This window comes from Notolabrus celidotus, chromosome 8 (genome assembly GCF_009762535.1).
Source record: "Notolabrus celidotus isolate fNotCel1 chromosome 8, fNotCel1.pri, whole genome shotgun sequence".
Classification (NCBI taxonomy): domain Eukaryota; kingdom Metazoa; phylum Chordata; class Actinopteri; order Labriformes; family Labridae; genus Notolabrus; species Notolabrus celidotus.
The window spans coordinates 809,390-881,478 of NC_048279.1; the positions used below are offsets into that span (position 1 = coordinate 809,390).

The window sequence follows — 72,089 nt, forward strand, 5'->3', positions numbered from 1 at the left end:
TTAATGTAATGTGAAGAATAACATGTATGAATTATTCTTACTTGTTTTTCCTTCAGAAGTGTCATTTGTTGGTCAGTCTGTTTATTCATTGTTAAGAGTATTGTTTTTATGTGTTATGAAAAATAATTTATTAGTGTGTTCACATTTATTAAAATACCTAAATCAATTTACTCCATGACTTCTCATTCAATGTCATGTGTCAGTTGCTTGTCGTTCTCTGATTGGTCAGTTGGTGTAACCGATGAATGTCAATTGGCGTAACCAATGTTTCTCATAAATATCTGATACTACACAAAAAGTTCCTGTGAATATGATTTTAGCTCTCTACTACACTGTAAAAATTTAATTTTAAATAATTTTAAACCAGCTGACCCAAGAATAGAGAGAGAAGATGAATGTCTACAACATAGTGACTCACTCAGTACAACAAAACCCATATTATCTAAGTTTAGAAATAAAATATATTAAATATACTTTGAGATGATATTTGATAACAAATTAATTATTTTCATCAGTACACTTCTCGGAGGGTGAATTATTTAATACTTGTCATGCTTTTGTGGTTACACCATCTGACAATTTAATGGGACTGTGATTCATTAATTGGTTAAAAATGGTAGCAACCAGAGACGAGCGGCACACAAGTAAAAAGTAAAAGTGTGTGGGGGGGGGAATTGGGCCGTCGCCTATGGGGCCAGCCTCTTGGGAGGGAGGATGTCTACATAATCAAGTAAAGGCCTCCAGCGGGTATAAAATGTATCTGATGACCCCCTGATCATGAATTTGATCTTTTTCCAATTTTGGCTGAGAAGAGTTCAAAAGCAAGAGGATTCTTTTCAGGGCAACCAGGGACACAAAGGCTATCACATTGTTTTGTGTTTTTGTAGTAACCAAATCAAGTGGGGCTCTGCCAAAGATGGCTATATGAAGGGATGGCTGAATCTTTAGAACCAGGATGTCAGAAATTGCTAAAAAGAAAGCTTTCCAATACTCATATAGTTTGGGACATGACCAAAACATGTGGGTAAGGTTGCAAGGAGTTTGGGAGCATCTACTGCACCCCTCATTATCTGGGTAGAACTTAGAGAGTTTGTCTTTGCTATAATGGAGCCTATAAAATACTTTAAATTGAATAAAAGATAGCCTAGCACAGCTTGATGATGATATTTAATTACTTTCAGTGCCTTCTCCCAGAATTCATTAGTTATGGTAATTTGCAGCTCTGATTCCCAACTAGTTTTAAAGTTGGTTAGAGTGGATTCACATTTAAGTTGTTGTTTAAACAAGTTTAACGCATTTTTTTTGTGAACAACTTTTTTGATTAGTTTTTTTTTTAAAGTAAACAGAAACCGCACACAACAAGTGTAAAGGCACAATGCAATCAAAAATAGAAATAAGAAAAGGGACAGAGAAAAAAAACAAACAGACAAAGGCGACACCCTCCCAACCCCCTAACTCTGAGGGCCAGCATCAGAGCTGCCGTCTGCACCAAACTTAGACACCTGTTGAGGGCGAGGTCTTCCATGGACACCCTGAGGGACAGGGGCGGTATCACCTCTGGGAGGCTGCTCAGTAAAGTGGTGGAGGATGTTTGTGCCACTCTGACATCGTCACACATTGCATTCATCACAGACTGTAATCCCTGTGATCAGTGGACTGAGGGGACAGAGGACGGTTACCCCTCTCTGGTGGTCCGGACTGCTGTGGGGGAGAGGCAGGAAGGAGGGGGGCAGCTGCTCTCCTTTGAAACCTCCAAAATGGACACCTTCCAGGACACTGGTAAAAAAGGCACCAGTACAGCGTAAAGGTCCTGCACCTGCAGTCGCTAGGAGGCCTGAAAGAGTCGAGGTGGACTGAGTTTCTCGGCCCAGACACCTCCCCTAAAGGCAGCTGGCGGTCCTTGTACAAGCTGCCCCTGGATAAGTGGGCAGCAGACCTCCAGTGGAGGGTTGTACATGGAGCGATAGCCACGAACAGATACAGAGCACACCTTGATCCAGAGCTGGGGGAGGGGTGTGGGTTATGTCCTGAAGTTGAAATTGTTTTCCATCTGTTCGTCCAGTGTCCTCGGCTGGCTGCTCTTTTAAAGTCCTGGTTTCAGGTCCCCGGGGGAGCTTTTTGTTTTGCTTTGTTCATTTTTGGCCCAAAATACAGCCCAAAAAAGAAAATGAAGCACACCTTAATGAACTTCGTGTTGGGTCAGCTAAGTTGGCCATCTGACTGACACATAAAAAACAGCGTAGAGGTGTGGGGAGTGTGCAGTTGGTGCTGGTGCTGAAGGGTCTGCTGAAAGCCAGACTAAAGATCAGACATCTGTACTACAAGTTGACAGACAGTCTGCAGACTTATAGGCACACGTGGGCCATTAAGGGGGTTCTCTGCTGCCTAGGGGGTGACGGAGAACTTATTGTAATTTTTGAATGAGACAAACTCTTTGGTGTTCTTGTTTTCTGTTTGTGTTCAGGATTTGATCTGTTCATTGTTAGAGTTAAATGATCTGTTGGATCAGTGGTTTTGTCGGGTGTTTTAAGGAGGAATGGCGTCCTCTGAGACGCCACCTCCGTCTATCCAGCGGGGTGTATTTGTCAGGGTCTTATTTGTGCAGGTGTCCCTACTGTCAGCTCCCTCCGCGCAGATCACCGTCTCCAGTGTTCCGCCGTTTATCTCTAATAAGTTGTTGGAGAACAAGCTCCGGAGGTTCGGAAAACTTGCAAGAGCTTTTAAGACCGTGGGTTTGGGATGTCAGGATCCTGAGTGAAGCACGGCAACGGCTCTTACATGGTGTATGCTTAGGACAGCTTAAATTTTGAGTGTGGAGATGTGGGACACAAACTGCATAAACAACAGGCGGTGGGCGGTGCCGGGTCCGTGGCCGGGGTTGCAGCGGCGGATCCCGGTGTTGCCGGTGCGGTAGTCGGTGCCTCTCAGAGTAATGACAGAGAGGAACAGAGCCAGCCTGAGGAGCAGCAGGTTTCTGTGGCTGCAGAGAACCTGAGCAGCTCTCAGTCTGCAGACACTGCAGCTCAATCTCAGTCTGCAGAACATGTTGAGGAAGCAGGCTCCACGAGTGTTTCAGATAGAGATCACGCTGTGATCACCAGTGAAGGACAGGAAGTGTTCACTAGCTAGGTGTCATGTGAGGGATGGAGTATGACTCCGAGTCAGATACAGTATCTATTGGTGACACTAACAAGAACACAGATCTCTACTCTTTAGAGGACATAAACCAGTTTCTGGATGAAACATTTAAAAAGTCTGTGAAAGTGACTGATTACTTCAGAGACACTGAAAAGCTCTTTAAATCTGTTGGCATGATGATAAGATTGGTTGGTTTTGATCCTCTGGATGAGAAGAAGATATTTCACCTTAAAAAGCATATAACCACTTTGAGGAAAGCAACAAAAGGTCAAACTGTTAAAAAGACATGAAAGGAACATGAACATGTATCACACAGTGTTTTCCTGTGTTTACTGTTTCCTGCTTGTTTCATCTTGTCTGCTCCTCTCCTCTGACCTCTCTGTGCCGAACCTCAGAGCAGGTCTTTGAATATTAACGTGGGGAGGGACAGGAACAAAAGGGCTTTAATATCTGAAGTCTCTTCTCCAAAGAAGACTGACGTGTTGTTTCTACAGGAGACACACACTGATCCAGGAGATGAGATAGATTGGGGCATATGGTGGGAGGATCCGTGTGCCCTTAGCCATGGCACTAACCTTAGTGCAGGCATAGCTGTTCTGTTTAGAGGAACTGCCAATGCCACAGTGTTATCCTCCACTGAAGTGGTGAAGGGGAGGGTACTGATTGTCAGGGCAGAAATAAAGAGCTCTGTTTTCTGCTTTGTCAACATGTATGCCCAAAATCAGCCTCAGAAAGGGTAGGTTTGTTCAACATGTAAGAACAGGAGTTACAGAACTAGTCAGGACCAACTCATCATGGGGATTTTAACTGTACTCTGGATTTTACTACGGACAGGACATGTGAGGAACCCCACCCACAATCATCACAGAGCCTTAATAGCATCATTACACACTTGGATCTGGTAGACACATTGTGACAGGGCCACATGATAAGAGGTGTTAAACCAACACAAAAAATTGGGCAGATATGTCAGACACAGTAAAAAAGGAAAACTATGTGAATGATGTGCATTTAATGCCAGATGTGTTGTATTTCCACTGTCTATGAGAGGTATGAGCTGAGGGGGCATTTAAAATCGTTATGTTTGTCACCTGTATTAGTATAGTATATTGTGAAATTAGACGAGGTTACTTAAGGAGGATGTGAGGTCCAGGAAGGGGAGGAGACTGAGGAGCGCCGTGAAAAAGAGAGAAGTTTGTAGCGTCAGAGCTGACTGCAGCTACTGCTTTTTACGCAGAGGTTTTAAGGTGGAAAAGAGTTGGTAGGATTGTTTCCAGGAAGACCCTGAAAGAGACTGCTGTGGATTAAGCGGACCTTTTCCTCCCGTTTCCCTCGCGGAGACATCAGGCTGTCACAGTTATCACCTGCCACACCTGCTCAGCCTCTCAGCCCACTACATTTCCACTCCCCTTCGTTTACCTGAACCACACTCTCCTCATTAAGCCAACACAAATCACCTGTTTCTCATTACCTGCTGCCAGTATTTAAGTCCCGGTCTCAGCCCACTCAGTGCCAGATTGTTCTCACTGCAAATGCAAGACTCTCCAGCACTTATCCTCGGACTGATCTCCCGGTTTCGACCCTGCCTGTCCCCGACCTTCCTTCCTCGTTTCTGCCCTGGTAACTACCTCAGCCTTCTGTCCCCGACCAAGAGATTTGCCTGCTCCTCGTCTGTTTCCAGCCTGATCCTCCACACAGCGAAACCAGCATCTCAACAGACATTGTGTGACCGGGTTAGTAAAGACCTACAAAGACTTGTTACCTGCTGTTTCCTCCAGGCTCCAGTGTGCTGCTTTTGGGTTCACCCTCTCACCCGTAACACAGGCTCCCCGGCTCGTCCATCAACGTGGATATTGGACGGGAATATTGAGCCGGCAGCGGGTGAGATCAAACAGTTTTTTCTTTTGTACTGGTATACCAGGGGGGGAATCGATCATTTTTCTTTTGGATGGCTTCTTGTTTTTTTGTTGGATTAACTTCTGGGTGACTAAGGACGGCCGCATCGGCGGACCGGAACGCACGAACGAATTTGAAAAGACTGAAAAAGACTCAAAAGAGCTGAATTTTGTTTTGTTGAATGTAGATTTCATTTGAGAATAATTGTATGTTTATTTAGGATCCATAAACGGTCCAGTTTAAAACTTGATGTGGTCATTAATGATTTTTTTCTTTGCTGTACCGAGCTGGTTTAGCTGTTTCCTCAAGAATCCCCTTAGCGTGTAACTTCTACAAGAACAAAAGTCTTGTCAATTGTTACAACATGGAGGGCTAAACATCCTCAATCTAGACAATACACATGGGTGAGGGTCAGCAACAACAGGGTGAGTGCAGCAAGACTGGACAGGATCTAAATCTCTCAAAGTCTCAGCTTTAGATTAGTTCACAGTTGGTTTCACTGACCACCACTTAGTCTGCTTGGATTTAATTACTCCACCAGGTGAAAGGTTTAAGTCTCATTGGTGCTTCAACAACAAACTCCTCTAGGACAGCACTTTCTGCCAGAGCTTTGAGCGTTTCTGGCAGCAGAGGAAAAATACAAAGGTTCAGTTTAATTCTTTGAAGCTGTGGTGGGAGGTCGGCAAGGCACAAATCTGTGTGTTTTGCCAGCAGTACACATCTCGTTCCACTGCTAAGATTAAGGCAGCAGCTCAGGACCAGAAACCAGCATTAGGAACATTGAAGAGGGGTTGCAAGGGGACTCAGATCCTACCACAGGTCATCTGCTGCGGGAGAAGAGGGTGGAGTTGAGCTCTCTCCTGCAGGAGAGTTGTTAAGTTGTCAGGGCTGGAAGGACATGGATGCTTACAGTGGCACAGAGGAAGCAGATGACCTGCCTTGAGCTCCCTGGAGGCAGAGTGACCACCAGTCATGGTGAGATGAGGAGCCATGCCATGGATTTCTACACGAACCTCTTAGGGGCAGAGCCATGCAGCATGGACTGCCATTAGGAGCTCCTGGAGGGGCTTCCTCAGCTCACCCTGGAAGAGAAAGCTGCTCTGGACTGTGAGCTGACGCTGGAGGAGCTGACAGTTGCTGTTCACCAGATGGTTTCAGGACGGGCACCGGGGATTGATGGTCTCTCTGCTGACTTCTTTAAGTGGTTTTGGAATACCCTTGGATCAGATTTACACTGTGTGTTGGTGGAGTGTTTCAGAACAGGATCTCTTCCTGGTTCCTGTCAGCAAGCAGTGCTTTCTCTGCTGCCCAAGAAAGGAGACCTGGCCATACTGAAGAACTGGAGGCCAGTTGCTTTCCTCTGTGCAGACTACAAGGTGCTCTACAGAGCCTTATCAAGCAGACTGAAGGACACCCTGAAAGTTAATGTACATACCGATCAGACATATCTTGTGTGTGCCTGACAGAACAATCATGGGTAACAGCTTCCTTGTCCGTGATGTTATTGATGCGTGTCCAACATCGAATGTTAATGTTGGTATTGTCTCTTTGGATCAGGAGAAGGCTTTCGACAGGGTTGAACAACTGTCACAACTCTGCTCCTGGTTCTCAGTATTTTTCCACTCACCTATCCTCTGCTGCTCCCTGCCAGTCGGTCACACCCACCTCATCAAGCCTCTCAGTTCACCTGAGCACCCAGCTGCAACTCATCTTCATCAAGCCAGTATGTAAACCTCCCCTGTCCACCAACTCTTTGCCAGATTGTTCTTAGCTCTCATACAAGACTTTCCAGCACTCTTTCTTGATTTGATTTCCCGGTTCTGACCTCCTGCCTGTCTTTGACCTGTCTTCTGCCTTGTCCTTATGTCACAGTGCCAGTTCTAATTGCCTTGATGTTTTATAACTTGTAGTTTTAAAGTGTAGTGTATTTTAATTTCTAGTGTGGTTTTATTGTTTACATTGTATCTGCATGGACTTCCTCGGATTTTAATCAAGGCAATGACAGACAGCTGGGGCTGATTGGACCGTGCTCCCCAAGGTGTGTGGATAGCAGAGTTTTTGGATAAAAGGCAGGTGCGACAGGACAGAAGGGAGGAAGCAATCTTCTTTAAATCTTACCTAGTGTTACACTTTCTTGGATCGTGTTTTATTACGGACTAATACTTGATTCTGATCCTGCTGCCTCCTCAACGACGTTCTCTGCTTTTTCCCCCACAATACTGTTGCTAAGTTTTTGTATTGCTGTAAGTGTTTCTACAATAAAGAGAAACAACTAGCATTTTTCTGTTTCCCTGTGCTGCTTTTGGGTCCTAACACCACCCGTTACAGGATCACTCTTATTTTCTGCACTTAGGGCTTTTGGGATTGGTGGTGGATTTCTGGCTTGGGTTGCTTTACTGTACACTGGTGCCGAATGTATGGTGAAGATGGGGGCAGGGCTGAGTCGGCCAATCCCTGTGCAGCGAGGGATAAGACAGGGTTGTCCTATATCAGGTCAACTACATAGCCTAGCTATCGAGCCCTTGCTGTGCAGGTTGAAAAGTCGGCTCGGTGGTCTCTCACTTCCTGGTTCTCACAGCCTAGATCCTCCTCTTACTCTTTCTGCTTATGCAGATGATATTTACATTTTTATCTCCAGCCAGCGGGATGTTCAGTGTTTACAGGATACTCTGTCCTTATACGAGAAGGCCTCTTCTGCACAGGTGAACTGGGCTGAGTGAAGCCTTGTTGGTGGGTCAGTGGAGGGATCAGGCAGTGCCCATTCTGCCAGGAGGAACAACATCCCTCAGAAGCTGCTGGTGTCCTTCTATCGCTGCTTGATAGAGAGCATCTTGACCTACTGTCTGTGTGTGGTTTTCCAGCTGCACAGTGGTGCAGAGGAAAGTGCTCCAGGGGGGACAGGACTCATCGCACCCTGGTCACAATTTTTTTGAACTGCTAACATCAGGCAGGAGGTACAGGTGCATGGCAATAAAGATATTCTATTCTGCTGGGTGTGATTTTAGGCACAGGGTTTTCAGGGAAAGAACTGGGAAGGAGTGAAGGAGAAAATGTGCACTCGGTTGGAAGTGGAAATGGTTTATACCTCAGTTGTTGTATAGGGGAAGAGTTCTGGTCGCCAATAACCTGGTCGCCTCGGCTCTTTGGCACAGACTGATTGCTCTGACACCACCAAGAGGCCTGATAGAGGATGTTCAGAGAGCCATCCTGGACTTCTCCTGGTCTGGCAAGCACTGGGTATGGGCAGCAGTCCTCTATAAGAGTTCCTGGTTCAACATTCATCTTCATATTCCCTCAGACATATGCAACATCCCTACTTCATTGTCCACAGAATCCATAAAGAAATTGATCGCAGGTCATTCAAATACAAAGCCCCATCCGACTGGAATAATCTACTCCCTTCTCTTAAATCCATCACCTCCATCCACTGCTTCAAATCAAATGTGTTTAATCATTTAAAAACAAGCTGTTCCTGTTTCTGCGTATGTCAATGTGCTTTATTGATGCCTTTTTGTATCGCTCTATTGTCATGGTTTTGTTTAATGACGAGGTGCTGGGTGGGTCCAGGAGTGAGTAAGGATGAGGGAGAGCTGTCTGTGTTTGTTGTGATTTAATATTTTGGGTGTATTAATTTGCTTTGTGTTTTGTTGGGACCCCCTTGAAAACGAGATGCTGCATCTCAAGGGGCTATCCTATAATAAATCAATTCCAAATTCTACCTGCCTGTGGCTGAGGGAGGGGGGCAGGGTCATTTACACTCCAGACTGCCAACAGATTCCTGTACAACTGTGGCCTGAGATGGATCGATACAGCCCGACTGCTGCTGAGGAGAGCTGGGACTCGGGTACAACAAACTGCTTTTCCTCTTACGACATGAGAACGTGGACCTTACTAGACTAACACCATTTTACACTTTTAATGAGATTCTAGGGGGGGGTTGATAAAAAACACAAACCAAAAGTGTTTCTGCCATTGTCCTGCAGAGACTAATGGATTCCAAGGCAAAGCGCTGCTGGGAAAAGCAGCCCCTTCCACAGGCTCGAGCAGGTGGAAAAACTAATGGGTGCCGTATTGGTTTGCAAGTTCAACCAGCTCCGAACCAGCGCGAGCACCAGCCCAAAAATACACCCCGGTTTGCGTTGGTCAAAAATAGGTAGGAGAGGCCGGTTGCACCAAACTGGGGCACTTCATTAAGATGACAGCAACATCCTTGGATGCCCTGAGAGGGAACAGTAGCATCACCTCTCTCAGGTCCCCTCTCTGTCTATCACCCAAGCTTTGGGGGATGACAGGAAGGAGGAGGTCAGCTGCTGTCCTTCACAACCCTCCTCCTGGACAAGTTCCAGAATGCAGGGGGAAAAGCAGTCTACCAGACCTGCGTTAAGGTTTTGAACTTGCAATCTTTGGCAGGGATGAAGGAGTCGAGGTGGACTGAGTTTGTTGGTCCAGACATCTCCCTGAAAGGCAGCTGGTGGTCCCTGTACAAGCTGCCCGTTGAATAGGGGACAGCAGACCTCCAGTGGAGGGTTGTACATGGGGCAGTAGCTATAAAAGATACAGAGCGCACCTTGATCCGGAGCTGGGGGAGGGGTGCACTTTCTGTTTTCAGGTTGAAACCCTGGTCCACTTGTTTGTTCTGTGTCCTCAGCTGGCGGCACTGTTTGACCTGTTAGAAAGTTGTTTTCAGGGTCTCAGGGGAGTCTTCTCTTTTGGTTTGTTTGTTTTTGGTCCAAAATGCTGTGCAAAGAAAAAGGCAGTACACACATTGATGAACTTTTAATCAGGCACTGCCAAGTTGGCCATCTGGCTGACACAGAAGAACCAGGCTCAGAGTGCCGGCTGTGAGGATCCAGTGCTGGTTCGGAAGGGACTGCTAAAGGCTAGACTGAGGGTGGGATATGCATACTTTCTGATGATGGAAAATGTGCAGGCCTTCAGCCACATGTGGCCTGTTGGGGGGGTTTTATGCTCTGTGGGAGGAGATGGAGAGCTAGTTCTTAATTTCTGAGGGACACGTTCTGAGTTTGGTTCTTTATTTTTTGTTGTTGTTTGTCTGATCTGAATTCTCCCCAAATATTTTTCTTCACAGTCTCAGGTGCTGAGGTGCGTCATTCCAGGTGAATGCTGGTGATCGTGGAGGGATTGCAATAACATGCCAAAGAAAAGAGGAGCAGCACAAGGCTCCCTCCCTCCATTTTATTCAGACACCTATGTGTGTGTGTGTGTGTGTGTTCTTGTACTTACTACATTGTGAGGACCTGCATGAGTTTTAAACCAACAGAGTGAGAACATTTTTGGTAAGTGGGGACATTTGAGCCGGTCCTCACTTTGTCACCCTCTAAATCACCTCAAAAGGCTATAAAGAAGCTTCCCTGTGCTTTTCCCCAAAAGTCCTCAGACAGGGTCAATGTTGAGAATTTTTCGCCAGGATTTCACACACTTTTTGCTCTCTGCTCCACCTACTGTCAAAAAGTGGGTACTGCAGCCAAATTATTCCCAAACGGCTAAGCCTATAGGACTAATCCCCTGCTGCTGTACTAAAAGCCATTACTAGAATTTATTATTTTTTATGATTTGCATAAATATTTACAAATCTTTTGAATTTTTAAAAAATGTTTTAATGTAATTCAATGGATAATTAATGAATGTGTGCTGTATTTGTGCTATAATGCTATTTCCATGTGATCTGACTAAATATAAAGGATTAACATTTTAAATGTAATTAATTATAATAAAAAAACAAATGAAGTAAAGCCTAAGTGCTGTCCAAAACCCACTGTCATATTTGTGAAACTTTTATTGTATTAAATGGAAAACAATAAAGGGACATTTAGCATTTTTTTCCTCATCTAGACTACATTTTACATGGTTCAGATCCAAAACTACTATACTTAGACAAGAGAAATCTTTACCAGATCATTACAGAGAGGATGGAAACTCTTTAAAGCCAGTATTCATTTATGACAATGCAATATAGGGACATTTTGCAGTTTTTTTTCACATCCAGACCACATAGGAACGGGTCAGGATCCAAAACCACCATACTTTGACAATTCAAATCTGAACTAGATCATAGAGAGGTTAGAGACTGTTTTAAACCAATTTGTGAAACCATTTTTTCTATTTGTGAGATACAGTAAGAACAGTTTTCTGTTTTACACGTATACCACGTTGGACCAGGTCCATATCCAAAAATCACCATACAGAGACAAGTAAAATCTGGACTAGATCAGATACTGTTTTTTGGACAGGACATCTTCTTGCATGAGCGCTACAAACCTGGTTCAATGTGGTCTACATCTGGGGAAATAAACAGTCACATGTCCCTTTTTTACATAGTCATAAATACAACAAAGGTTCTCAAATATGAAAGTGGGTTTTACACAGTGGTGTCGAGGCTTCACTTACCTTTAAGGATGTATAACGTGCTATCACAACAGTTACATGAGCAACAACCAGAGGACTGGTTGCTCAGAGTTGCTGTTTAAGTTTCCCCTGAAATGCCAAATCAGAGGCTGTGAATCATAAGCAAACTTCAGCATTACCCATGACTCTACCTGCTGCAGGCCAAGGCTAATGACTTTCATTTAAATATTGCATTTTGCAAGTATACACAATCTAATCATAATTTAAAAATGCCAGATTAAAGGTGCATAGGTCAACTTTTCTGTATTAAAAACATATTTAATCATTGTGTTTTTAATGCCAATAAGTTGACAGGCTTTTCCCTGAGATATAATATAAGATATTGATCACTAGCCCCAAGGCTAGCTGCCAAACACAGAGTTAGAAGATAAACGACCAGCATCCTCCACAGCACCAATCTCAACATACGCTCACGCTGACGTCCTATTTCTGGAAAAGTGCGACCCGAGCACTTCAAAAATAATAATTGGCCATAAGCTGACAGACAAAATAAAAGAGGGCGATTAATAGCTCATATTTAAGTTTATTTAAAAGCCTGTTCACTCATTTGTATTAAAAACAAAGTGATTTAAATTTGTTTTAAACACAGAAATGTTGACCAATGCACCTTCAAGATGTGAAGTGGGCTGACTCCAGGAAAATGTTGAAAATTCACCATTTGAAACTCATTTTAACAATTTTAGTTGACACAAAGACATGAAGGCGATAAATAACTGACCATGAAAATTTGATATTAGGCCTAAATTAACATTTTGTTTTACAAGTATTGTTGTCAGAGGCCCCTTTTCAAACATTAGTTGTATATATTGTTTATTTATTAGATTTGGCTCAAAATTCATGCTTTTGATGCTATTTTATACTTACTTTTCACAATGCTAACCACTGAGGTTTAGGGTATAAAATGCTTTTCAGTGTTCTTACTCTTCTATACTTGCACATATAAACTAATGTACCATATATTTCACAGCACAAATGTCCACCAGCTGTGGAGCTTACAGTACTAAAATTTTAAATGCACATATGATGCCCACAACAATGGGACTTACAAGTTTTCATTAGTTAAACTAACTTAGTTTCATGATTTCACAGCACAAACAGCCATTTGCTCCGCTGTAGGGCATATTTGTCATCCTTAAGTCAACAGTCAACATTATCGTGATTAAAGTGGATGCTTACCTTTGTTCAAGAGAGAAATTCAGCCCAGAAATCACCTGTGTTGCTCTTTTCTCCATTAGCATCTTTGCTAGCAATGGTAGCTAACCTTGCGATGCTAAAAATCACAAGTCTGACTGCTGCTCCGTCTGTTTGCTTCAGGCCCAACTGACTAGCTTTCTTTAAAGAAAATAAAGAGACATGATTGTCTTTTAAGTATTTAATCAATTTCTCTCTCTCCCTGTCAGTCATTTACTGCACTGTATATCTTGTATCGTAACTCTGTTGTAATTAATTTGCAGCCATTTTGGGGTGGGGGGTGTCAAATTTCACTCCATGTGTTGGATGGCTCATTATTAGCCAATGGCATTGCTTAGCTTGATTTAGTTACTGCCCCTCAATTCTATTGGCTCTGATGACTACATAGAGGTGTCAATCATCCAGACCGACCAATCTGGTCTGGAGATATGACCACACAAAAGATGCATGTGGTGACTTACTCTGCTCTGTAATTACACAGGCCAGGCAAAGGTAGGAGAAAGAAACAGGAGGTCTCACTCTTGTGCCCAGACATTTAGGACTGAGATCTCTGTAATTACACAGGCCAGGCAAAGGTAGGAGAAAGAAACAGGAGGTCTCACTCTTGTGCCCAGACATTTAGGACTGAGATCTCTGTAATTACACAGGCCAGGCAAAGGTAGGAGAAAGAAACAGGAGGTCTCACTCTTGTGCCCAGACATTTAGGAATTTTTCACTTATTCACTTCAGAGGAATAAAATTGTGGATTTCTACAGCATTTTTTGATACATCAGTGCAATTGTTATTTTGATTTGGTATTTTTTTTTTACCAGGCAAGAATGAAAAAATTCATGTCTGCTGGTTATCAACCTCATTTACTGGTCCCCAGTAATATATATACTTATTATTATTACATATCTAGACAAATCTCACAGGTCTCATAATTATTTTAAGTCCTCCTTTGTCCAAGGACCTTGTGGTTAAGAAACACTGATTTAAAGATGGGCATGTCCTTTTTGGCTGAGGCCCCAAAATGGGGAAACATGCTTAACAGGCTTTACGTAACATGTTTAATATGCTTTAACAGCAAAAGAAGAAAGAGACAGAAAAGTAGTTGAATCAAATCAATCAATAGTAGCTAGTACTTGTGTGAGAAGTTTGGTGTCCATCAACCTACAAATGAATCTCATTTTGTTGGCATGATGGTCTCTGGATGTAATAGGATTACAAGACCTGATTTTCCAGAAATGGACTGAGGTCAATTTTTTTCTACTGGGACCCTGGTGCTGTTTTTTATATATGTTATACTAGACTCCATTTGGAGCTGAGCTGTGGTGATTTGGTGTCTCTACGACCTTCCTGGGCCCCCTGGGGCCATGGGAAACTTGCACAAGTCCGAACTTTGAAGCCCCATAAAAGGGCCATTATTGTTTCAAATGAGCTGAAACTTTTATATGTCATTCAGATCAACTCCATAAACACTTGTTTTCAAGGGCGTGTCTCTAGGTGGTTCTTGGAGCTACTACCTGTTTTGGAGGGGCTAGTAAGATGGTTCCACTAGCATATGATTTTATAATTTTCAGAGGTTCCACAGCCTAGGTTTCATCTAGCTAAAGGCTGATTTATACTTCTGCGTTGAATCAACGGCGTAGCCTACGCCGTAGGTCCGCGTAGCTCCCGTACCTACGCAGAGGCCTACGCACGTAGCTGACGTGCACCTCCTCCAAAATGTAACTACGCGTAGAGCTGACGCGGACCGCAAGCTCTGTGATTGGTCCGCTCGACGGCTTTGTCTTTCCCGCATTCACGGCACTTCCGGGATCGGCCACACATCGGCCGTGTATTTGATCTCCTCCTCTCTATTCTTCATGTAATCATGTCTGTATGATAAACAGCAACATGTATCAGCTGTAGATTAACAGAACACGCTCTGAATCGATGTGGAAAAGTAAACAGAGATCGTAGCGGGACCGGAAGAAGGCGACCGGCTATCAGAGAGACCACACTGCCCTCAGGCGTTTCGGCAGAGAATTGCTGCGCGACACGAACACATCGACGCACAAGTATGTGGGGCTCATGTCCGCGTCAGCCCCTGCTGCGTAGGGGAGACGCAGAAGTATAAATCAGCCTTAAGTGTCACAGAGGTCAAATGAGAGCAAAAGAGCAACATTTGTGAAAAAACATGTCTTTTTGGCTCCTGTTCATGCCTGGAGGCCCCTGAAGGTCTGAAAATGTGTTTGAGTACTTACATTGGACTCAATATCAAGCATGTATATTTTGATCCAAGTCAGTTGGGGAATCGCTCAGATTTTTACCCTAATTGGTTATTGCGGCCTGTTGGACATGAAAGGGTTAATCGCCCAAACTTCAAGAGGCTGGCATCTGGCCCCACCAGGCTGATATGGAATATTCAGACTCAGGGGGGGGGGGTAGTACTTGTGTGAGAAGTTTGGTGTCCATCAACCTACAAATGAGGGACAGGGTCTCATTTTGTTGGCATGATGGTCTCTGGATGTAAGAGGATTACAAGACCTGATTTTCCAGAAATGGACTGAGGTCAATTTTTTTCTACTGGGACCCTGGTGCTGTTTTTTATATATGTTATACTAGACTCCATTTGGAGCTGAGCTGTGGTGATTTGGTGTCTCTACGACCTTCCTGGGCCCCCTGGGGCCATGGGAAACTTGCACAAGTCCGAACTTTGAAGCCCCATAAAAGGGCCATTATTGTTTCAAATGAGCTGAAACTTTTATATGTCATTCAGATCAACTCCATAAACACATGTTTCCAAGGGCGTGTCTCCAGGTGGTTCGTGGAGCTACTTCCTGTTTGGGAGGGGCTAGCAAGATGGTTCCACTAGCATATGATTTTATAATTTTCAGAGGTTCCACAGCCTAGGTTTCATCTAGCTAAGTGTCACAGAGGTCAAATGAGAGCAAAAGAGCAACATTTGTGAAAAAACATGTCTTTTTGGCTCCTGTTCATGCCTGGAGGCCCCTGAAGGTCTGAAAATGTGTTTGAGTACTTAAGTTGGACTCGATATCAAGCATGTATATTTTGATCCAAGTCAGTTGGGGAATCTCTCAGATTTTTACCCTAATTGGTTATTGCGGCCTGTTGTACATGAAAGGGTTAATCGCCCAAACTTCAAGAGGCTGGCATCTGGGCCCCTGTGAAGCTAGGAGGCTGATATGGAATATTCAGACTCGGGGGGGGCTAGTACTTGTGTGAGAAGTTTGGTGTCCATCAACCTACAAATGAGGGACAGGGTCTCATTTTGCTGGCACGATGGTCTCTGGATGTAAGAGGATTACAAGACCTGATTTTCCAGAAATGGACTGAGGTCAATTTTTTTCTACTGGGACCCTGGTGCTGTTTTTTATATATGTTATACTAGACTCCATTTGGAGCTGAGCTGTGGTGATTTGGTGTCTCTACGACCTTCCTGGGCCCCCTGGGGCCATGGGAAACTTGCACAAGTCCGAACTTTGAAGCCCCATAAAAGAGCCATTATTGTTTCAAATGAGCTGAAACCTTTATATGTCATTCAGATCAACTCCATAAACACTTGTTTTCAAGGGCGTGTCTCTAGGTGGTTCGTGGAGCTACTTCCTGTTTGGGAGGGGCTAGTAAGATGGTTCCACTAGCATATGATTTTATAATTTTCAGAGGTTCCACAGCCTAGGTTTCATCTAGCTAAGTGTCACAGAGGTCAAATGAGAGCAAAAGAGCAACATTTGTGAAAAAACATGTCTTTTTGGCTCCTGTTCATGCCTGGAGGCCCCTGAAGGTCTGAAAATGTGTTTGAGTACTTACGTTGGACTCAATATCAAGCATGTATATTTTGATCCAAGTCAGTTGGGGAATCGCTCAGATTTTTTACCCATTTTTACCTTTTTGTACATGAAAGGGTTAATCAAGCGGTAGCCGATGGATGGATGCATAATTTATTTCTGTTTTTATGAGAGCCACTGAAACGTAATTTTGCATCAAAATTTGCACTGTAAAATATATATTTTGAATTGACAATTAAAGTCAAGTCTAAGTGGACCAAAACCTTGATAGGCCTGATGGAAACAAGTGGTGGAGCACTACAAGTGGGTCCACAGTCTCTTAGAGATGTAATGACAGATTGAGATCTGAGGACTGGAAAGTCTTTATGGAGTTAAATCATGTTTTTTTTTTAGATTTATTAAATAAGCTGGATTTAATATGTTTCTCCATTCATTTCTTCATTTGTTTCTTTTAATTTGTTTAAAATAAAATTAGAAACAATCATAATCATAATTGAATTTCCTCAATAAATAAATCAAGAAGTTGAATGTTTTAATTAAAATTTTTTTATTAGGTGTCCCTTTTTATGGTATTAGGGTTTGTGTGAAATTCTGTTACTGTTTTAGGTGAAATTTTAAAAGAGAGGACCATGAAAGGGTTAATGAAGTTCTAGATCGCGTTTCTCGGCGCCAGAGCTGCTCCTGTGCGCCCATCCCCCATTTGTGTGAAATTCTGTTTTTGCTTTAGGTGAAATTTTAAAAGAGAGGACCATGAAAGGGTTAATGAAGTTCTAGATCGCGTTTCTCGGCGCCAGAGCTGCTCCTGTGCGCCCATCCCCCACTGCACTGATGTCACGTGAATCAATTATCCAATCAGAGCCGGAGGAGCGAGGTGAAGCGTTTAGCTAGCTGAGAGCTGCACCTGTGTTATTTGGAATTTCAGCATGGAAAGATTTAAAAGAAGACTCCGAACATTACAGAATCACCACACAAAGTGTGAAGAACGGCTTGAAAATGCGCTGGTAAGTAATTTTTTCTTTGCACTTACAATGATTTTTAGGTTGCTTTGTGTAGTTTAATGAAATATAATGGCGGTGACAGCGTACAGTTTGTTTAAAAATACCAGTATTAATTTCTTTAATGAAAATAATGGCGAAAATTATTCCTCAACAAAGGTTTTTTTTACGTAAGGAAACTTTGACGAACTAAAAATATGGCGAAATTTAAGTTTCGTTTCTGTTGACCAGAGCAGAGGAAACGAAAGTGTTAGCGGACGACTGTCGGATTCTTTAAAAATCATGGTTCCCCTTACAACTGTGCATCTAAGTAGCCTATTTAAAGCATCAGTCCTCCCTGGTTAAGTGACTTGCAGCCTGACAGGTTTAACTGATCATGAGCAGCATCAGACTCCATGCAGCCTGACGTGATCTGTCCGACACTGATGGGCACACAGGGTTAATAAAGCAGGCCTGTGCAGAGAGTGTGCCTGGCGTTACGGCATGGTTTTCATTTCAGCGTCCATACTGCTGGCAGCAGGGAGCATTGCGTGAGTCCTGCGTGGCTGTTTGCTCATCATTTAGAGGTCTGAGGGCTCCACTCGTTTTTCCGCGACATTCGCGCAGCTCTCCTCAAAAGTAGACCACGATACGGCCACTAGACATACCAGTACCACTATCATGTGAGTATTTCACAGCGATTATAATTTCTGAATCTGCATATAACACACATGATGATAAAATACACAATATGAGAGGGACAGGAGTTCTGCAGCATCTCTGCTCCTCTGCCTTTCTCTCCTCCTGCAGCTCAGTCCCTATTCCAGCGCATGTAGAGTAAGATTACGTCATCATTTTTGTTTAGAGTTGTTAAAAGCAATCTCCATGTTAACAAACGGAGCCAGTGGTCGCCGTGCAGCTGCAGACATGCAGCTGAGATGCGGTATATGTAAACATGAATACGCGCGAGAGACGCGGCAGCTCAGCAACGTCATGCACGCGCTCTGCTCTGGCTGATGTGTGCGTGACAGTGTCGGATTGCACTGTTTATTTAGACTATATTCAGGCAAAAGGACAACATAATGCAGTAAATGAAGGCTGAGAGACGACCTGTGGCTGTGAAGTAAGTGATGAATATGCAGAGGAGAGTCGCATCTGCTGCTGTTAAAGCCCCAGTGAACTCACCTGGCTAACTTAAATAACGTCAGGCTGCTAATATATCTGAGCTTATATTTGAACTAACTTCAAGTCAGTGTTAATGTTCACTCTGTTGTATTAATCCAGGCTGTTTCAGTCTGACTAGAGGGCAGTTTCTCCCATAAAAAGTCAGTTTGTGTTAATGAATAGTGAATGAATGAGGCGGACTGTCAGGTTTTAGCTTCACAGTTCCTCAGAAACATGCAGAGTTTTATTATTAACGTTATAACTCATCTGTCCTGCTGTTGGATTGAAACATATGAGGTAAATGTGTCTGAATGAGCATCACCTGTGGCTGCTGTAACATCCACTTTATTTTGAACCGCTGACGATGACCGCAGTTAAAGCCCTTTGAATGACTAAACAGAGTGGATGGTCGCTGACGCACTGTACAGTGTCATATTGTAATGTGAGAACCATAGACTGTATAAATAATGGACGTAGTCTCCGTGACGTCACCCGTCTGTTTCTGAAGCGCTGTTTTGTGACCAATCGGCGGCGGCAGCCATATTGCTGCTGTCGAGCGAGTGTGACGTAAAGAGGCGGGCTTTGAGCCTCCTCGCCAACAGCTACAGTGTTCCCGCCTGTCAGTCAAGTCAGCTGTGCCTCTCATTGAAAGACTCGTAATCTAAATATCTTTGAAATGACCGCGGTGTTATGAATAAATTCACCCCCCGTACAGTGTGTGCCGATCCAGAAATGATCTATCCAGACTACACTCGTCTTTTGTACCAGGCTGTAAACATGTTTATTTCTGCTGTAAAGATCGTCTTTTTCACATTCATGTGTATGTTAAGTTGGTTTAAGTATGTTAGGAAATATGTCTGCAGTGTCTCATCTCAACTGAGTCTCACCGTACTTAGACAGTCATATGTAGTCCAGAGTCCAGCAAGAAGAAATATGCCACATGTTGTTTAGACAGTGATACTCGGGTACTTTTCAGAGGGAGGTAGATGTACAGTCATGGCCAAAAGTTTTGAGAATGACACAAATATTACATTTTCACAAAGTCTGCTGCTTCAGGGTTTTTAGGTGTTTTTGTCAGATGTTTCTATGGTATAATGAAATACAATTAGAAGCATTTCATAAGTATCAAAAGCTTTTATTGAGAATTACACAGAATTCATGCAATAAGTCAATATTTGCAGTGTTGACCCTTCTTTTTCAAGACCTCTGCAATTCTCCCTGGCATGCTGTCAATCAACTTCTGGACCAAATCCTGACTGATGGCAGTCCATTCTTGCATAATCAATGCTTGGAGTTTGTCAGAATTTGTGGGTTTTTGATTGTCCACCCGCCTCTTGAGGATTGACCACAAGTTCTCAATGGGATTAAGATCTGGGGCGTTTCCTGTCCAGGGGCCCAAAATCTTAATGTTTTGTTCCCCGAGCCATTTTGTTATGACTTTTGCTTTATGGCAAGGTGCTCCATTCTGCTGGAAAAGGCATTCTTCATCACCAAACTGCCCTTGGATGGTTGGGAGAAGTTGCTCTCGGAGGACGTTCTGGTACCATTCTTTATTCATGGCTGTGTTTTTAGGCAAGATTGTGAGAGAGCCCACTCCCTTGACCGAAAAGCAACCCCACACATGAATGGTCTCAGGATGCTTCACTGTTGGCAAGAGACAGGACTGATGGTAGCGCTCACCTCGTCTTCTCCGAACAAGCCTTCCTCCAGATGCCCAAAACAATCGGAAAGGGGATTCATCAGAGAAAACGACTTTACCCCAGTCCTCAGCAGTCCAGTCCCTGTACCTTCTGCAGAATATCAGTCTGTCCCTGATGTTTTTACTGGAGAGAAGTGGCTTCTTTGCTGCCCTCCTTGACACCAGGCCTTCCTCCAAAAGTCTTCGCCTCACTCTGCGTGCAGATGCACTCACACCTGCCTGCTGCCATTCCTGAGCAAGCTCTGCACTGGTGGTGGCCCGATCCCGCAGCTGTAACACCTTCAGGAGACGGTCCTGCCGCTTGCTGAACTTTCTTGGGCGCCCTGGAGCCTGTTTGGCAACAATTGAACCTCTCTCCTTGAAGTTCTTGATAATTCGATAGACGGTTGACTGAGGTGCAATCTTACTTGCTGCTATAAACTTCCCTGTTAGGCCCTTTTTGTGCAATGCAATGATGGCTGCACGTGTTTCCTTGCAGGTAACCATGGCTAACAGATGAGGAACAATGGTGTCATGCACCATCTTCCTTTTAAAGTGTCCAGTCACTCAATCATGACAGATTGATCGCCAGCCTTGTCCTCATCAACACCCACACCTGTGTTAATGTGTGTGACACCTGTGTGTCATTGAAATGATGTTAGCTGGTCCTTTTGTGGCAGGGCTGAAATGCAGTGGAAATGTGTTTTTGGTGATAAAGTTCATTTTCAAGGCAAAGAGGGACTTTGCAATTAATTGCAGTTGAGCTGATCACTCCTCATAACATTCTGGAGTATATGCAAATTGCCATTATAAAAACTGAAACAGCAGACTTTGTGAAAATTAATAGTTGTGTCATTCTCAAAACTTTTGGCCATGACTGTAGAGGTGTAGGCTTTTCTTTGGAAATGTAAAGGTTGCACACTGAATCATGCACTGATTTATCTGCATAATTGATCATTTCCTGTTTTTCCGTCTTTTGCACTGCTATGTAGGCTGAAAAGGACCACTGCCCCTCATCAGGTGAACATGCACCTCTCAAAGAGACGCCTGGTGATGAACCTGATAAAGCCTGCCAGCCCCCAACAACACCATCACCATCCAGAGAAGACGAGGCGCTCACAGAGGAGTCCCAGTCATCCAGCCACAGTGGATCAGATGCAGGCAACAAACCTCCATCATCGCCATCATGATGTGATCATCTTGTGATTGTGTGTGAGATGCTTATGTGTGATTGACCTGGAAACCTTGAATATTTTTTTTTCAAATAAATCACATTCATAAGTTTGACCTAATGTTGACCAGATGACCTGGTTGTAAGTTTCAACAATTATCAGTAAAACACCAATAAGCTGTTCTTGTATAGTTTTCCAGAAAACACTTATACATGTTGTGAGTGGTTGTCCATATATATTTATGTTTCTAATGTATGCTCCATCAGACGGAGAACAGCTGTCCACCACAAGCTCATCAGTTCAGAGGCAAAAGAGGACTGTCAAAAGATGAAGACATGATGAAGATGATGATGATGACTCTGGTAATTCCAGGCAATATTAACACAAATGAAGAGTCTCAGAACTGACCATGGTATTTACATAGTGTTAATGTAATCTGTCACAGATGGAGAGGGGACACATTCAGCTGCAGCAAGGTCACTTGTGAAGAGACAATGGTGGACTGCAAGAAGACGAGACAATGAAGAGGATGGTGGTGCTGATGAGGATGATGGGAGTGATAACACAGGTAACGCTCTTAAGCCACATTTACACAGGATGCGCAGCGTCGCGTTACGGCCGATACGTTCCCATTCTAGTCAGTGCTCATGTTTACACAGGGAGCGCCGCAGCGCGTCTCAGCTCCGTCTCGGGAGCGTGTCCCCGTGCCACTCCGCCAGAGATACACTTCGAGTCTATTTTGACGGATCCCGCACCCAGCACGTGTCAATCCTCACAGAAAAGAACGACCTGGACAGGAAGTCAGGCACAAGGATCGCATGCAACATCCGCTAATTTCAAAATAAAACACCATAAACGGACTCCAGACCGTTTAAAGATCGTTTAGATCAGAAATACTCATCGATTATGGATGTAAGCTACAAACAGCCACAGATCAGTGATCCAGGTCGACTACAACAGGACTTTAAGATGATCACTGTGTCAGAAGGTAACAGGACTTTAAGATGATCACTGTGTCAGAAGGTAACAGGACTTTAAGATGATCACTGTGTCAGAAGGTAACAGGACTTTAAGATGATCACTGTGTCAGAAGGTAACAGGACTTTAAGATGATCACTGTGTCAGAAGGTAACAGGACTTTAAGATAATCACTGTGTCAGAAGGTAACAGGACTTTAAGATGATCACTGTGTCAGAAGGTAACAGGACTTTAAGATGATCACTGTGTCAGAAGGTAACAGGACTTTAAGATGATCACTGTGTCAGAAGGTAACAGGACTTTAAGATGATCACTGTGTCAGAAGGTAACAGGACAACAAAATAGAGCAGAATTATTCATATTAAACTAAACCTGCAAAAAGGAAACTTTATAATGTGCACCATACTTGGTGATGATTAAAGCACAAAGTAATGAATACTATGCAAATGAGCACAAATTCAACCACAGAAAGGCTCTGTAACCTGCTGTTTGTATGCAGTTCTCTCTTTACTGGACCCAGCTGATCCTGGCTGCTCTGAGCTGACGCGACGCTCCAAACACGCGTCCTGTGTAGCACGGCGCATGCCTTCGGACGGAGCAAACACGCTGCACAGCCGTAACGCAACGCGGTGCATCCTGAGACGTTAGTGTTAATTGAATTTTCTTTCACTGCACCATTGTTGTGTTTCTGAGATGTAAGTAATTTTAATTTGACTAAAACATCATCTTGCACAGATGGAGAGTTGCTGCACAGCACCAACAGAGGGCCACAAACGATGAATTCAGCTAAAGAAAAACATGATGATGATGATGACTATGATGACAATGATGTGAGTGATGGCAAGACTGGTCCAGGCACTGAAAACACAGGTAATATTTTTTGTCTGACATGGATCCTGTTTCACTGTAGTATTGATATAGTTCTGAGATGCAGATGTAAGGAATTTGACTTTATCAAAACATATTCTTTTACAGATGGAGGGGTGCACCAGGAGACAGATGGAAGACCACCTGTTAAGCAAAAAGAGAGAACTACAGAAAAACTTGATGATGATGGTTTGGGTGAGTTTGTAACATTGGCAGAAGTGAAATGTTATAAATCTGAGTTTAGTAAGTAAGTAAAGTTTCTACTTGAAGGCCTTTTTGTTCTTTTTACATTCCAAAATATCAGCAGCCAAATACAAATGTGTATCATCAAAGCATAGACACCCAAAGTCTAAAATACTGTACAGTCTAAACCTTATGTAGTTACTATTCCTCCCTCCAGCTCATCAGATATCCCATTGATGACAGCATATCTGAATATCTCCATACATTATAGATTACAAATAAGAGTGTCTCTAAGTCCTGTAGAACGACAGACATGTTGTTAAATTCATGGCAAGTTATATCCACAGGGACTGGAGCTGAGAGAATCCCTAAACCGCACTGTTGCACTGAACTATACACCACCTGCATCATAACACTTCCCTTCTACCTGAACTCTTGTTTTTAACTTGGATGATAAGATCTGAACATACATACCTAATTGTCAATGGAAATAGAGAACGTAACCATGTTTTCTGCAGCCTGCCATAGCTTTGAACAGTATCATTAGAAATGCACCTTTAAGGCTCTCCTGTCACTGTTTGTAATATGTAAGTGTCAACATTCAGTTTGGTTGAGTTTAGTATTTTTATGGTGCTAATGACATCTTTCACAGATGTACGGGAGCCAGATTCAACTTCAGCAAGCTCATCTGTTGACAAACCAAAGAGGATTGCAACCATAACACAAGATGATGGTGATGATGAAGATAGTGGAGACTCTGAGCATGGTAAGCACCAGCAAAAATCTCATTCTGTGAAGGTTTGCTACTTTTTTATTATTCTTGTCCTCTTAAACATGCAGAGAGGCTACACTTGACTAAGTGGTGTAGTTTTGTCTTCACCTCATTGTGGTAATGTTGTGTCTTGAACAAGGTTTACCAATCTTGGCCTAGCGGCCGCCTCTTCTGTGTGTATGTATATATTCTGAAGCAGAAAATTTACAGCTATAGTCAAACTGACACGTGTAGAATTGTTTAAAAAAGGTAAGGTTTAAAATCTACTAATACATGCCTAAAAATGAAGGTTGCTACACCCATAAAAACCTGTCTGAGGCTCATGCTCTCATGTATTATTGTAAAACTGCATCTACTTTAGCACTATGTTACCATATGGCTGTGTTCTTTAAAGGGGCCATATCACGCTTTTTTCATCAATATATATTGGTCTAAGAGGTCCCCAAAACATGTCTTTAAAGTTTATGCTCAAAAAAACACTTTGAAATCAGATTTTGGCATGCCTGAAAAACCCTCTTCTTCATTCCTCATCAGAACACTCTGTTTTCCCTCTGACCACGCCCCCTCAGGAAGTGGATGTGCCTCGGCTCTCCAGCACGTTGATCTAATGTTTACATGTTGGCTGAATATACACGGCTGCTCAGAGATCGCGTTACTTCAACCCTCTGAATCTGATCCTGACGGAGAGGCGCCTGTAGCAGGACCTTTCTGAAGGATTGGTCACAGATTTAGTGTTTCTTGTTGTTTTATTTATCAGTATGTAGACGTGTGTCTTGGTACACAGCTACGAACATGTAGCTATATGGCTATGCTAACTAGCGCTAGCACTTATCCATGATAAATAAACATCATCCACTAGATCTTCAAATCTGCAGACGTGGGGAATAAAACCGACCTCTGCCAGAAAAGCAGCAGGACCTTTCTGAAGGATTGGTCACAGATTTAGTGTTTCTTGTTGTTTTATTTGTCAGTATGTCGACGTGTGTCTTGGTACACAGCTACAGCTACAGCTACAGCTACAGCTAGAGCTAGAGCTATGAACATATAGCTATGTGGCTATGCTAATTAGCGCTAGCACTTATCCATGACAAATAAAAATCATCCACTAGATCTTCAAATCTGCAGACGTGGGGAGTAAAACCGACCTTTGTGTTTATTAAGACAGCCTACAACTAGCATGCCTCCCTCCTAAGCTCCTTGTTAGCACACATTTGTGCAGGTAATGAAAAACAGAGGAGGGATTCAGTATTATTTTATACAGTCTATGGGCTGAACAAGCTCCGAGCTCTGACTCCGTGACAGACCGGATATTGTTGTTACGTAACAAAAACACGGAAGTCTGAAATGGCTCGTTTCACACACATTTACAGAAAGGTGTAGAAATCAGAACAGGGGCAGAATGGATTTTTTTCATTCTCGGGGGGTTTGTAGACATGCCAGGGACACATATTTCAGGTAGCGAACCATTAAAAAGTCCATTTTGCATGATATGTCACCTTTAACAGATGCAAAGGATAGAAAAAGGCACATTCAGAAAACTGTAAAGAAACGAAAGCGTCAAGACGATGATGACTGGGGTGAGTTAAGGCAATAAAGACAAGTGAAGTGAAAAGAAAAACGCTAAATGCATAGTGTTGTGTATTTTCATTATGCTAACATGCCATCTTTCTCAGATGGAGATGACAGAGAGACGACGGCAAGCAGATCCCCTGGGAAGGGCCCAAAAAAGACTGCAAGAGAACGCAGTGATGTTGGTAAGATGACTTAGACTAACAATACAAGTGGCACTCGCTGCTCAAGTCTCTGTGACTTGCAGCTGAGAGCACTGGTGGCTTAAGTGGTGTTACAGAGTGTCTATACTCAATTGAAACATTGACTTCAATTTTTACTGTATAACAGTTTCTGTGACAAGGCTGTTAATTAATATGTGTTACAGTAACACAATGACTAAAAACACTTCTGATCAACAAGAGATATTTAAGCTTTCCCAAATAAGTCAGTGTTGTTATATGGACTTGAAGAAGAATCTATGTGCAGGTTACATATTTTACATTTGGCATTTCAATAAATATCTGATCTGTAGTTGTAAAATAATACATTTAAATTCAAACAATGAAAACAGTAACTGCAAGGAGAGGAGACGGTGTGTTGTGTTCCATAATAATCCCCCCATATGTCCGCTCTGACACCACCGCAGCTTTTCAGGCTTTGATTGTAGCATCTAAACATGAACGTCCACAGTGATAGTGGGTTATTTACAGAGAGATCAGTCACTGGTCCTCAAACACACTCGGAGACAGATCTCTCCTCTGGATCAAGAATAGAAAAATGTATCTCAGTCCAATGTCTTTAGCAGAAACAGACTTTGTGATGAAGTAAACAAAATAATGTTTTAAAAGACAACCAGGTTCCAGAAGCCAACAACAACATCAGCTTAATGTTAATTAAAAAGAATAATAACTTACTTAATTGGATACACTGAGGACACTGGAAACCACTGGACCAAGGGTGGTGTTTGAATTGATTTGATTTGACTTTTGTTTTTAGAGAATGACCTTGAGCTACGGTTACAGAGTGAATGCTGTTGTTTAAACAGCTGATGAGCTGATCCTCCCTCTGCTCTGGCCAGGTATCTGTCCTGATCACAGTCTGGGTCTTTCAGTGCTGTCTCTTCTTTGATTTGTCTTCTCTGCTTTAGTGAAGTGGAGCATACATGATACTTAATATTTATGTTCTATAATGTAATAACTATCACCATACTTGGTGCACCTGTTGTATTCTGAGCTTTTATCTCACTCTCTGAGGAGAAATAGCTTCCTTATTACATTTTAAAATTGCTCTTGTGTTTTAACAAGACAAATCTTTGGATGCTCCTCACAATAGAGTCAGCCCCTGTGTAACTGACAGTTCATACTGCTGCAGCTTCTCCCTGCAACATTCTGAAATCATCACATCTCATTACGGATCCTCTGTGTGAACAGGGTTTAACATTATAAACACTACAATAACAAGCATAGTGCATAGAACTAGACCTCCAACTATTAATCAATGTACAGAAAACTATTCTGGTTCATCAATCATCATCAACCATCTAACAACAAATTTGCCACATTAAACTTTAATTTTAGATGTAAACATTGAAACAAACACATGAACTCATCTTGCTGCATTCTGTTAATGTATAAAGGGGCAGCTCGGTCATTTTGCTGCTTTTATTCCATTCATGTTAGCATAAGGTTCAAAACTTTAGAATGTGAGGTGGTAACATTACCTCAAGCCTAAAGCCGCTTACTGGTGCTTTATTTCAGTATCTGTAAAGTTGATGTTGACAGCTGGTCCTAACTGAACAGCCTAGAATATTTGGTCATTTAACCAGCTGTTTTTTTATGGTGTTAAATCTCTGACAAAACTATCACGCGAACAGACGAGATTGTCGCACGAGGAGAAGTGGAACCCACGCGCAAAGAGACCATGCAGAAAAATTGTCCTTGTGGGCGCAAACACATCACTCACGTGCAACATTTCTCTGCTCAAGAGAGCAAATGTTCAGCCTGTGAGAGGAAACTACCTTTAGAGCACGTGCTGAACTGAACTGAGCGCTTACAGATTTAGTCTGCGTGCAGCTGTTTCCCCTGCATGCTGTGCCTCTCCTGCTCGCAGGTATCAGAGCTGCTCGCGCTCGAGTATATTTTAGTTTTGTCAGTCGGGGGACGGGCACAGTGGGCGTGCACTGTCACCATGGTGTCTGAGTGTGATTGGCTGCAGGGACAGAGTCCTTGTGTTTTCTGATTGGGCCTTTTTCTTTTTTCATTTCGCTGAGTTTTGTTGTTATCGTTCGTCTCATGCACATGGACATGAGTAGCTGCTATTATCGAGCTCCTTGGCTAATCTTCCAAGATCCACATCTTCAAATGTAGTTCTCTGAAGTGGAGACACTCTCCCCCCAGAGCTAGAACATGGAAAAATCTCTGTCATCCACAATTTGGACCACAGCTATGAAGTGTTTCTGTTACAAAGTGTTAGCTTAGCATTAGCTATACCTTTATGCGATAGTTATCATACTGTGGTGTTCTATAACTTACACCTTTGTTTGGATGTTGAGTAACATTCATATAACAAGAGTATATTCTCCTCGTGGTGTTTGATGGTGTAGCGTGGCAGCGTGATTTTGATGTTTAAACATCAGTGAGAGCTGAAAAACGTTAGCCTTAATGTGATGCCTTTACGCTATTCTATCCACCTAACTGTGTACTGTGAGAGAATTAATCTTGCAGATTAAACCTTTGAGCGCTCAGTTCACTTCTGCACGCGCTCTAAAGGTAGTTTTCCTCTCACAGGATGAACATTTGCTCTCTTGAGCAGAGAAATGTTGCACATGAGGGATGTCTGTGCTCACAAGGACAATTTTTCTTTTCGGTCTCTTTGATTTGCGTGTGGGTTCAACTTCTCCTCGTGCGAGAGTCTCGTCTGTTTGCACGATAGTTTTGTCAGCGATTTAACACCATATTTTTTACTTACCTATTCTCCTGTTCTCCTCCTTTATTCTGGTCGGCGTCTACATCCCACCTCAGGCCTGCGTAACGGAGGCGTTACAGCACCTGGCTGACCAGATTACAGACGTGGAGAAAAAACATCCTGACTCTCTGCTCATCATTCTCGGGGATTTTAACAGAGCAAATTTAACCCACGAACTACCTAAATACAGACAACATATTAAGTGTCCCACCAGGGAGTCTAACACTCTGGACCACTGCTACACAGTAATAAAGGACTCATATCGCTCTGTCCCCCGTGCAGCTTTAGGACTATCTGATCACTGTCTGATTCATCTCATCCCGACCTACAGGCAGAAGTTAAAAACGGCTAAGCCTGTAGTTAGGACTGTGAAGAAGTGGACGGAGGAGTCAAAGCAGGAGTTACAAGCCTGCTTTGATTGCACTGATTGGAGTGTTTTTGAAGCTGCATCAGGAAACCTCAATGAACTCACTGACACTGTGACTTCATACATCAACTTCTGTGAGGACATGTGTGTGCAGACCAGGACCTTCTGCACATACAACAACAATAAGCCCTGGTTCACACCTCAACTGAGGAAGCTGCGTCAGGCCAAAGAAGAGGCCTACAGGAGTGGGGACCGGGACCTGTTCAAGCAGGCCAGAAACAAACTGACGAGGGGGATCAAGGTAGCTAAGAGGAGCTACACTGAGAAGTTAAAACAGAGCTTCTCTGCCAACGACCCCTCAGAAGTTTGGAGAGGCCTGCGTGAAGTTACAAGCTACAGGAGACCCTCCCCCCACCCTGAAGGTAACAAAAGACTAGCTGACGACCTGAACAGCTTCTACTGCAGGTTTTCACACCCCACACCCGAACACTCTGATTTACCTGGCCCCCCCACAAGCCCCTCCCCACCCCCCTCTGACCCCCCACCTGCGCTGACGATCTGTGAAGATGAGGTAATCCAGCTCTTCCAGAGACAAAAGACCAAGAAGGCTCCAGGACCAGACGGCGTGTCCCCCTCCTGCCTGAGAGTCTGTGCTGAGCAGCTGGCCCCCATCTTCACAAAGATCTTCAACACATCGCTGGAGCTGTGTGAAGTGCCCTCATGCTTCAAAAGCTCCACCATCATCCCAGTCCCAAAGAAACCCACCATCACAGGACTCAATGACTACAGGCCCGTCGCCCTGACGTCTGTGGTCATGAAGTCCTTCGAGAGACTAGTGTTGAGCCACCTGAAAGACATCACAGGCCCCCTGCTGGACCCCCTGCAGTTTGCCTATCGGGCAAACAGGTCGGTGGAGGATGCAGTCAATATGGGTCTGAACTACATCCTGCATCACCTGGACTCCCCCAGGACCTACGCTAGGATCCTGTTTGTGGACTTCAGCTCTGCGTTCAATACCATCATACCAGACATCCTGCACCAGAAACTCACCCAGCTCACAGTGCCGGCCTCCATCTGTCAGTGGATCACCAACTTCCTGACGGACAGGAGACAGCAGGTGAGGCTGGGGAGCATCAAATCCAGCACCCGGACCATCAGCACTGGCGCCCCACAGGGATGTGTTCTCTCCCCACTGCTCTTCTCCCTCTACACCAATGACTGCACCTCAGGAGACCCCTCGGTGAAACTCCTGAAGTTTGCAGACGACACCACCGTCATCGGTCTCATCCAGGACGGAGACGAGTCTGCTTACAGACAGGAGGTGGAACAGCTGGCCCTCTGGTGTAGTCAGAACCATCTGGAGCTGAACCCGCTCAAGACGGTAGAGATGACAGTGGACTTCAGGAGAAGCCCCCCCCCACTCCCCCCCCTCACCATCCTGAACAGCACTGTGTCTACTGTGGACTCTTTCAGGTTCCTGGGATCCACTATTTCCCGGGACCTGAGGTGGACCTCCCACATAGACACAATCAGAAAAAAGGCCCAGCAGAGGATGTACTTCCTGCGTCAGCTCAGGAAGTTCAACCTGCCTCAGGAGCTGCTGATCATGTTCTACACCTCCATCATCCAGTCTGTTCTGTGTACCTCCATCACTGTCTGGTTTGGCTCTGCAACCAAACTAGACAAACACAGACTGCAGCGGACTATAAGGACTGCAGAGAAAATCATCGGTGTCGACCTGCCCCCCATCCAGGACTTGTACCGGTCCCGGGCCAGGAAACGGGCAGGGAGCATTACCGCTGACCCCTCACACCCTGGACACAAATTCTTCAAACTCCTCCCCTCCGGCAGGCGCTACAGATCACTGTGCGCCAAAACAACCCGCCATAAGAACAGCTTCTTCCCCCAGGCTGTCACTCTGATGAACACTAAACCATAACAGTGTCATACCTGTCAGATAAATACTCTCTGTAAATATACATGTAGATACACAATGCAACAATTCTCAAGCAGAATTCCATATTTCTATTTTTTGTATTATTTAACTTCTATTTTATAATGTAAAACTACCTCTGCAACTCACCACTGCACTTTATCATATTATTTTAGCCTGTACATATTAGTCAAGCTATTTGTTGTTTCTTTGTATTTATAGCTAAGGTTATTGTTATTATATTTTCATTTTATTTTTTATTGTAGTTCTTATTCTTATTCCTATTCTTATGCCTTGTACAAAGAGAGCACAGTTTACCAAAGTCAAATTCCTTGTGTGTTCAAGCATACTTGGCGAATAAAGCTGATTCTGATTCTGATTACCTGCAAACACATAGTGTTTCCTGTATCTGCTTGGCAATAGAAGCTTTCCTTTGGTTCCCAGATGTAAAGCTTTTAAGTAACATCATGGGTTTGTTTCAGCAGTAACTTCAACAGCTCTGTAACAGCTGACAGGGATCAAACAGTGGTGATTTAGGACTGATATGTGAAAGTATGGACAGACACTAATCTCACCACTCTGTTACAAATCAGATGCAGATGAAAGGAAATGTTCTCCTACCTTTTTAAAAAAAAAACACCAAGTGCAACCTTTCTGCCAAAATGAACTGATGAAAGGTCAGGAGGTCAAGTGGCCTCACAGAGGCACATTCTGGTGCATCTGAATCTTCTTTGGGGTTTAATGGCTGCTGTCCTTTTATTACTGCCACCTTCTGCATGTAAGAGTTATCTCGATCCTAATTAAAATGTTTTGGGACCAAACAACACATTCATATTTGGGACAGACAAGGAGAGACACAATTACAAGGACTTCATTAGAAAAAATACTTTAACTTAACAAAAGCATGAATTTTAAGTCAACTCAAAATTAAAAAAATAATGTGAGGTGCACAACGCACATGAGTCATCCCTGAGTGTGCTCGTTGTTACTAAGGTGTCCTTTAAGTCAGAACAGCTGTTTTAAGGTGGGTGCTTCAAACATATCTTATTTGTAGTGAATCAATGCAACTTTTATATTTTGTATTCTGTTTCTGCTATTAGTCAGTCAAGGCAGGGTTCAGATGGTAATACAACTGCAATAAGGTCTCAGTTTATAATCAACTCAACCTCTAATAAAGTCCTTTTTGGTTTTTGTTTTATAGATGTCAAGAAACTAGGAAAGAGACCCTGGACGGACAAAGAGAGGACAGCAGTCAAACGAAGACTTGCAAAATTCATAGCACTGAAGAAGGTGCCAGCAAAACAGGACTGCCTCATGTGCATTGGACAGGAGTCTTCAGTCCTACGAACGCGGACATGGAAAGACGTTAAATATTTCGTGTACAACGAGATTATTAAAGTCAAGAGAAAGCTGGCTTTATAAATGAAAAGAGCAGTTTTTCATCTGATCGTTTGTTTGTTGTTTGTTAGGAGCCCCTTTAGCCCTACAACACAACAAATGTTTAAGGTTGTTTGTCTGTTTGTTAGGAGCCCGTTTAGCCCTACAACACAACAAATGTTTAAGGTTTGTTTGTCTGTTTGTTAGGAGCCCGTTTAGCCCTACAACACAACAAATGTTTAAGGTTGTTTGTCTGTTTGTTAGGAGCCCGTTTAGCCCTACAACACAACAAATGTTTTAGATTGTCTGTTTGTTAGGAGCCCGTTTAGCCCTACAACACAACAAATGTTTAAGGTTTGTTTGTTTGTTAGGAGCCCCTTTAGCCCTACAACACAACAAATGTTTAAGGTTGTTTGTCTGTTTGTTAGGAGCCCGTTTAGCCCTACAACACAACAAATGTTTAAGGTTTGTTTGTTTGTTAGGAGCCCCTTTAGCCCTACAACACAACAAATGTTTTAGATTGTCTGTTTGTTAGGAGCCCCTTTAGCCCTACAACACAACAAATGTTTTAGATTGTCTGTTTGTTAGGAGCCCCTTTAGCCCTACAACACAACAAATGTTTTAGATTGTCTGTTTGTTAGGAGCCCCTTTAGCCCTACAACACAACAAATGTTTTAGATTGTCTGTTTGTTAGGAGCCCCTTTAGCCCTACAACACAACAAACGTTTTTTTTTTAAATTTATTTATTTATTTATTTATTTTTATTTATTTATTTATTTTTATTTAAAAAAAAAAAAAATAATAATAATAAAAAAATAATAATAATTGATCGCAAAAAAACAAATGTTTAAGGTTGTTTGTTGTTAGGAGCCCCTTTAGCCCTACAACACAACAAATATTTTTGTTTGTTTGTTAGTTAGGAGCCCCTTTAGCCCTACAACACAACAAATGTTTTTGTTTGTTTGTTTGTTAGGAGCCTGTGTTGCCTTTCAGGCAAAAGATTGTTGAGACTTTTATTTTGGTAAGGCTACTTTTATTTTGAAGGCCATTTTGTCATGCGTGTAGACTGCGACTTTTTTCTAGTCATTTCCAGAGAGTCAATTCAGTGAGAGCACATGGCTTTGATCTCTTCCTTTTCGGACACTGTAAGCGCCACAGACGCAATGTCGTAAGTATAGAAATAATTTATGTAATAGTTTAATGATAATTTAAGGTTAAAATATTATATATATATATAATTTACATTTAAAAAAAGCATTTCATTTGTTGTAATTAAAAAGAGAATTCATGTACACGTAATTGCACTGTGAAAACCACGTAAAATCAACAAATTGTAATTTTTTGTATTGTTTATTACAGTTTTCACTCTATCTGTGTATGAAGATGAGCCACAGTAAAGCCACAGGAAACTATACTACGACTCAAGTCCTCTTTGTATAAGTTAGAGTTTAGCTGGTTGGATAGTCGCAGCTCCTACGCTGTAGCGAAGACAACACAGAGCCCCTTTAGCCCTACAACACAACAAATGTTTTTGTTTGTTTGTTTGTTAGGAGCCCCTTTAGCCCTACAACACAACAAATGTTTTTGTTTGTTTGTTTGTTAGGAGCCCCTTTAGCCCTACAACACAACAAATGTTTAAGGTTGTTTGTTAGGAGCCCCTTTAGCCCTACAACACAACAAATGTTTTTGTTTGTTTGTTTGTTAGGAGCCCCTTTAGCCCTACAACACAACAAATGTTTAAGGTTGTTTGTCTGTTTGTTAGGAGCCCCTTTAGCCCTACAACACAACAAATGTTTTTGTTTGTTTGTTTGTTAGGAGCCCCTTTAGCCCTACAACACAACAAATGTTTTTGTTTGTTTGTTTGTTAGGAGCCCCTTTAGCCCTACAACACAACAAATGTTTTAGATTGTTTGTTTGTTAGGAGCCCCTTTAGCCCTACAACACAACAAATGTTATAGATTGTTTGTTTGTTAGGAGCCCCTTTAGCCCTACAACACAACAAATGTTTTTGTTTGTTTGTTAGGAGCCCGTTTAGCCCTACAACACAACAAATGTTTTAGATTGTTTGTTTGTTAGGAGCCCCTTTAGCCCTACAACACAACAAATGTTTTTGTTTGTTTGTTTGTTAGGAGCCCCTTTAGCCCTACAACACAACAAATGTTTAAGGTTGTTTGTTTGTTAGGAGCCCCTTTAGCCCTACAACACAACAAATGTTTAAGATTGTTTGTTAGGAGCCCCTTTAGCCCTACAACACAACAAATGTTTAAGGTTGTTTGTTAGGAGCCCCTTTAGCCCTACAACACAACAAATGTTTAAGGTTGTTTGTTAGGAGCCCCTTTAGCCCTACAACACAACAAATGTTTAAGGTTGTTTGTCTGTTAGGAGCCCCTTTAGCCCTACAACACAACAAATGTTTTTGTTTGTTTGTTTGTTAGGAGCCCCTTTAGCCCTACAACACAACAAATGTTTAAGATTGTTTGTCTGTTAGGAGCCCCTTTAGCCCTACAACACAACAAATGTTTAAGATTGTTTGTCTGTTAGGAGCCCCTTTAGCCCTACAACACAACAAATGTTTAAGGTTGTTTGTTGTTAGGAGCCCCTTTAGCCCTACAACACAACAAATGTTTAAGGTTGTTTGTTTGTTAGGAGCCCCTTTAGCCCTACAACACAACAAATGTTTAAGATTGTTTGTTAGGAGCCCCTTTAGCCCTACAACACAACAAATGTTTAAGGTTGTTTGTCTGTTAGGAGCCCCTTTAGCCCTACAACACAACAAATGTTTAAGATTGTTTGTTTGTTAGGAGCCCCTTTAGCCCTACAACACAACAAATGTTTAAGATTGTTTGTTAGGAGCCCCTTTAGCCCTACAACACAACAAATGTTTAAGATTGTTTGTTAGGAGCCCCTTTAGCCCTACAACACAACAAATGTTTAAGGTTGTTTGTCTGTTTGTTAGGAGCCCCTTTAGCCCTACAACACAACAAATGTTTAAGGTTGTTTGTCTGTTTGTTAGGAGACCCTTTAACCCTACAACACAACAAATGTTTAAGGTTGTTTGTCTCTTTGTTAGGAGCCCCTTTAGCCCTACAACACAACAAATGACAATAAAACAAACTTATCAGTATCGAAATAACCAATATGCTCTTTAATAGATCATATTTTAAATAATGAATGTGCCCTGTTAATGGTGATAACATGTTTTACAATGTAACATTAGGCATTACAGATTTACATTATTATATATTCATTAATGGAAACAGCATCCTAGTTGACAAACTTTTAAATCACTAAAAACCCAAAGCAAGTGCCTGGTCCTCTCTCAGCTGCTTAAAAACTTTTTTCCAAATCTTGATGTTTAATTTAATCTAAGGCAGTGTTTTGGAGAAGGGCGCCACCCTGAGTTCAGAAATAGTTTTTTGGGTTCCTAAGTCAAGCAGAACTGGTGGTCCTCGCTTTGTAGGTCGTTTTACTTGGTCCTCACTATGCAGCAAGTACAACAATGTGTGTGTATGTGTACTAAAATGAACGAAGAGGCCCCACACATCTCTTCTCCTGTGCAGCAATAACACCTATTCAAGCAATCTGGTCTGTTTTGTCAAGGCTCTTCTGTACACACACACACACACACATTCTCGTATTTCTGATCAACATAGGACCTCCGATTAATGCCTACCTCTTTAGGACCACCCTTTCCAGACATCATAGGAGGAAATGAAATACATCCCTGAACTTGGAAAAAAATCTAGTTTAATGCTATCAGCTCAGATTTTCTATACACTCGAAAAATAGTAAATAATTATTTTTCCATGTATTTTTACTATACTTACAAGGCCCGCCTTGACTTTTTTTTTTTTTTTTTTTAGTAACCCTGCTGTATTTGCTTTTATGAGTTCAATCAAGTACACAGAGTCAATTTTAAATATCCTGTATGTGTCAGTACTGTAATACAACTCAAAACAGCTGTTTGTTACAAGAAAACAAGCCTGTAACTATTAATTACAAATATGTTTGTGTTTACCCCATCGTTCTGATGAGCGGTTCTGTCTTTAAAGAAGTGAAAGAACCAGATTACAGTCAAAAATGTGAAATATGTCTTTTCAGACAGCATAAAGCATGGTCGTAGCCATGGCCCAGTGTTCCCTCTCCCCTCCATGCATCTCCTGTGCTCCTTCTTGTCTCTCTATGTTTATGCTGTGGGCATGGTGGTGTTGTGGTGCTCCCTCTCTCACTCGCCTGGATCCCAGCTCAGCCTGCACACATCTCTACCATCAGCTCATCACCCTCTGCAGCATATCTACCCCTGCTCCACTCCCCCTAATCATTGACTCACATACTGTTCAGGTTCATAGGCCACTTAAGTTCTAGTCATTTTTGAGAATCTGTTGTTTCTGTGTTTTATACTTGTGCCCTGGGATCATCACCTACCTGCCTGCCCTCTGTCCCACCTGCCTGCTGTCCCTGCACCTTTCTAGCCAGCTACACTCTGTCCTCAGCCTCCACCTCACCTCCATTCGCTGGTAGCCTGCAATAAACCTTCATAATTTCCCCTTACCTCCGTGCCCTTTGTTATGTCCGTATTGTAAGAACACCACAACAGCGTTGTTAATTGAAGATGAAGATTTAGACAATAATTATACAACATGTACAGTAGAGCTTGTACCACAGACTTCAGCTGTTTCATTTCAAACGACCACGTCTCTTTCATCCCAACGTGTGTCTAAGTGAGAACAAATACCACAGTCAACTAAATGAAGACTGGGGAAAAGATGGAACTTTTTTTTTATGACTCAAGTTTATTGGATTTTGAATTTTTAACAACACATATCAACAACATACAGGACAAGATAGTGCCGAGCCGAAGAGTGGAAAAAACCCCAAAAATCACGATAAAATGTGTGACTTTGACTGGCATGAAAAATAATAAAAAACAAACAGACAAATAGACAAAACAACAAACAGAGAAGAAAAATACTGTATCAGACAATAAAGAAAAAATAACAATAATAAAATAATGCACAAATAATGAGGATGACAAAATACCAGTATTAACAAGACATTTTGGACAAGTTAACAAGATGTCCAATGTACCACTGTCACATGCCCTCTACCCATACTTCACAAATAGATATTTAATCAATGTTCGTCCAACAGTGTCCACACTGCTTCCTTTCAACGCACCCTCGCCACACCTCCTGCATTCAGTTCAGAGCCCCAACAACCACACCGCAAAGTAAATGTCTTAATATTTTTACAAATACAAACAACTTGTTGTACAATGTACGTGTTATATAGTCTGGCATTCAAAAAAAACAATCAGCTGGTGCCCATGAGGTTCCCCTGTGGTGAGTGAAACCGCAGAAACTTTCCCCATTTATCATTATATTTTCCTACCTCATTTATTAGACTGTAGGATATTCTCTCAAAAGCTGCCACCCTGCCCAGTTCTGAGATCCATTCTCGAAATGATGGCCCTTCTACCGCTTTCCATTTTCTCATTATCATCTGTTTACCAATCATGATACTCGTTTGGATCCAACTTGCAAGTGGTTTTACTATATGGACAGTATTTTGAGGGTTTCCGAGTATGTAAACACTAGGACAAAACACGTAATCTACCCCCGCAATTTCCGTTATATACTCATGGACCTTGGTCCAAAACATCTGAACCTTCGAGCATGATCACACTGCATGAACTAAGTCACCCAGCACCCCGTCACATCTCCAACAATCTGATGTTTCTTTTAACCCCAGTCTGAATAACTTGCTGGGGTACCAATAGAATCTATGAAATATTTTAAATTGTATTAATCTTATTCTGATGTCTCTAGACACCTGTTTGGTAATGCCAATAATTTTATCCCACTCGTCATCTTTAAATGTGGTCCACAGGTCCCTTTCCCACAGTATTTTCAGCGCGGTGGTGGTTTTGTAACCAGATTTGTTTATGAGCATAGAGTAATAGCGGGAAGCCCCATGTCCTGTCTCTGCAATACGCTGAATCTCCTTAATGAGGTCCAAGCCCTGGGGAGTATGTGTAGAGTCGAACGTACTTACAAGAAGGTGCCTCAGTTGAAGATATCTCCAGAATTGAACAAAAAGTGGAAAAAGTGCATTGTAAGAGCAAATCATACAAACATTAATAAAGTGCAAACATCTTTTAAAACAACAAAATCTTAAAGGTGTCATGTTAAGAAAAAGGGTGTGGCCTTATCAAGAGTCAACTAGGACAGCAAAAAGTTGGTTGAGGTCAAGGATGGTGTCTGAAAAACTGTGATTAACCCTTAGAGAGATGCATCACACTATTAGACCTTAGCCACTCTCACCATAGACACTATGGCATCATTCAAATGTACTATTCTCAAATTCAAAGACAGCGTTACAAAAATTAGAACGGGTTAAACATGTTGTTCAGAACCGGTCCCCCTCATGATGTCACCCAAGAAAAGAGGTAATTATGCATAACCAAAAATGTGCACAGCACAACACAGAGCCAGGGACACTAACCAATGGCATGTTTGAGGCTGAAATAAATAAAATAACATAAGATAACATTAAAATGAAATCCCAAAAATCTGTCCAAAAGACTCATGAGAATCATAAAAATAAGGCCTTCAAGCTCCATAACTATTCGAGGTAAATGTTGAAAGCAGCATTTGAAAAATCTGAATCGTCACTACTCAAAGGGTTAAACCCATAAAACAGTGAACAGGAGTGACTTCAATAAAGCAGGTCAGAGTCACAACAGTGTGTTCTCAGACACAACACTCACATACCAAAAGGTACTGCAGTAGATAATATGAACCAGGAAGTTGTTGCATTGTATTGCATTGCATAATAAATGAAAGACACTTGAACCTTTGGGTCCTCTAATAAAACCCTGTAACAATGATCAAAGATCCTTTTTAAGTTTTTCTGATAAATGAACAGTTTCAGCCTCACAATGTGTACAGCTAACACACAGTAGATATATCCCACTGTGGAAACAGAAGGCCTCCTGTCATAGTGTGGAAGGTGTAGGCCTACCTTTGTAAACATGGTCCATGTCTACAGCTTCTGATCTGAAATTATTCTGTTGTAAACATAGAACTTGACACCTTTCCAGTCCCTGGCAGCGAGGGCTTCAGGGGAAGCAGCGATGCACCTCTCACAGTCTTGTTTTCCAGGGGTCTTCCCTGTAAGAATGAAATCCATCAGGGACTTTTCAACTGCATTCAACTGAAAGGAGATTGTAAAGCACACTTAATACACGGGAAATTTAATACATGTTAAACATGATCAGGGAAGGGAAAGCAAAGGGGAACCACACCTGACTTTCCTACCCTCCCACAAACAGCCATGTTCTTGTTGTGTATGTCAGGGTTGTTGACAAATGGCGCTTTTCCACTAGCACGACACAACTATTCTTTTTTGCTTTTCCACTCGTACCTGGTACTATTTTAGTACTGCCTCAGCCCTGGTTCGAAGCGAGCCCTAGCAATACTAAAATGTCCGCAGACTGCCTGATTGGGCAGAGCATCCCTTGTCACTGGAAGAGTCGTGAGCCCAATGTCCGACATGAGAATCAATTTTAAAAACACAGCTGGCAACAGCAACCACCGATCTGTACCGAGACTTGTTATTCCTTCACCCGAGTTAAATGACTGCTGTGTGGAAAACCAGGCTGTGGTCTGCGATCAAGGAACAGACTTATGTGTTTGGAGTGTTTGGAGCTGACGAGGATCGAAAAAAGAAAGTGAGACAATACAGTGCAGTGATCGCCCCCACGAAGACCCCGCCCCGCTGAGGAGGAACTATGACGAACTCAGCTGTAGTGAAAAAGCACCTTTACCGAGCTGTGCCATTTCGTGTCGTACCCTACTGTGACTCTGTAGTGAAAAAGCATCTTTACCGAGCTGTGCCGTGTCGTACTCTACTGTAACTGTGTAGTGAAAAAGCACCTTTACCGAGCTGTGCCATTTCGTGTCGTACCCTGCTGTGACTGTGTAGTGAAAAAGCACCTTTACCGAGCTGTGCCGTGCCGTGTCGTACCCTACTGTAACTGTGTAGTGAAAAAGCACCTTTACCGAGCTGTGCCGTGTCGTACCCTACTGTGACTCTGTAGTGAAAAAGCACCTTTAACAAGCTGTGCCGTGTCGTACCCTACTGTAACTGTGTAGTGAAAAAGCACCTTTACCGAGCTGTGCCATTTCGTGTCGTACCCTACTGTGACTCTGTAGTGAAAAAGCACCTTTAACAAGCTGTGCCGTGTCGTACCCTGCTGTGACTGTGTAGTGAAAAAGCACCTTTACCGAGCTGTGCCGTGCTGTGTCGTACTCTACTGTAACTGTGTAGTGAAAAAGCACCTTTACCGAGCTGTGCCGTGCCGTACCCTACTGTGACTCTGTAGTGAAAAAGCACCTTTAACAAGCTGTGCCGTGTCGTACCCTACTGTAACTGTGTAGTGAAAAAGCACCTTTACCGAGCTGTGCCATTTCGTGTCGTACCCTGCTGTGACTGTGTAGTGAAAAAGCACCTTTACCGAGCTGTGCCGTGCCGTACCCTACTGTGACTCTGTAGTGAAAAAGCACCTTTAACAAGCTGTGCCGTGTCGTACTCTACTGTAACTGTGTAGTGAAAAAGCACCTTTACCGAGCTGTGCCGTGCCGTGTCGTACTCTACTGTAACTGTGTAGTGAAAAAGCACCTTTAACGAGCTGTGCCATTTCGTGTCGTACCCTGCTGTAACTGTGTAGTGAAAAAGCACCTTTACCGAGCTGTGCCGTGCCGTGTCGTACCCTGCTGTGACTGTGTAGTGAAAAAGCACCTTTAACAAGCTGTGCCGTGTCGTACCCTGCTGTGACTGTGTAGTGAAAAAGCACCTTTACCGAGCTGTGCCGTGCTGTGTCGTACTCTACTGTAACTGTGTAGTGAAAAAGCACCTTTACCGAGCTGTGCCGTGTCGTACTCTACTGTAACTGTGTAGTGAAAAAGCACCTTTAACGAGCTGTGCCATTTCGTGTCGTACCCTGCTGTAACTGTGTAGTGAAAAAGCACCTTTACCGAGCCGTGCCGTGTCGTACCCTGCTGTGACTGTGTAGTGAAAAAGCACCTTTACCGAGCTGTGCCGTGTCGTACCCTGCTGTGACTGTGTAGTGAAAAAAGCACCTTTACCGAGCTGTGCCGCGTCGTGTCGTACCCTGCTGTAACTGTGTAGTGAAAAAGCATCTTTACCGAGCTGTGCCGTGTCGTACCCTGCTGTAACTGTGTAGTGAAAAAGCACCTTTACCGAGCTGTACCGTGCCGTGTCATACTCTACTGTAACTGTGTAGTGAAAAAGCACCTTTACCGAGCTGTACCGTGCCGTGTCGTACTCTACTGTAACTGTGTAGTGAAAAAGCACCTTTACCGAGCTGTGCCGTGCCGTGTCATACTCTACTGTAACTGTGTAGTGAAAAAGCATCTTTACCGAGCTGTGCCGTGTCGTACTCTACTGTAACTGTGTAGTGAAAAAGCACCTTTAACGAGCTGTGCCATTTCGTGTCGTACCCTGCTGTAACTGTGTAGTGAAAAAGCACCTTTACCGAGCTGTGCCGTGTCGTACCCTGCTGTAACTGTGTAGTGAAAAAGCACCTTTACCGAGCTGTGCCGTGTCGTACCCTACTGTAACTGTGTAGTGAAAAAGCACCTTTACCGAGCTGTGCCGTGTCGTACCCTGCTGTAACTGTGTAGTGAAAAAGCACCTTTACCGAGCTGTGCCGTGTCGTACCCTACTGTAACTGTGTAGTGAAAAAGCACCTTTACCGAGCTGTGCCGTGTCGTACTCTACTGTAACTGTGTAGTGAAAAAGCACCTTTACCGAGCTGTGCCGTGTCGTACCCTACTGTGACTGTGTAGTGAAAAAGCACCTTTACCGAGCTGTGTCGTGTCGTACCCTACTGTAACTGTGTAGTGAAAAAGCACCTTTACCGAGCTGTGCCTTTTCGTGTCGTACCCTACTGTGACTGTGTAGTGAAAAAGCATCTTTACCGAGCTGTGCCGTGTCGTACCCTACTGTGACTGTGTAGTGAAAAAGCATCTTTACCGAGCTGTGTCGTGTCGTACCCTACTGTGACTGTGTAGTGAAAAAGCATCTTTACCGAGCTGTGTCGTGTCGTACCCTGCTGTAACTGTGTAGTGAAAAAGCATCTTTACCGAGCTGTGTCGTGTCGTACCCTGCTGTAACTGTGTAGTGAAAAAGCATCTTTACCGAGCTGTGTCGTGTCGTACCCTACTGTGACTGTGTAGTGAAAAAGCACCTTTACCGAGCTGTGCCGTGTCGTACCCTGCTGTAACTGTGTAGTGAAAAAGCATCTTTACCGAGCTGTGCCGTGTCGTACCCTGCTGTGACTGTGTAGTTAAAAAAGCATCTTTACCGAGCTGTGCCGTGTCGTACCCTGCTGTGACTGTGTAGTGAAAAAAGCATCTTTACCGAGCTGTGCCGTGTCGTACCCTGCTGTGCTCAGCAAATATTAGACAAACATCAAATATTGGATCCAGCTCAGGTTGCAATTACAGTAAAAAGAACATTTTAAAAATCTGAAAAAAAACCCCTGAAAATACAGAACTGAAAATACTCGACATTATCTCTTCGCCTAGCTAGATCTGGCCAGAGAATTTCATCAACATCTCAGGCGATACCCTGACTGGAGAGACAACGTGGGAAGAACCATCTTGAATGTCGAATCCATCCATGACTTGGTCACAGGCCTCCTGCATGGCCTGAATGAGGGGTACCTGAGCCTGGGGCTGGAGATGGTTAACCCTCCATGGCCATGCCAAGAAAAACTCTTGGATTTGGTTTAGAAATGGAGAGTATGGTGGAAGGTATCATACAGTAAACCATGGATGGTTTTGAAACCAGTTCTGGACCAGAGCAGAGCGGTGGAATGACACATTGTCCCAGACAACAACATATTGAGTCTGGTGCATTTGGTTTACTGTGACAATGCGGTGCAATCGGTTCAAAAATGTGAGAATGTGAGGTGTGTTGTAAGGGCCCATATTGGCATGATGGAGGAGGACCCCAGTCTGTGTAATGGAAGTGCAAACGGTGATGTTACCCCCACGTTGCCCTGGGACATTGATTATAGCCCTGTGGCCAATGATATTTCTGCCTCTCCTTCTTGCTTTTGTGAGGTTGAACCCTGCCTCATCCATGTATATGAAGTCATCGGGGATTTCCTCCCATCTGTACAACTCTGACATACAGCGAAAGACAAGATGGTGTGGTTCAGCATAGACCTAGTTTACAGTAAATGTACATGAAAAAGGTTACGTGTGCAGTGTGCAACATCACAGTGCTGAAATGAATACATACCTCCACATACTCATGCTGCAGGTGTTTGACCCTCTCTGAATTCCGCACCAGTCAGTGCTTTGGAATTGAAGGAAGTTACATCATGATATATTTCTGTGTCTAATGTATACAAGTGTGTTTAGTGTTTGTAAATCACTGTGTGTATTGTTTTGTAAAAAGTGTGAGGCTGACATTGTGCTTATAGTGGTGGAGATCTGGGCCGGTGTTTTGCTCCTTGAGTGTAAGGTTTTGATAATTGTGTAATACTTTAGATTTTAGTGTTTATGCAGTCAAAAAAAACTGTAAGCTGTCATGTGTTTGCGCACCTGTGTGTTCGTTTGTGTGTTGAGGTCAACAGGTGTCCCCTGGCTAACTTAGTCCCTGAATTTAACCTCTTGGCTGTGTCTGTGGTGTCGGAGTCTTTCATTGAACGAACAGATGGTCAGGTTTTCATGAGTATAATTTTAGTTTATTTTCAGAATCTGTGTCTGTACTCTCCATACCTGGCCTGTAAGCTTGATCAGTGTTTGCATGATGTTTCAGAATCAGATAAGATAAGATAATAATAATAATAATGCATTTTATTTATAGGCGCCTTCCTTGGCACTCAAGGTCACCTTACAACATTAAAAACAAACAGAGTTTAGATAGCAAACAGTAAATAAAACACAATTTAAAAAGTTTGAAGTGAATGGACAGAGGAGTTGTGGTCAGGTGGAGTAAGCCATTTAAACAGATGGGTTTTGAGTTTGGATTTAAAATGTGGGAGTGAATCAGTGTTGCGGAGGTCAGGTGGGAGAGAGTTCCAGAGCTGGGGAGCAGAGCGGCTGAAGGCTTTGCTCCCCATGGTAACAAGGCGAGCAGGGGGGACAGTGAGGTGGATGGAGGAGGAGGATCTGAGGCAGTATGGAGGAGGTCAGAGAGATATGGAGGGGTGAGGTTGTGTATGGATTTGAAGGTGAGGAGAAGTATTTTGTAGTTGATCCGGTGTGTGATGGGGAGCCAGTGGAGCTGTTGCAGGATGGGTGTGATGTGGTGGATGGAGGCGGTGCGTGTGATGATACGGGCGGCTGAGTTTTGAACCAGTTGCAGTTTATGGAGGGTTTTGTGGGGGAGACCAAACAGAAGGGAGTTGCAATAGTCCAAACGGGAGCTGACGAGGCTGTGAACAAGAATGGCGGTGGAGTGGGGAGTGAGTGAAGGACGGAGACGGTTAATATTGCGGAGGTGAAAGTAGGCGGACCGGGTGACGTGGTTGATATGGGAGGTGAGGATGTCAAGGATGACACCCAGACTCTTAACCTGAGGGGAGGGGAAGAGGGACGAGTTGTTGATGTGAATAGAGAAGTTATGGAGTTTGTTTAATGTAGATTTTGTGCCAATTAGAAGAAGTTCAGTCTTATTGCTGTTTAATTTGAGGAAGTTTGAGGTGAACCAAGGTTTTATTTCAAGGAGACAATCAGTGAGGGAAGAAGGTGGAAGTGAGGAGTCAGGTTTAGTGGAGAGGTAGAGCTGGGTGTCATCAGCGTAGCAGTGGAAGTGAATATGATGTTTACGGAAGATGTGACCAAGGGGGAGGAGGTAGATGATGAACAGCAGGGGCCCCAGGACAGAGCCCTGGGGCACACCTGTGGTGACGGGGACTGGATGGGAGGTGAATGATTTAAGTTGAATGAACTGAGTGCGGCCTGAAAGGTATGAATGAAACCAGTTGAAGGGTGTATTAGTGATTAGGGATGGGCGATACCAGACTTTTTCAATTCGATACGATACCAATACTTTTTGAATAAATTTTACCGATATCGATACCAATACCGATACCTTAATTTCTTGAATGGGTATGCGATTTTTCAAAATAATGGTAATTTTTAGAAAAGAGATCATTACACTTAAAGACAAATTACATGAGACATACCAGCCATTAGTAGCAAATTTATTACAAAAGAAAATAAATCAGTACAATTGAATTTCTCCTTGAGATTAATAAAGTATCTATCTATCTATCTATCTATCTATCTATCTATCTATCTATCTATCTATCTATCTATCTATCTAATATAGTTATATTTTTTTTCTCTAAGGTTATGATGTATGATTTAAGACAGACAGGGCAAAAATACATCCTCCACCACTTCATTGGCAGAGGTAATAACTACTAATAATGCCACCTGTACCTGGATAATGTGCTTTGCCTCCCTGAAAACTTTCCTGCAACGTCTTCTGTCGGACAGAGGGTGGCGCAGGAGACTTTGATGAACGGGCTTCTTCTTGCTTTTTTTCTGCCTCCTCAAAACTTTCAGGGTGTGTCGTTTTTAAATGTTTAAAAAGGTTACTGGTATTGCCGCTGTGTGACACTTTCTTGTCACAAATGGTGCACCTTGCTGTGCTCGTGTCCATGGGTGAAAAATAACACCACACCGCGCTACGTTTTCTCTCCATTCTGAAGCTCTCGTTGTTGATGCATGCATGTTGCAGAAGTGTGCACAAGTGTGGCTGTGCGCCCGCCGCTGCGCACAAGGTTCTCAAGTCACCTAGGTCATGTGACACGGGCCACTGGCCTCAGTCACCACAGTCATGTGACACGGGCACGGGCCAGCTAAATATATCGAGGATTTTTTTGGCACAAATTAATGAAAACGTTTGGAGTTGATGCAGCCACCCAAGTCGTATAATATCGATATTTTTTAAAAGGAATCAATACCAAATGAGTAGCTTGTGAATATCGAAGTATCGATCCCGTGGTATCGATCCGCCCATCCCTATTAGTGATGCCTATGGAGGAGAGTCGGTTCAGCAGAATGGTGTGTGAACAACCCAGTCGCCAGAGCGAAACGTTCACATTTAACGTTTCTGCAAAATGTCAGAAACGTTGACTATGTACGTTTCTGAACGAAAATTACGTATCATTTCTACATTTGTAGAAACGTCCATATTCACGTTTTAGATATGAGCGCTTTTTGCGCTTTGGGGCATTAGGAAGGGAAATAGTGTGGGTTAAAGCTTTAAAATCAACTCTCTGCTTATGAAATAATGTAAAATAATGTATATGGTTCACTTAAAAAGGCATCAGGTAGGTTTTTCGAGCCTTTTTTACTATTACATGGATCCATCTGTAGGCCGACTGTACATTACACCGCGCGTGTGTCAGTATTTGGCCATAATATATTCATTCATTAACTGTATAGCCTACTTACTATAACGTTCATTGAGAAAATAGGATTTTGCAGCCTTCTGGGTTCCCTGCCGCGCACTATAGGTACAATTGGAAGCTCCTATATCTCAGATTACGTGCGTTCCTTTTCATTTTGATTCCAGGAAACCCGAGTGATTATTGATCACTGTAACAGTGCACCGCAATCATTTTATTAGCTTCCTTTTAATATAAATGATTTTAAACAGCTGTCGCTCAAAAGAAATGCGGACGTGTTGCCATAACGACGATGAGACGCCGGGCCAACAGCTGCCGTAAATCGTTTTTTTTTTTTTTTCTAGCGTAAACAATGTTCCTCTATAGTATGAGACGCTGAAGACAGATTATAAAGCTGACAAATCATGTTCTCTTTGTCCTCAGGACCTGCTGTATTGCATTCATTCTGAGCTAAGTGTCACGATTATTCGCGTACGTGATCGGTGGTCCAAAACGTCACTTTGCCTTACTCAGAGAGATTCTGTTGACCGGACGTACTTAAGGCCGGACACATTTGGCCGTGACACAACTTTAAACCACTCGTAACTTACATCTGATACCCAACAAAATGCTCAAGCTTATTTGAAATAGGTGTTTGGGGTTTTTTTACGACCAGAGTCACCAATGTAGTATTTTTGTTGATATTTTACATCCAAGAAAAAAGCTGTCAAACGTGTAGGACTTCTTCGTTGGAACCTGGCGCCAGCACGGACATCACAGCGCCATCAAGTGTGCCGCGAGGGTTATGACCTCGAAGGTGGAAGAGGATTCCAGAGGAGCTTTTAATGTTAATAATTAATTTGCTTTTTCAGTCAAGTGAAAAATGAATAAATGAAGTTGTATTTATTGTGTGTTGCATTATTTTGAGCTGTAAGTACAGCTAGAAACAGCCAGGAATTACGTGTCATCTATTCCTGTTGGACAGCTATGTAGAGACCAGATTTTAGTACTTTTTTCATTCATGAACATATAATGTAGAGAGTAGCGTAACAACCTCAAATGATCACCCGTGCAATCCAGTGTGTGGGTACACACTATTTTAGAGTCTATTGTGATGATACAGTGATATTACTGTAAATAGGTACAAACTCTCAGGAACATAGTAACACATTTATTTAAAAAAACATACACACATTATAGTAAAACAATAACATTAATAACAACAATAACATTAATAACAACAATAACACTAATAACAATAACATTAATAACAACAGTAACATTAATAACAACAATAACATTAATAACAACAATAACATTAATAACAACAATAACATTAATAACAACAATAACAATAGGGATTCAGGTTAAGAATGAGCGTGGCTCCCAAGTTGGCTTCCATACACGTTTGCTGTAAAAGATTAACAAAAAGAAAACATTTTTTTACATATAAAAAAAACCTCAAATCAATACTGTGTGAGAAAATTCTTTTTTTTTAATTTTTTTTACACTAATTCACATTAAACCTAGCCAATTACATTCACCATTTAGCAGCTGGTTGTTCATATACAGCCACAATGTGAAGTTTAACTTTGATGATCTCTACTATAAGTATTCCTATCAGTTTATCTATTGCAATGGTTGACTTACAGCAGCTTACACTTTGGTATTAGTCAGTCAGAGAACCTTGTTGAAAAATGCATTGAGTGTTACTATAATACTATAAACACAAATAACACAGCACAGCAAGAACGTACATTATTCCTTGCTTCTAGAACTATACTTCAAAATATCTCAGTTCCTTCAACCCTGAACTCCTCATTTCAAAAGGTGTATTGAAAAGGTAGAGACTGGTCTCTCGGGCACTCTTTAAATGTGCTACCAGGCATCTCTAAGAAAACACAAACAACAATAAATAAGTTCCTAATGAAGAGAGAAAATAAATGCAATCGTCAAAGCTGTTATGGAATTATATCTAAACATTTATCTTCGGTCATTTCCATGATTATATCTCAATTTGAAAGAGTCATCGTGCTGATATTGTCTTATTCAGGGTGTTATTATTTCAAATGGGATAACTTATTTCAGTTAATGAAGACTGGCCTTTGCAGATAGTTGTTCTACAAGTTATTCCTAATTAAGAACAAGAGCATTTTTAAAGTGAAACGTGAAACATTAAACAAACTGTTACTCACTTGTCTCCAGGCTTCTCGGTTCTGAATGACATATCGCGGTTTGGTTTAAATCCCGACCCAGGCGCAAAATAGGTCAGCGCGCAAAACAAAATGGGTTTCAAAGTAAAAGTCCTATCAAAATAAAAGTCCTATCAAAATAATTGCATATCAGTTTAACTTAATGAGTAAAGTTAGTGTTCTTATTGTAAAATAAGGCCAACGATCGATTTTTTTTTCATTTTACCTGTCTCCATTAATTACATTATTAGGTTGACAAATTATTGCAGATAGGCCTTCACTTTTAATGTGATATCAAAATATGTGACAGAAACACTACAGTTCTGTGCCAAGTCCAGCACACTCTTTAAATTTTCTGACCTGGTAACATTATAGGAAAGTAATTGACATGAAAGGTGTGACTTGTAGGACAAAAAAAAAAATCAAAATTAGATAGTTTAATAGACTGTTTGAGGCAAGTGGCATTATCCTGAGTGTTTGAACTGAATTCATACACAAAAGGGATGCACTGTGGCCTTCATTTTTCAAACCAACAGAGTCTAAAGCTAACAACTTGGGGATACTGTGTGCTTATTTTGGGGTAAAACAACAGGGCAACTCTGCATCTGACCTATTAACCTATAAGCCTCTATATCCTTATGCATATAAGAAAGCACTGAAGAGGTCACAGTGATGATGTTTTTAGGAGCAGGGTTTAAAACACAATACCGGAAATTTTTCAAACCATCCGTAATATAAAGGTATAGTAAAGTTCCCTAAGCAGAGTTTCGTTATACAACAGCTTACAGGAACATGCTTCACAAAGTGCCTCACAGTGACAGGTTCAAATGTCAACTAGAGGGATCACATCTTGAGTCTTGTAGAAGCAACTAAAAAACCCTGCTTCAAAGACTGTCAGTGTTTTAGGCCTACTGCTTCAATAGTTAAGTGTGCTTGACCTTGCAACTTTACACACAATCAAAAAAATGTATACTGTATTCAGAAAACTGATCTGAAGCCATTACAAAGACATGAGGGTGGTGGATCCATTAAAACCCAAAGGTCACGTAGGGCAGGTTTACCAGCAGAAGATTAAACACTGAGACTTCTCGTGTCCATCAGAATGGCAGGAGCAAAAAAAGGTTTTCTTTCTTTTCTTTTGCTGCAAGAATAAATTGCATGAATATTTGACAGTTTGTGACAAACATGACACAAACCAGAAATATATATGCAGACAAGAGAAAAAAAAAAAAAAAAAAAAAAAGAATGGCCGGAGCAGAGATGACAACCCGTTTTATTCATGTTCAGCTGATAAAAGTACCATCCAAGCTTTTATATACAGTTAAGTAGAGAAGACTAATTAGACATCTCAAGGTTTAATAGGAATGTAATTTACATAGCAATGGGAAACATCTCATATTACTGAGATACAAAACACATGATTTACCCATCTTCTTAATTATTTGAGTCTTTCTCTATGAAATAATCCACTTTACCACCTTCTATTCATAGACAAAGAAGAAGAGAGCTGTGGAAACATGAAGGCATACTTTACTTTACTTTTTGGGTTTTAGCAAAATTCATAGCTTTAAACATGAGTAGAGTCTTGTCCTGAATATGGAAGTACACTGGATTTATTCAGGCCTTAAATCCAGGTTGTAGGGAGGGGGGGGGGGGGGTTAGAATATCAAAAATATATTGAGTTTCATGTCTTGATTAAATTATTACCAAATATCTTATCAACATTTAAATTGTATGACATTATGAAAAAGATTATTTATGGCTCATTTTTATGTCAAGCTTTATTTCAGGCTTTTCACAGAATGGTAAGGCCTCATTGCCTGTACTGTACATACAAGTAGTATATAGGTAGGCCTATATTCATGTTCAATAGAGAAAGTGTTTTGCAACGTTTTGAACATTGCTTTCCTCTCTCTTTTTGCACTCTGACAGGTACACAGAATATTGTTAAATGATCCTGGGCTGTTATTGTAAGGTCCTCAAGATCTCAGTACAATATGCTTTTGTCATAATAAATTGGATCCCTCAAATGCACACATAGGTTTACAATTAGCAGCAGCAAAAAATCCACCTGGATCTTGAATGTACCCCACACCTAGCCTGTATTAAGACCCCACCCCCATGGACTGAAAGAGGCAACGCGAGATTACCTGGAACGCGCCTGAAGGAGAAGAAGAAGGTACCTGAGCAAGGTAGGCCTACATATCATCATGATGGGCTTTAATTCTATTATTCATACATAACACAATTCATACTCATTGTAATTCAGTTACTGTCGCTAATATTTAGAAGTTGACATAAAAAGCCAGTTTGACGTTGTTAGCTTCAATGAATTCAGCCTTTGTTGTTTGTTCTCTCCTTTAACCTCTGTAGTTGCCAATATGTCTGACATGCCAAATGTTAGCAGTGGAGAGTCAGATGAATTAGAGAGTATCGATGCTATCCTCACCGACCTACACAACACTGAAGTAAGTCCACGTTTCCCTCTAAATGGTCGCCATGCTTAGTGAACATGTGATGTCTTATCAATCATTAGACGTTTAACAACCCAGATGATAAGATGATTGAAACAAACTGATCATCAAGTATGCATGCACGTTGGTCTTCAGATCAAATAGAATTTAAAGGAGTAACTGCTGGGGCACTTTCTAAGGACTGTATAGCTGCAGAGCATACATGTCTTGTTTCACTGACTCAGTTATACTGTGTTTTTTTAAAATGGCTTTACCTGTACAATTTGAATACTATTACAAATGAAATGAGCTCTGTCTCATCCTTGTAGAAATAAACACTGTACTTTTACAATCCGTATCTCGTATTATGTAATTCATAAATGTTTTTGATCTCAAAAGAAAGAAGAAGGAGAGCAGGGGAAAAAGGCTAAAGAAAAAGTGAAACACACAGAGAAGCCTGTGCGCTGGAGGAAGAGGGACATGTATGGACGCCTGTTGGCGGACATGCGGCCGTCTGCAGGAGGTTGGTATAACTCCTCTGGAAACAGCACATACAACATGAACTGCAGTTTGTCTCTGCTTTTTCACATGAGGCTACACTGCTTCATTCATCATTGTGTCTAATATAGAAAGACTGTTTGGGGTTTGTCCTAATCTTTGGAAAAAAAGCATTTTGTAAGACCTCACTTTGAGCTTGGATATAAAAAGTTTGATAGTGAATTAACATTCAACTTAACAGGGCCCAGGCTGTTATTGCAGACCATTGAAAGGTACGTAGTGAGAGGGTCAAGACTTGTTCATTTTGATATCTTTTTTTCCCCCAACAGGCTCCCGATCATCCCATACCTTGAAGTCCAAGGATGATCATCAAGGGGATGCTACAACTTCATCTGAGGGTAAAACATATTTAGCCTCCTTCATCTGAGACCGGGTTTATTTTCTCAGGGCTGCTTATGTTCTTTGTCAACAGTTAATTGTCTTGCTTCTATTGCTGATTTGTTGCTATCCCAACAGAGACTAACACTAAATCCCACTAGACAACCATGCTGTCTGGAGTGTTTCATTTCTTTTCTCTTTCTGTCTCACGTTCTCACGTTCAAGCTACTTTGATACACGTGCAAGAGGCACAAGAGACATTTGGTAGGTCTTCAACTTCATGATCATGTCTTAATGTTGTTACTTTTTTGTGCTTGTGAGTTATGCTAGTTTTTGTTGAGGCCTTGAATTTGAAACTAAAACAATGACCTCTTCTTTAGACGTACAGCTCCAAATGCTGAAAGACAGCTTGATGGAAGATCCACTGGAGTGTTCAGAAGCAACAGCAACTGTTTTCAGGACCTGGGAGACACGGCAGACACTGTCAGATGAGAAATGGGAGCATGCAAGGCCTCAGCTACTGGAGTTGATGCTTTCAGCAGAGAAAACACCACTTGAGCCATGTGACCACTGCAACTCGGAACAAGCTGTGATCAGATGTAGGGACTGCCTGCCCAAGGAGCTGTTTTGCAGCAAATGTGATGTTTCGATTCATCAGCATGGTGTGTTACACAATAGGGACTCCCTAGTGAAAGGATTTTATGAAGCAATTCCACCTACATGCTTTGTATCAGTTAATGAAAATGGAGCACATACCTTCAGTGAACAAGGTATGTTCAAAGATTATCTCTTTGTTCCCTGTTTTTGTAGCATGTCTGTTGCCCATTGCTTGGCCAAGTAGCATTTGCAGTTGTGATGCTGTAGACATCACTGTCACTGTTGGTAGAGCCATTATCTTGGTCACCATAAACGGTAAGCACACAACTATTGACATCAAGCCATAATAATAAAATGTCTGCAAAATCTACATTGAGGGAAGCAACTTCTAGATTTCTGAGTTTAAAACTTTGTCTTGTTTCCACAGGACGCTATGATCTGTCTCTGCCTGTCCTTACCTGCAAATCCTGCTTAAAGTCATGGACTCCTGTACTTAAGGACCTCCAGACCAGTGGTTACTGGCCTGGTAATGTAGAATTTTACACCATATACACAGTGGATGTGTTTCACACCTTTGAAGAACTCAAAGTCACTGCACCAGGTTTGTCGAGGCATGCATTTGTTAAAATGCTTGAACATCGTTCCAGGAGCTTTGGGCGTGTAAGTCTAAGTTATCAACAAGTAATGGATGATTTAAATTGAATGCTCTATTATGACTAAGCCTAACTATACAATAATAATTGAATATATCTCTACCTTCTCTGAAATATTCTTAACAGGAAGGGAGTGTATCTGGCGACAGTCTTCAGCGTAGCTTCCTGGAGTGGACATACTGTCGCCATGAGAAAGAGAAGCTTCTAAACATTGAACATTTCTCGTGTCCAGCCTGCACACAGGATATTGCTGCGATCTCTGTTGATGGAAACAGGAAGATGTATCGCTTTAGCCGGACTAAAGGGTAAGAGTAATTTCAAAAGGTGTTTTGTTTTTAAGAAAAACAGAACTAGTTAAGTAACAGCAGTTTTGTAGCTAAAGGTGTAAAATATAACAAAAGGGTTCTTTAATATCTGTTAATGGATTCATATTTCTGTCTTTAAATGTTAAGGATGGGTGAAAAAGCCTACTTTGATGGAGCGTTTTTTGCAAAGGACAAAGAAGTGGCAGACTTCGTGGAGATTGTTCGTAACCAAGTCCAACCTGTGAGTTGAACAGAAATGGTATTGATCATATGAATCCAATATTATGAAAGACTGAAAGTTTGACGTCTTTTGATAACATTACTTCTTGCTGCTGTAAATACATATTTTTAACTTGTGCACCAACTTATGTTGTCCACATGTTTGACCTATAATAAAAGCAGAAAGTGTCTTGATATCATTTGTTATGAACTGGTGCCTTACAGATAAAGATTGATTTAAATTGTTTTCAAAGGTACATGGAAAAGGCGTGTGTGGAAAGTCACAATGGACAGCTGCAAAAGAGACTGCCAAAAAGTCTGGCTCAAAGGTGGATGAAGAGGGTGTGGAAGTGGCTGTCTGTCGTCATGGCGTGTTATTCAAGGCTTTAAACATGTTCAGAGGGGAGATATTTGCATACCCCCTTTTCCTTCAAAAGGAGCTTGCCATGGCTCATAACATTGAATTTATTTGTACACTCATGGCCAAAAGTTTTGAGAATGACACAAATATTACATTTTCACAAAGTCTGCTGCTTCAGGGTTTTTAGGTGTTTTTGTCAGATGTTTCTATGGTATAATGAAATACAATTAGAAGCATTTCATAAGTATCAAAAGCTTTTATTGAGAATTACACAGAATTCATGCAATAAGTCAATATTTGCAGTGTTGACCCTTCTTTTTCAAGACCTCTGCAATTCTCCCTGGCATGCTGTCAATCAACTTCTGGACCAAATCCTGACTGATGGCAGTCCATTCTTGCATAATCAATGCTTGGAGTTTGTCAGAATTTGTGGGTTTTTGATTGTCCACCCGCCTCTTGAGGATTTACCACAAGTTCTCAATGGGATTAAGATCTGGGGAGTTTCCTGGCCAAGGGCCCAAAATCTTAATGTTTTGTTCCCCGAGCCATTTTGTTATGACTTTTGCTTTATGGCAAGGTGCTCCATCATGCTGGAAAAGGCATTCTTCATCACCAAACTGCCCTTGGATGGTTGGGAGAAGTTGCTCTCGGAGGACGTTCTGGTACCATTCTTTATTCATGGCTGTGTTTTTAGGCAAGATTGTGAGAGAGCCCACTCCCTTGACCGAAAAGCAACCCCACACATGAATGGTCTCAGGATGCTTCACTGTTGGCAAGAGACAGGACTGATGGTAGCGCTCACCTCGTCTTCTCCGAACAAGCCTTCCTCCAGATGCCCCAAACAATCGGAAAGGGGATTCACCAGAGAAAATGACTTTACCCCAGTCCTCAGCAGTCCAGTCCCTGTACCTTCTGCAGAATATCAGTCTGTCCCTGATGTTTTTACTGGAGAGAAGTGGCTTCTTTGCTGCCCTCCTTGACACCAGGCCTTCCTCCAAAAGTCTTCGCCTCACTGTGCGTGCAGATGCACTCACACCTACCTGCTGCCATTCCTGAGCAAGCTCTGCACTGGTGGTGGCCCGATCCCGCAGCTGTAACACCTTCAGGAGACGGTCCTGGCGCTTGCTGGACTTTCTTGGGCGCCCTGGAGCCTGTTTGGCAACAATTGAACCTCTCTCCTTGAAGTTCTTGATAATTGGATAGACGGTTGACTGAGGTGCAATCTTACTCGCTGCTATAAACTTCCCTGTTAGGCCCTTTTTGTGCAATGCAATGATGGCTGCACGTGTTTCCTTGCAGGTAACCATGGCTAACAGATGAGGAACAATGGTGTCATGCACCATCTTCCTTTTAAAGTGTCCAGTCACTCAATCATGACAGATTGATCACCAGCGTGGTCTTCATCAACACCCACACCTGTGTTAATGTGTGTGACACCTGTGTGTCATTGAAATGATGTTAGCTGGTCCTTTTGTGGCAGGGCTGAAATGCAGTGGAAATGTGTTTTTGGTGATAAAGTTCATTTTCAAGGCAAAGAGGGACTTTGCAATTGATTGCAGTTGAGCTGATCACTCCTCATAACATTCTGGAGTATATGCAAATTGCCATTATAAAAACTGAAACAGCAGACTTTGTGAAAATTAATAGTTGTGTCATTCTCAAAACTTTTGGCCATGACTGTACTGACATCATGTGCAAGTACTATCCGTACCTACAGAGGGTGTGTGAGTCCTTCCCAGATCTTCACCCACTCCTAAGGAATAAGCCCTTCCTGTCTGTGATGCACGCAAAGGGACACTCAGGGAAATGTGAGGTAATTCTATCTTGACCCATGTATTTCTTATTTAATGTGCATTTTGAACACAATTAATGCTGTCATTCAAAAGGGGAGCAACATGTGAAAAGTTAGTTCATATGCTTTAAATCATGTTCAACTCAACATCTTGAGTGGGAACATTTTTTTGTTAGCGCATTTTAAAATCGAGTTCTAAATCTGTTTTTCTCATTGAACTTCAGGTGCAGTGGGGCGGTCGGAATCAGGAAGGAGCGGGTTAGTTCCTCTACATCAGCAGACTTTGACGATATGAGAACATGAACATCAATTGTTACTTAGGTCTACCTACTGTCTTTAAGCTGCTTTCTACTCTTTCAATCTCACACAACTCTATTTTTGTATGCATTTAACTACAAATCTACTTTTAAACGTGGCCAGACTTGTAACGCTGCTGTACGGGATTGCTATAAAATGACAAGTGCCTATCCTATAAAGCAAACTGTTCCATATCAAAAGTTTTACATCAGGTTGTAGTCCCTGTTCGATCATCTCTGAATGTCCTGTGTTCCATGTCCATCGTGTGTTTGCTGTGGCATTAGGTATGACTGTTGGTGAGGAGGTTGAACAGGTGAATTCCTTTCTGTCACGTGTTGCATTGACAACAAAGTACATGACTAAATCCGGTAAGTCCGAATGAATTAAGGTACCCTAAAACACAAAGAACAAGTTTGTGATGCGGACACCTTTATGTAACTGTACGATTTGAGTTATCTGCACATTCTCGTTGAAATGCAGACTTGAACAGTTTTAAGAAAGAACTAATGTCAAAGTGTTTTTACTATATTGTTGTTAACTAATGTTGATTTACTTCCTCTCTTTACTTGCAGCACGCACTGATATGATAACAACACAAGCTCGAGGCTGGAATGTAAGGAAGAAGAAAACCCTACACAAATACCTCTCTCAAAGATATGTGAAGGTACACCTACTGTTTGGCATTTTGGATCTGTAAGTTGAGGCAGAAACACTCAGTACTCACACTAAAAGGTGTTCAGTGTAAGTGATTGCACTAAAATAACAGCCACGTGGAAGACCTGTTTGTTGGCCATTTTGCATGCCAATAGAAGTATCGTTTCACAACTTTATGAATGTCTGTTTGAAATCTGAGATCCTTATGAATTAAGCATATTGTATACATATCTTTTTCAAACCTCACAAGAAAGTTTAGTCAAGGAAAAACAACCAAGTCATTTCATCTCAGCATTATTTATGTACATTAGTTATATATGTTTTCCCTCCTGAAACATGGTGTATTTTGAAATTAGATAGTTTCAATGAATCCATCTTCATGCAGATACTGGAGAGGACAATAGTGGAGGAAAATAATCTTTACACCTTAAAGAGGGATCTGGAGATTACAGACGTGGACTCCTGCAGTGGGTTGAAGATGTTAAGGCATGGGCTGCAGCAAGTATGACTTTTCTAGTAAATAGAATATATATAAATATATGTGAGTGTATTTATTGGGACTACAATTAAAACATGTTCTTTTTTTTTTTTAATCTGTAACAAATACAACACAGCTCCAACTGACATCAGTCCAGAAGATGCTCCTGGGCTTCAGCATGTCATGGAAGACTTGGCATTAAGCATCCAGCAAAAAAACACTAGAGAAATATCGTCAGAATGGTGCGTTTTGATCGCCTGTTTGTTGAGGGATGTTATGTAAAACCTGGTTGTGATAATCACATCAAAGAGAAAGTTGTTTAATAATGTTTTTTGTGTGTTTCTCTGTCTAAACATCACAGACAGCAGCAAGTCCAGGCATCGCTTAACTGCAAGAATACAGAAGGAAAAAAAGAAACTGGGGGAGGTCATCAGCTTTTACAACATGCTTGTCCCAGAGGAGGAGGCTGTTTCATCTGTTGATGTCATCCTGGCTGCAGAATGTCCTTTGTGGCAGGGTAAGAACTTGTACAATATGTTCTTTATAACCTTATTTTATAAAAACAAAAAAAACTTTGTCTTTCCTTTCAAAAAAAACACTGTCCCATATCAATCCTTTATTATACTGTGTATAATTTTCTTTTTATTGCAGAATCTGATATTCCTTTAAAATCTAAGAAGCTGGCCTTCCACAAGTTCATGCTTGTGAAGCGGCTTAAGGAAGAGGAGGGCATTCTTATTAAAGAAATGCAACAGCACTGGAAGTCACTTTGTCACTTCTCCAGACAACTCAAGGAGGACCTATCCAGTAACTTATTGGAAAACTGTGAGTTTATTATTTTTTGCAGTACTTTCAAATCATTTCACATTGGGTAAAGGAGGGCTCACACCCCATCAACATTTCAGGAAATACTACAACTTGAAGGCAGTATATAATTTTCTTAAAATTTGGGGGGAATTTATTATTTAAATGTTTCTATGTTTATGATCGATTTTATTTCAAAATGGAAAATAAAATATGTTTTGTAAATGATAGCCTGGTCTCAATATGTTTCAAGTATTGACAACAGGGTTGGAAAAAAAAATCTACATTTGTTAATTAGAAAATAATTTCCCATCTTCCTTTTAATCAGCTCATCCTCTGATATCCACACATGACGCCTGCGAGGGACTGTGCTGCATTTTGAAGAGCCAACTTGATGCAACTAAAAAACAAATGGCAGAAGTGCAGTCCGTCTACAGAACCCTCGTGGCAAAGGGAAGTGTGCATCATGTGGAAATGTATGAGGAAGACGATGAAGAGTTGTCTGACATTATTTTGGACTCAGATTTTGACACTGACTCTGACAGTGAAATCAATGTAGCTGGCTCATGAGTTTTTGTGATCTGGTTTGACAGAGCAACTATTGTATATAGCATTGTGTATTATTAATAAATCCCTTAACAATTGTAAGAACTTAGTGTTTTCTACCCACACACTGGATTGCACGGGTGATCATTTGAGGTTGTTACGCTACTCTCTACATTATATGTTCATGAATGAAAAAAGTACTAAAATCTGGTCTCTACATAGCTGTCCAACAGGAATAGATGACACGTAATTCCTGGCTGTTTCTAGCTGTACTTACAGCTCAAAATAATGCAAATAATGCAACACACAATAAATACAACTTCATTTATTCATTTTTCACTTGACTGAAAAAGCAAATTAATTATTAACATTAAAAGCTCCTCTGGAATCCTCTTCCACCTTCGAGGTCATAACCCTCGCGGCACACTTGATGGCGCTGTGATGTCCGTGCTGGCGCCAGGTTCCAAGGAAGAAGTCCTACACGTTTGACAGCTTTTTTCTTGGATGTAAAATATCAACAAAAATACTACATTGGTGACTCTGGTCGTAAAAAAACCCCAAACACCTATTTCAAATAAGCTTGAGCATTTTGTTGGGTATCAGATGTAAGTTACGAGTGGTTTAAAGTTGTGTCACGGCCAAATGTGTCCGGCCTTAAGTACGTCCGGTCAACAGAATCTCTCTGAGTAAGGCAAAGTGACGTTTTGGACCACCGATCACGTACGCGAATAATCGTGACACTTAGCTCAGAATGAATGCAACACAGCAGGTCCTGAGGACAAAGAGAACATGATTTGTCAGCTTTATAATCTGTCTTCAGCGTCTCATACTATAGAGGAACATTGTTTACGCTAGAAAAAAAAAAACATTTACGGCAGCTGTTGGCCCGGCGTCTCATCGTCGTTATGGCAACACGTCCGCATTTCTTTTGAGCGACAGCTGTTTAAAATCATTTATATTAAAAGGAAGCTAATAAAATGATTGCAGTGCACTGTTACAGTGATCAATAATCACTCGGGTTTCCTGGAATCAAAATGAAAAGGAACGCACGTAATCTGAGATATAGGAGCTTCCAATTGTACCTATAGTGCGCGGCAGGGAACCCAGAAGGCTGCCAAATCCTATTTTCTCAATGAACGTTATAGTAAGTAGGCTATACAGTTAATGAATGAATATATTATGACCAAATACCGACACACGGGCGGTGTAATGTACAGTCGGCCTACAGATGGATCCATGTAATAGTAAAAAAAAGGCTCGAAAAACCTACCTGATGCCTTTTTAAGTGAACCATATACATTATTTTACATGATTTCATAAGCAGAGAGTTGATTTTAAAGCTTTAACCCACACTATTTCCCTTCCTAATGCCCCAAAGCACAAAAAGCGCTCATATCTCAAACGTGAATATGACGTTTCTACAAATGTAGAAATGATACGTAATTTTCGTTCAGAAACGTACATAGTCAACGTTTCTGACATTTTGCAGAAACGTTAAATGTGAACGTTTCGCTCTGGCGACTGGGTTGGTGTGAAATAGTGTCGAAGGCCGCACTCAGATCAAGCAGAAGGAGAATGGATAGTGAAGTAAGTAAGTAAGTAAATTGTATTTAGTATAGCACCTTTCACAGAATAAAATCACAAAGTGCTTCACAGGAAAATATCCAACACATTAAAAGAAACAGACAATAGCATAAATAGAACATTAGTGTGAACACAGTGAGTCGAAGGCCTGTTTAAATAAATGTGTCTTCACAAGTTTTTTAAAGGCGACAACAGATATAGCAGAACGGACATTTACAGGAAGAGCGTTCCACAATGTCGGTGCCACAACTTCAAAAGCACGGTCACCTTTTGTTCTTAAGCGCGCTCGAGGGACAACCAGCAAGCCCTGGTCAGAAGACCTGAGTGGCCTACTGGCAAGGTAGGGGTGGAGCAGGTCGACGATGTATTCAGGAGCCTGACCATGCAGAGCTCTGTACACGAAAACGAGAACTTTAAAGTGAATCCTAAATTTAACTGGAAGCCAATGTAGGGAAGCTAGAATCGGAGTGATGTGGGTTGTCCGGCTGGACTTGGTCAACAGCCTTGCAGCAGCGTTCTGGACTAATTGAAGACGATGGAGGGACGATTTACTGAGGCAGGTGAAAAGTGAGTTACAATAGTCCAGTCGGGATGAAACAAAAGCGTGTATGATCATTTCCAGTTCGGGATGTGACACAACAGACCTGAGTTTGGCAATGTTTCGTAAATGGAAGAAGCATAACCGGGACAACTGTTTTATGTGGTGATCAAAATACATGGACTGATCGAATATAACTCCATAGTGAACCGGAGTCAGCAGCAAGGAGGAGGTCATTGGTGATTTTGATAAGTGCTGTTTCAGTGCTATGGAGGGGACGGAAACCAGACTGGACTTGTTCATATAAATTATTGCAGAGTAGATGGGTATGGAGTTGAGCGGCAACTGATTTTTCAAGAATTTTGGAGATGAATGGAAGATTTGAAATGGGACGGAAATGATTGAGGTCGATGGGATCTGAACCAGGTTTCTTGAGTATTGGAGTTACAGCGGCTGTTTTGAGGGAAGAAGGAACAATTCCAGTGGTAAGGGAGGAGTGAATGATGTCAGAGATGAGAGGGGACAGAGAGGGGAGGGTGGCCTTTACAAGGACAGTAGGAAGTGGGTCCAATTTGCAGGTTGAGGATTTGGATTGTTGAATGAGTTTTACTTCATTGATTGTTGCAGCAACCCAGACATAAGTACAATCAAGAATACGTTTCAATAAGTAAAATAAAATAAGTAAAAATAGAAGTAGAAATAGATAAAAAATAAAGACAGAATACAGATTTAAGATATAAACAAATGTTACAAATGGTTTAGATCAGGGGTCTCAAACTCAAATGACCTGAGGGCCGCTGAGCCTCCAGCCTTGTCACAAGGGGGCCAACTGTATTTTTCAACTTGAACTGTTTTACAGTCATTTTAGGCTTCTCCTGCCTAATGCTGTCTGCCAAACACCTGAGAGCACTTCTTCTCAGACAGCAGGGCTCTTTGCTCTGAGGGAGGGGACAGGTGAAACCCTCAGTATGGCTTGAAGATGGTCATCACTAAGTCTGGACCTGTTCTTTGATGTATTAAAGTTCATGGTGGAGAAAAGTTTTTCACAGAGATACTGTATGTGCTTCCAAACAGGCACATGGTCCTTTTGAAGATCCTGTAAAGCTCTGGGAAGGATTGGGGTGATTGTCTCAGAAATTGTCCGAGCATTCATGAAACGGCAATATTCTCTTTGCAGATGAGACTTTAACCCTTAAACTCCACAAAGAAATAATCCTTCTCCCACTTCTCCTGAAACACTCTGTGCTCAACATCAACCTTCTTTTGCTCATGCTGCATTCATGGTCAACTCTGAAATCGGACATTTCTTCCCAAGCCCTGATAGCGGACCGGGCCTTGAACGCAGTGGGCCGGATTTCACTATGAATTGATATCAAGGCGGGCCTTGTTAAATGTTCTTTGTAACATAATATAATATAACAAATATAATTATCAGAGAGCCTTTACTGTATGGGAATACAACGAAACCAATATGGACACTCAAATGGTGCACTTCCAGACATAAACAACACAACACACTGCACGTTCAATAAACCACAGAGACATTCACAGACAGTCAGGTCCATAAATATTGGGACATCAATACAATTCTCATCTTTTGGGCTTTATAAACCACCACAATGGATTGGAAATGAAACAAACAAGATGTGCTTTAACTGCAGACTTTCAGCTTTAATTTGAGGGTATTTACATCCAGATCAGGTGAACGGTGTAGAAATGACAACAGTTTCTATATGTGCCTCCCACTTTTTAAGGGACCAAAGTAATGGGACAACCTAAACAGTCATAAATCAAACTTTCACTTTTTAATACTTGGTTGCAAATCCTTTGCAATCAATTACAGCCTGAAGTCTGGAACACATAGACATCACCAGACACTGGGTTTCATCCCTGGTGATACTCTGCCAGGCCTCTACTGCAACTGTCTTTAGTTCCTGCTTGTTCTTGGGACATTTTCCCTTCAGTTTTGTCTTCAGCAAATGAAATGCATGCTTAATTGGATTCAGGTCAGGTGATTGACTTGGCCATTGCATAACATTCCAATTCTTTGCCTTAAAAAACTCTTTGGTTGCTTTCGCAGTATGTTTCGGGTCATTGTCCATCTGCACTGTGAAGCCCTGTCCAATGAGTTCTGAAGCATTTGGCTGAATATGAGCAGATAATATTTCCTGAAACACTTAAGAATCCATCCTGCTGCTTTTGTCAGCAGCTACATCATCAATAAATATAAGGGAACCAGTTCCATTGGCAGCCATACATGCCCACGCCATGACACTACCACCAGCATGCTTCACTGGTGAGGTGGTGTGTTTTGGATCATGAGCAGTTCCTTTCCTTCTCCTTACTCTTCTCTTCCCATCACTCTGGTACAAGTTGATCTTTGTCTCATCTGTCCACAGGATGTTGTTCAGGAACTGTAAGGGCTTTTTTAGATGCTGTTTGGCAAACTCTAATCTGGTCTTCCTGTTTTTGAGGCTCACCAATGGTTTGCATCTTGTGTTAGAACCCTCTGTATTCCCTCTGGTGAAGTCTTCTCTTGATTGTTGACTTTGACACACATACACCTTCCTCCTGGAGAGTGTTCTTGATCTGGCCAACTGTTGTGAAGGGGTTTTCTTCACCAGGGAAAGAATTCTTCTGTCATCCACCACACAGAAGTTTTCCGTGGTCTTCTGGGTCTTTTGGTGTTGCAGAGCTCACCGGTGCGTTCTTTCTTTTTAAGAATGTTCCAAACAGCTGACTCGGCCACACCTAATGTTTTTGCTATCTCTCTGATGGGTTTGTTTTGATTTTTCAGCCTAATGATAACTTGCTTCACTGATAGTGACAGCTCTTTGGATCTCATATTGAGAGTTGACAGCAACCGATTCCAAATTCAAATGTCACACCTGGAATCAACTCCAGACCTTTTACCTGCTTAACTGATGATGAAATGACGAGGGAATAGCCCACACCTGTCCATGAAATAGCTAGATAGCTAGATAGAGTCGATTGTCCCGTTACTTTCAGTCCTTTAAAAAGTGGGAGGCACATATAGAAACTGTTGTAATTTCTACACCATTCACCTGATCTGGATGTGAATACCCTCAAATTAAAGCTGAAAGTCTGCAGTTAAAGCACATCTTGTTTGTTTCATTTCCAATCCATTGTGGTGGTATATAGAGCCCAAAAGATGAGGATTGTGCTGATGTCCCAATATTTTTGGACCTGACTGTATAATCACATGACATTTTGTATCAGTGGTAAATAAATGAAGTTTGTATGCTGTAGCTCATGAGGAAGCTCTGATAGAGGGGGTGGCGGGCTGCAGAGATGAGAAGACCTGCTCCTTTCCCAGCTCCCCACGTTCCTCCAAATACACCTCTCACTCCAGGACACCAACAGACCCACAGCTCTAACCCGAGGGCTCAGAGACCATCTGGTGATGTCTGGTGACCGAGTTCTTTATCATTCATTCCACAGTGACTCCAGAGATCTCAGCACCCATCCTGTGAATCCTGGACTCGGTGAGTAACACGGCCTCCATATGTTCGGCCCCGGGCGTGACTGTTGTCTTCTCTCGGTCTCTGTTGCTTCCTCGCTCTCACTATCACACAGATAAACAGGCTGAGTGGCTCAGCCATTCACAGTAACTTTTTAATTATCTTTTCATGCTGATTTCTTGCCATCAGGCCTTTGGGACTTGATCGTGCAAAACAATTACCAGTTGCTGCTTGTTTTCTGTCTCTTATCTAAGGAAAGCTGCTGCCTCTGGGGGGATAACACACATTTCTCTCTCCCTCTCTTGCCTGCTTTCTTCCTCTCTTTCTTCACTCCATTTTAAAGTGTATGTCTCAGGTCCTCCCTCCCCCTTCTTTGGGCCTGCACTGTCTCCACCTGCTCTTTCTGGGCAGACCGTCCATCGTTTATCACATCCTGTTTTATTCCTAACAGGATGTGTCCTCACAGTGTAGTCTCATTAAAAATATAAATACCAGACGTTTCTGCAGCTTAATGGCTGTTTCAATGAGATATGGATGATTTATCACTGCCTCATTGATTAACAAGAAGTACAGTTATTTTTATACAACGTGACACACCTTTCTCTTCCTTCATGAAGACGAGGAACTTCATTCAGAGCTGTAAACACTACAGACACATTTAGTCTGAAGATGATGGTGTGTTCTCAGTCAGTTTACACCAAACTGAAGAAAACAGAAAATCCAGGATGCTGGCTCCAAACACTGGCCTGGGGAAAGACCTGGTGTGCATGAGTCACTGGCTGTTTCCGAAATCGCCTACTATACTAGCAGTACGTACTGATTTGTCCAAAATTCAGTATGTAGTAAGTAGTATGTGAACAAGAGCAAAATCTGCAGTAAGCCAAAACTCCCCGGATGTCTACTGATTCGGGAAAATCTCTCAGTGTGCATCGGACCAGTCTGCCCCGCGTACTGTTTCCCATAATGCACAGCGCTCGTTCCGCTTTTTCTTTTTCCTCATTTTTTGACGGGAGGAAATCTGTTGTTGGGTGCTGTGAAAGTTATCAAATTACATATAAACCACTTCCTAACTTTTTAAATCATAAATGGATGCTAAATAAGCTTTTTATTTATCGGCTTCGCCGTTGTTTACTTCCGCTTTCCGAAACCGGAAATCCAGCGAAGTCTGGCTCAGCATGCTGCATGACAGATCGGACAGAACATTCATACTACATACTAAATTCAAATGCAGTATGTAGTAGGCAATACCTACTGCCTACTACATTAGTAAGTAGTATGTAGCAGGCCGTTTCGGAAACAGCCTATGTTAGGGCAGTTTCCTTGTGTTTTATGCCGTGGTTCGTCCCCATGTTTATTCTGTATAAGTAATCCTTTGTGTCCCTTGTGTGTTTAGTGATCCATGTCTCTTGTTGTACTTTCTTGTGTTTCTTAGTCTTGTCTTGTGTTCTGATCCCTGTTTCCAGGTTAGTTTTATGTCATGTCCTTGTGTGTTTCCCTCCTTTAGTGATACCCCTCATTAGTCTCACCTGTGTCCTGTGTTCACACCTGTGTTGATGACTGTGTATTTAGTTCCTCTGTTTCCCCTGGTCTGTGTTGGATCTTTGTTGATCTTCCCTGTGTCCGTCTCTCCTGTGTTCTGTGTCCCTGTGTATCCCCAGCGTTTCCTTTTGGATTTAGTTTGTTGGACATTTTAGTAAGTTGTTTGTACCTTTTGTTTATTAAAACCTTTTTATTTTAAAATCTGCACCTGGGTCCTCCTTAAGTTTTTCCCTCACCGTGACCGACGTTAGTCACCGGTTGCGAAGGGATAATCCTGCACTGAAGTGGCAGGAGGACCAGGTATATGTAGTTGTACAGATTGAGATTGCTCACAGGTGTGTCTCCACACAGCCGCAGCATGGAGCTACATCTAATAGAGATGGGAAGTTCAACTCTTTTCAGAGAGCCAGCTGTTTTGACTCGGCTCCCAAAGAAGAGTCGGCTCTTTCGACTCCCGGACAGCTCTTAATTTAGGATCTTTTGTAGCCGTATATTTTACTTTAACTTTGCAAAAACTAATGGTATGTGTGTTGAAAACCCTTTTACATACAGTTTTTTTATGAGAAGCCTTGTAATTGCCTAATTTTGTGCATTTATTCTGTTACAAAACCATTCTTACTTTTGTTTTTAGTATTTTAATCAAACTTTTTTAATGCACAAATTAACAAAAAACTGCAAACATATCCACAAAACAGAACAAGAACCAAACTCAAGCAAACAGAAGCAGAACCGTTCATCTGTCTGTGGTGAGAAACAAGCTCCATTGGATCCTGTGATTGCACTGTGTAATCATGTAACCATGTGAAACTGTGACCGTATTCTATTTGTGTTGCTTTGTGTGCTTGTGTGTTGTAACCTATTTTGTGCTGCCGTCTTGGCCAGGTCACTCTTGAAAAAGAGCTTTTAAATCTCAATGAGTCTCTTATCTGGTTAAAGAAAGAAAGAAAGAAAGAAAGAAAGAAAGTGAGTCTCAGGTTTACTGTACATAGTAAGTCACATAGAGGCTTCACACTGGCAGGTGTGAACTATATCCTGTATATTGAATGGCCGTGGTCTCCGTGACATCACCCTGAAGCGCTGTTTTGAAGCCGATTGCCGGCGGGAGCCATATTGGAAACGTTGAACTCAACATAACTTCTGTTGAGCAAGTGTGAGGTAAAGAGGTGGGCCTTTAGCCTCCTCGCTAACAGCTACAGTGTCCCCACTGTTATGGTTTGTACCAAAGTATTTCTCCTGGACCCAAAATGCAAACCACAGACAGGGTTAAAGGATGTGACAGAGGGATTTATTAAGAGCAGGCTGTTTGAGGCAGCTGAGAGCTGTTGGATATGGCTGAGGCTATAGGCAAGATGTGGTGAGGCGCTGAGGCCCGGTGGAGGGAGGCACACTAGAGGAATGGTAACAATCTGGCAGCAAGTGGGGAGCAGACCAGAGCTTATATATGGCAGCTAATTAAGAGAAGATGGATGTCAGGTGAGTGCAGAGCCCAGCGCCTGGTGACCACGCCCAGCCTCTGAAAAGGAGCACAGGGAACAAAAACCAAATCCAAAACACACAGCAGGGAAACAAACTTCAAACATTAACTAAAAATCCAAACCATGACACCCACCTGTCAATCAAGTCAGCTGTGCCTCCAATTATGGAAAACTTGTAATCTTAATATCTTCTGAACTGTCACGTTATGATAAATTCACCCCTGACCCGGCTCTGTGCTCTCTCATCCACAGCGTTGCCAACTCCTCTGTGAGGAAAGTAGCTATTGGCTGTCCTAAAAGTCGCTAGAAGTCACTAAATGACGTCATCACTTGATTTGCATAATTTGAATTGTAATGGACGCTGTAGGAGAGACGTGTAACGTTGAGGGAGGGGTCTGAAAACTCGATAAATATAGAGACAAAGTCACTAAGTTGGCAACACTGCTCGTCCGTCAACACCCACCGGTTGTGTTTTCAGAACGCAGCACGGAGCAGGACCTCCGGATAGCCTGAGTCATGTGACCGAGGATTTCCCACAGTAATTCCTGAATCAAGGATTCTCCTCCTCCTCTCCTCATCCATGTTGTCTTTCTGGTCCTCTGAAAACCTCTGACCTGTTGACTCCAGGCCTGGCTCCGCTCATCATGACTTTGGTTTGTTGTTGTAGTTAAGTGAAATACGATCTGGTGATAACACAGAGTGTTTTATTCTGAAAATTAACCGGATGTTTTCATTTTGTTTTGGTGAAACCTGACTTCCTGTCCCGCTCCATCTGCTCTGTTCAGATTGATGCGTCGTGCTCCGGCATCCGGCAAAAATAGAAGTCCAGAAGTCAGGGACGCAGCCGGAACGCAACAGAGCGGATCCAGAGGAAGTTAACACATTGACTAGAATAGAAACCTATCTGATCCGGTGCTGTGACAGATTGGAGATGGACCGGACATGGATTGTCGAAAAGACAGGGGCTTTAACCATCCCAAAGGCAGTATGTAATAGCAACATGATCCCCTTCATTAAATATCATCAATGTTTTCATGTAATTATTTAGTCTTTTGGCCAAACGTGTCCATCCTCAACTGAAATCCTCATCTTTACTCACAATGTCATGCAGGTTCAGAGATGCTCAGCTTTGTTACACACACACACACACACACACACACACACACACACACACACACACACACACACACACACACACACACACACACACACACACACACACACACACAGATCAAACTGCTCCTCTTATCTTCCTGTCTCTCATGTTATTTTCTCACTCGACATGAAGCTGCTTTTTTTTATCCAATTAGCTTAATGTGAGTTCTGATGTAAGAAAGCATCAAGACTGACTGAAAATGTCACATTTACATGTGAAACATATCAGATTTGAAAGTTGTTTTCAGGCTTGCTTGAGGCCAGAGTGTTGCAGTAAATACTAATGAGATTGCATCTTCATTTGAAGGCGGGGCTTAGATGAGAGGCTCTCAGTAACACGTCTTCATGCCAAGATCACCTGAAAAGGATTGAGTCCAAACAGCAGCGATGACTTCCTCTGATAGAGTCAGCACACAGGGAGAAGAAACATTTTGAGTTATTGTAACTTCCCCAAAGTTCTCCAAAGAAAGGTACATTATACTACACAGCTGCAGTGTCTGTGGCTGTCTGTCGTCCCGTCTTTGTTGCTGGATTTTGTCCCTTAAATTGTCTCTTATTTTGGAAGCGTATTATTAGCATATTATCATTTTCCCTGGGCGGGTCATTTCAGCTGTGTCTGACATGCTGTCAGGGGCCCATCATGCTGATGATGGAGTCTGTCACTCATCCTCTCCACAAAATTAGACACTCCTGTGTGTGTGTGTGTGTGTGTGTGTGTGTGTGTGTGTGTGTGTGTGTGTGTGTGTGTGTGTGTGTGTGTGTGTGAGAGAAAGAGAGAGAGAGACAGAGAGAGAGAGGGTGTGTGTGTGTGTGTGTGCTCAATTTCAGCGAAGTGAAGATGGGGGTGGATTTCCTGGAAATGAAAGCTCTGTTATTGGCTAATAGATTGCTCTTTATTTCCACTTTGTCCCAGCTGATCAGCAGACAAAGTGACCTCAGACTGTGATGAGTTTGGGTGACACTTAACAGTGTGGAAGTCAGGAGAAAGTCACAGAAAACATGAGTCTGTGTTTGCCAGGTGGAGTCAGAGGCTGAATACTTCAAGGAGAAACAAAAACTCTTACTGCAGGAAAAGCTCACTGTGAGGGCTCACACCTCTGATTCAAACAAAGAGAGTTAGAGACTGAGGACACCTGACCTGAAAGTGGATGTATGACTGTACAGCAGAACGTCACTGTAAGCTTTCACATGAATCTGAGTGAAGATCAAACTATTCGTCTGTTAGAGCTCAGTTTAAACCAGGGGTTCCCAAACTTTTCAGCCCGCGACCCCCAAAATACAGGTGCAACAGACCTGTGACCCCCACTGTCCCTCAAAGTGATTGAATGTGTCTTCATTTAGCTGGTCTGCAGAAAATGACCCTACCTATATGAGCATGTGTCTGTGTTTCCTGTACTGTTATGAATGAACCTGCTGCTGCTGATGCTTTTGAAAATTAACTGTTGACTTAAGGATTATTTATACTTTTGCGTCGAATCGACGGCATAGCCTACACCGGGGGGTCCCGTAGCTCCCGTACCTACGCAGAGGCCTACCCACGTAGCTGACGTGCACCTCCTCCAAATTTAAAGGTGACATATCACACTTTTTTCATCAAAATATATTGGTCTAAGAGGTCCCCAAAACATGTCTTTAAAGTTTATGCTCAAAAAAACACTTTGAAATCAGATTTTGGTCTGCCTGAAAAACCCTCTTCTTCAGCCCTGTTCAGAACACTCTGTTTTCTGTGTCTGTGCCTTTAAATGAGAATGAGCTCTCTGACCACGCCCCCTCAGGAAGTGGGTGTGGCCTCAGCTCACCAGCACGTTGATCTAATGTTTACATGTTGGCTGAATATACACGGCTGTTCACAGATCGCGTTACTTCAACCCTCTGAATCTGATCCAGAATCTGATCCTGATGGAGAGGCGCCTGCAGCAGGACCTTTCTGAAGGATTGGTCACAGATTTAGTGTTTCTTGTTGTTTTATTTATCAGTATGTAGACGTGTGTCTTGGTACACAGCTACGAACATGTAGCTATGTGGCTATGCTAACTAGCGCTAGCACTTATCCATGATAAATAAAAATCATCCACTAGATCTTCAAATCTGCAGGCCTGGGGAGTAAAATTGACCTCTACCAGAAAGGCAGCAGGACCTTTCTGAAGGATTGGTCACAGATTCTGTGTTACTTGTTGTTTTATTTGTCACATATTTCAGGTAGAGGACATATTTCAGGTAGAGAACCATTAAATTAAATTGATTTTGCATGATATGTCATCTTTAACTAGCTCCGCAGCATTGTGTTTCCCACATTTACAGCACTTCCCAGATACCGAACATCGGCCGCACATCGGCCGTGTATTTCATCTCCTCCTCTCTATTCTTCATGTAATCATGTCTGTATGATAAACAGCAACATGTATCAGCTGTAGATTAACAGAACGCGCTCTGAATCTCTGTGGAAAAGGAAACAGAGATCGTAGCGGGACCAGAAGGAGGCGACCGGCTATCAGAGAGACCACACTGCCCTCAGGCGACACGGACACATGGACGCACAAGTATGTGGAGTTCATGTCCGCGTCAGCCCCTGCTGCGTAGGGCGAAGTATAAATCAGCCTTAACTCTAAACTTAGGAGTCATCTGGACAAAAGAAAGGCAGAAAACTCATTACATTTTCTATTTTCAAGGTTTTATTTCAAATTGAGCAACTATTTTTGTTGATATTTTTTACTATAATGGGTACTTTTTTTAAATAACTTTAAAAAAAAAAATCTAGAAGACATCTCACGCCCCCCTATTTGTGGCCCGTAAGCTTTCAGAGGCTCCCAACTCACACTTTGGGAACCCCTGGTTTAAACAAAGAGCTGAGACACTCACACTGTAAACTGAACTGTTCTTCTAACTCATATCCATTAAGGGTACAGCACTCATAACCAGCTATTTAGTTAAACCAACAATTAATTATTGAGTTACCCGAAACATTAATGTTGTTTTAATTACATGTGGATCAGTTTTACTGAGTTAATATCCATGTCCAAATAACAACTTTTCAGTGCACAGAGGGATGATGCGTATGACGTCATCAGTGTTAATTTCGTTAACAAGAATTATGACGATAAATGTTCGTCAACGACTCATTTTTTCATGACCAAAATGAGACTATGACGAGCTGAAGTGCATCACTGATCATAAAAACTGTGACAAACGTATGATTAGATTTTGTTAACGAGACAATGACGAGATGAAAACTTTAGCGGCGGACC

At 42.1% G+C, this 72,089-nt stretch overlaps 2 protein-coding genes and 1 long non-coding RNA gene across 4 annotated transcripts; 2 read left to right on the forward strand and 1 right to left on the reverse strand.

The window, feature by feature from the left end:
- Positions 1–17,351: 17,351 nt before the first annotated feature.
- Positions 17,352–35,411, forward strand: LOC117816961 (RNA polymerase-associated protein LEO1-like). Its single transcript, XM_034689372.1, has 11 exons — positions 17,352–17,425; positions 21,233–21,448; positions 21,679–21,774; positions 21,858–21,980; positions 23,126–23,260; positions 23,366–23,452; positions 24,093–24,206; positions 25,718–25,789; positions 25,886–25,966; positions 32,229–32,590; positions 35,341–35,411. Exons 5-10 carry the CDS (start codon positions 23,167–23,169, stop codon positions 32,447–32,449), a joined length of 669 nt encoding a protein of 222 aa, XP_034545263.1. The 5' UTR covers positions 17,352–17,425; positions 21,233–21,448; positions 21,679–21,774; positions 21,858–21,980; positions 23,126–23,166; the 3' UTR covers positions 32,450–32,590; positions 35,341–35,411.
- Positions 26,765–31,910, reverse strand: LOC117816962. The gene is made up of 3 exons (XR_004632062.1): positions 31,649–31,910; positions 31,411–31,535; positions 26,765–26,904 (listed from the first exon to the last, which is right to left on the reverse strand). It is a non-coding gene; the product is annotated as an uncharacterized LOC117816962 (long non-coding RNA).
- A 15,431-nt stretch (positions 35,412–50,842) lies between the features above and the next one.
- Positions 50,843–58,231, forward strand: LOC117817673. Of its 2 annotated transcripts, none has more exons than XM_034690424.1 (18): positions 50,843–51,228; positions 51,410–51,504; positions 51,889–52,012; positions 52,317–52,385; positions 52,591–52,629; positions 52,746–53,135; positions 53,176–53,277; positions 53,390–53,622; positions 53,742–53,920; positions 54,068–54,161; positions 54,394–54,609; positions 56,179–56,313; positions 56,517–56,550; positions 56,874–56,957; positions 57,162–57,253; positions 57,629–57,745; positions 57,858–57,963; positions 58,083–58,231. In XM_034690424.1, the coding sequence occupies exons 2-17, from the start codon at positions 51,418–51,420 to the stop codon at positions 57,921–57,923; spliced, it is 2,061 nt and encodes a 686-aa protein (XP_034546315.1). In that variant the 5' UTR covers positions 50,843–51,228; positions 51,410–51,417; the 3' UTR covers positions 57,924–57,963; positions 58,083–58,231. The 2 variants fall into 2 exon arrangements, with proteins under 2 accessions (XP_034546315.1, XP_034546316.1); XM_034690425.1 differs by having other exon boundaries at positions 53,390–53,563; positions 53,848–53,920.
- Positions 58,232–72,089: the final 13,858 nt, after the last annotated feature.

Bases quoted from the DNA above. Each gene is read 5' to 3' on its own strand.
- LOC117817673 (XM_034690424.1), top strand. From the start codon at position 51,418: ATGTCTGACATGCCAAATGTTAGCAGTGGAGAGTCAGATGAATTAGAG. The intron at 52,386-52,590 runs GTAAAACATATT...CTCACGTTCAAG, and splicing joins TGCTACAACTTCATCTGAGG to CTACTTTGATACACGTGCAA. The intron at 53,623-53,741 runs GTAAGTCTAAGT...TATTCTTAACAG, and splicing joins GTTCCAGGAGCTTTGGGCGT to GAAGGGAGTGTATCTGGCGA.
- LOC117816961 (XM_034689372.1), top strand. From the start codon at position 23,167: ATGAATTCAGCTAAAGAAAAACATGATGATGATGATGACTATGATGAC. The intron at 23,453-24,092 runs GTGAGTTTGTAA...CATCTTTCACAG, and splicing joins ACTTGATGATGATGGTTTGG to ATGTACGGGAGCCAGATTCA. The intron at 25,790-25,885 runs GTGAGTTAAGGC...CATCTTTCTCAG, and splicing joins TCAAGACGATGATGACTGGG to ATGGAGATGACAGAGAGACG.